The sequence below is a fragment of the Haemaphysalis longicornis genome, unplaced genomic scaffold (genome assembly GCF_048455015.1).
Source record: "Haemaphysalis longicornis isolate Haplotype H1 unplaced genomic scaffold, Haemaphysalis longicornis Haplotype H1 scaffold_243, whole genome shotgun sequence".
NCBI classification, from domain to species: domain Eukaryota; kingdom Metazoa; phylum Arthropoda; class Arachnida; order Ixodida; family Ixodidae; genus Haemaphysalis; species Haemaphysalis longicornis.
The window spans coordinates 27,188-99,276 of NW_027526309.1; positions in this window are offsets into that span (position 1 = coordinate 27,188).

Here is a 72,089-nt window from a genome sequence, read left to right on the forward strand (position 1 = left end):
GCTCTACAAATAGTAAAACCAGAGAAAAGTAAAATTCACTTAACCACACCATTTATTACTTCAAAGAGATATTCCTGGTAAGGTTAAATCAATTAATGATGCATGAACGGTGTTCGGTTGAGTTGTATTGGTGTAGCACAAGAGTGGAAACTTTTTTTTATAAAATAAATCTCCAACCCAGTGTTAGATGATCTGACTTCTCCGTCTCTGCGCCGCGGACGGAGACGACGAGATTTGCGGCAGAGAAGGAGCAGGAGGAGGAAGAAATACTTCTGTTCAGATTTCTGAACATACCAGAGTGCAGCCCTGGGGAGTGATTCCTTCTTCTGTGGGGCACATATGCAGTTCGCGCGGCCTGTGTTCTATCCACCCGCTGAAGCTGGGTAGGCAGAGAGGGCCTGGACAGCAACATCTCCCATGGCTCTTGTTGGGTAGTTGACGGAAGGACAGGAGGGTGCTCAGGGCTAAAGTCGCACACCCCGATTACGGGGCGGAGTATTCCTACTTCTGAGAAAAATTTACATTCAGCGTCGTAGCGATTCGGATGCATTACGTGAAGACGCGTAGGCTGTGGGAAGGATCCCGGATTGTATGAGCCGTAGGGTAGTTTGTTGTTTTCTGGAAAGGTCAGGGTAAGGGGAAGGTACGGTCTGTCTCAGAATGCAATAATGCTGGGTTATCTCCCTGAATGTGACAAGCGGGTGACTGTCCTCGTGCAACTCCATAGCACGGGAGGTAAAAGCGCAGGCTTGTTGGGTGGGCGTATTTGTTGCCCTCCATTGAAGCGTGAGGGGTTGTCCAGATGTGCTGAATGGAACCGTTTGGGAAGTGGTTTTTTAGCACGCGCAGTGCAGGTCAGAACACCCAACCCGACTGGTAATTCCAGTAGGCTTGCTGGGAATCGGTGACTACCCTCCGAACCCCTGGTTGAGTGAGAGCCAGGGTGATGGCTGCCTCTTCTGCTACCGTCATTTCTTGTGTCCTAAGCGAGGTACACGCAAGGAGGTTGGTTCTGGAGGTAGCCACGATGATGGCGTATTGCTACCCTCGATGTTTGGAGGCGTCTGTGTAGATAACTGCATGATCCCCACCGAGGGTGGTGTTTAGCGCTTGAGCCCGTGCTTTCCGGTGACCCTCGTCATGTGAGGGGTTCATATTTCTAAGCGAAGGGAGCATCTTTAGTTTTAGTCGCCAAGAGTCTGGGAGTACGTTAAGCGGAGTGACATTCTAGGCTGCCCAGCCAATCTGGTGAAGCATACGGTTACCCACCGCAGTTCTGAGTCGGACCTTCTCGTTAGAAAGATGGCCTTCTATCAGCTCTTCCACCGTGTTGTGGAGCCCCGTGCAAAGCAGCCTCTGTGTGGACGCACTCATGAGAAGACCAATGGCCTGCTGGACCGCCTTTCTAATCATTACATAAAGCATCTCTATGTCTTCCTTGATGAGAAGAAGACGGGGTTGACGTAAGTGACTCTCGAGAGGACAAAAGCTTCAATTAATGGTAAGGTACCAGATTCCTTTAGGCCTCGCTTCTTGGTGGCAACTCGCCTGATCATGTGTATGATTTGATTGATGCTGTTTTTGAGGCGCTGAAAGGAGACGTCACTCTTGGTGTTAGCCTCGAGATGAAGGCCCAGGATCGTGATCCTGGGGCTTGGAGTGATGGCCTCGCCATCAAGGAGTATTTGAATGTATTCCTTGATTTGGCGTGAGGGCGGACGACAAGGAGCTGTGATTTTTTACGTGAACACTGGAGGCCACAGGCTTTAGCAAATTGGCGTACTAGAAGTGAGATGCCATGCATTGGTGTGAGCTTCCTTTAATTTTTGTAACTCAGCACATGAGCAAGGTGCGAACAGGGCCGTTAGACGGGTGTGAGTGGTCGCGTGACGCTTTCACGTGGCATTCAGCAAGAACGCAGTGGGTAAACCCTTAGATGTGTTTGGTGAGTACATCACCTGTCTTCCCCGTCTTCGCGTGGGCTCGCAGCTAAATCGGTAAGACAATGGGCTCTTGCTTTACTACCATGGCCGCACTCCAGCCAATGCGGGCTACGGGGCCGTGGGCCACCCGGTCCCAGCCAACGTGGGCTACGGGGCCGTGGGCCACCCGGTCCCACACGAAGACGACCCATCCGGCGGACGAATCTGGTACGGACGCAACCAGGCCCGTCAGCAGGGGCCCGCCACCGAGGACCGATTTCCGGGTTCCGGAAACTTCACGCCCCGGCGCCGCTGAAGCCAGGCAGCAAGTCGCAGCGGGCCAACACACTTGGTAAATCTGTTCTTGTGCCTTCGGTGGATCGCATGCAGTATCCCCCAAGGGTAGTTTCACCAACAATTCGTGTCAAAGTGCTCGGTAAGACCGTCACTGCACTCCTTGATACCGGTTCCACAGTTTCCCTTATCGGCGATATGCTCTTCGAACACTGCAAGGCAAGGCGGGTAAAATTTTTGCTTCAAGCTTCAAAAAAAAATACCGAAGTTACGCTTAGGATGGCGTCGGGCGCTGCCACGGAGAGCACAAATGCCGTTCGGTTACGCATATCGGTTAGCCCCCGCGCTAAGAGACAACGGTTCTTGTATCTCAAGGGCTTGTCGGTTGCCATGATTCTAGGCAGAGATTTTATCGCAGATGCTGCTATGCGGTTGGACATCAGGGCTGGCGGTTACTACCTTGGCGACGACCCAGGTTTCTTCCCGTTTGAGACCTCAGCGGGCCCACCACTACCCTGCAGGCCTCACGCTGCTTTGCCGACTGAAAGCCTGCCCGCAGACTTGTTACAGGAGCTGCAGAATTTCAAGGGAGCGTCGTTTCAGCGCAGACAGCTCGAAGCCCTCCTGTGCCAGTATGCAGACATGTTCACGGAAAAACCAGGGAAAACGGATGTCTTGCAGCATCGCATCGACACTGGGGACGTGAAACCATGGCGATGCAGCCCACGACCAATGAACGCCTTGGACGAGATGCTCGACACCGGCGTCATTCGTCCATCAAAGAGTCCTTGGGCGTTTCCCGTCGTCCCAGTCGGTAAGAAAGACGGATCTATGCGAGTCTGTGTTGACTACCGAAAACTGAATGCCATGACTGAAAGAGATGCCTACCCGTTCCCGTCGGTGAACGAAATAACGTATGCCGTGGCAGGCGCGAAGTTTTTCACAACCTTGGATTGTTCAAGCGGCTATTTACAAATAGAAATGCACCCAGACGATGTACTGAAGACCGCGTTTACATGTCACCGGGGGTTGTTTGAATTTGTGCGTATGCCTTTCATATCAAAGGATGATGGATATTGTTCTGGGTGACGCGAAACACGAATTCGCTCTATGCTATCTCGACGACGTCACTGTCTTTTCACGCTCGTTCGAGGAACATGTGGAACATTTGCAGATAGTGCTACAGCGCATGCGCGCGGCCGGGCTGACTATACATCCCGGCAAAGTACAACTGGCCGGGGAAAAAATCAACTTGCTCGGATTTGTTGTTGACAAGGGCATTCTGCGACCAAATCCAGAGAAACTGCAAGCAAAATTCCAATACCCGCCGCCGGGCGACGTCAAAAGCTTGCAACGGTTTCTTGGCATGACTGCGTTTTATCGCCAGTTCATTCCCCAGTGCGCGAGCATCTCTGTACCGCTTAATGACCTACTTCGCAAAGGCAAGAAGTGGTGTTGGGCATCCGAACAACAATCCGCTTTACAAACCTTGCTGACAGCATTAGCAGAAAATGCGTCTTTGCAACTCCCTGACCTAAACAAGCCGTTTGTGGTACAAACAGACGCCAGTGAATTCGGTTTGGGGGCGGTACTTCTACAAGAGTGGGATCAAGTGTTGAGACCAGTGGCTTTCGCCAGTCACACGCTGACGCCAGCCGAACGCAATTATTCCGTCACCGAAAAGGAATGCCTAGCGATTGTGTTCGCGCTGAAAAAATTTGACATGTTTCTAGACGGAGCTTGCTTCACCATTCAGACTGACCACCAAGCTCTCTGCTGGCTTTAGAGGCTTCAAAACCCAGCAGGACGACTCGCTCGTTGGGCACTCGCGCTGCAGCGTTATGACTACTCTATCGAATATAAGAACGGCACCACTAATACAGTTGCAGACGCGCTGTCACGCGCTCCCCTTTCTACTGATACACAGGTGGAAAACGAAGAAAGTATGGTGGTTGCAGCAGTGCAGGCCCCCACGGACGACCGGTGGGGATCGTTGGTGAGCCAGCAGGACTTGGTTGCGGCACAGCGGAGCGATGGTCTATGTCGCAAAGTCATCGACAAGCTCTCGACAATAGACTCTCCACAAACTACCCGGGACGACGAGGTTGACAGCTACTTGCTTGGAAATCACGGTATGCTGCTGCGATACATCCCCCAGGCAGACGACGACTCAACACAAACTGCTTTCAGAGTTGTCGTTCCCCGCAAATTGCCTATGTTGTTCATCGGCTATTACCATGACTCCGCTCTGGCGGGTCACTCGTCTGGGCAAAAAACCTATGAAAAGTTATGCCGCACAGCAACATGGCCGGGAATGCGACAAGATGTACTTCGGTATGCTCGCTCCTGCCCCATATGCCAGAAAACCAAACCACGTGGAGGCCTGCCGCTTGGAACAATGACGTCCGTCCACAGCACCTCGCCGTGGCAAATCGTTGCATGCGACGTGATGGGGCCGTTTCCTAAAAGTCCTCGGGGCAACCAGTTCTTGTTGGTAATTACAGACCACTTCTCAAAGTGGGTCGAGTTGTTTCCTTTGCGCAAACTAACCTCTCAAAAGGTGTGGGAATGCCTCCTGGAAGTGTTCACGAGGTTTGGTTTTCCCTCGCAGTTAATCACGGACAACGCGACGTATTTCACTAGCAAGGTTTTCCGAGATTCTTGCCACGCATTGGGAATACGCCACACGCGCACCTCGGCCTACCACCCGCAAGCGAACATTACGGAACGGGTCAACCGAAACCTTAAGTCGATGCTCATTGCTCACACTGGCCGTCACAAGGACTGAGACAATAAGCTTCCCGATATGGGCTTCGCAACGCGGACAACGATTAACAGATCTACCGGTTTCACTGCAGCGCAACTGAATTTCGGCAGAGACCTCAAGTTTCCTCTCGACAGTTCGCTCCAACCCACGCAGAATCGCACCGATAAATCCCCCGCGACATTCGTGGCTGACCTCCGCAAGCGGCTGACAGATTCCGTCCGGGAGGCTCGCGAACTTCTCGACATCTCCCGACTCGACCAGACGTCACAGTACGACAAGCGCCGACGGGATGTACAATTTTCCGTGGGTGATCTTGTGTTGAAGCGAACGCATCCACTTAGTGATGCGTCGAAGGGCTTCACCGCCTCACTTGCACACAGGTGGGATGGCCCGTATACCGTTGTCAGTAAGTCTAACCTGTCGTATGTGCTGAAGAACTCTCCCACAGGTGAATCGTACGGTCCGGTGCACGTGTCCGAACTAAAGCGGTATTTTTCACGGGAGGATGCAGCCCACGGGGATCAGCGAGAAGACTGCCGCGGGCAGCGCGTGCCACATCAGTATTCCCCGTCACCACGATACAATATGCGCACGCGTCACTAACTAGTTGCTCATTTTTGTTTTCCTTGTTTTTGCCTGCAGAAGATGTCCCGGAACAGCAGTCGGGCCCACCCCTACCACCGTCGGCAACCCGAATGCTCGGCTCCGCCCCAGCGTTCACGGCGCCGACCGTTCCCGCCGCCGTACCGTCCGGCACGACCTACGGAAGAGGTGGCCACGTGGACGGTGCTGTCACCTTCCGGCCAGCCGGTTGGCTGGTACTGTCGTCTGGAGTGGTCAGACTAGCCTCAAGTACTCGTTGGCACTGCGCGCACCTCCGTCCCGGCACCCTTTCAGGGGCTCACAATCGCAGAACGTCACCCGGTAGAACCACGGCCGGTATACACCAAGGAAGAACTGGCCGCGCTGTGCGAAGTGTGCCAAGTGCCGGAAATCAGCTGGCGCCACCACCGTGCCGGGGCTCTCCACAGAGAGCGTTCAAGAGCCTTGCGTGCCAACCGCCCGGAGGGTAACAACATCCAGGACGCCCTCGAAGAAGCCTTGGCAATGTTACGGCGGTTGCGCCCAGACCAGCGGCGCCAAGCAATGGACGCAATCCTGGACTCCAAAGACTGTGTGTCTCGACATTTTTTTGTTCTCTTTCTTGTACTTTTTTGAAAGCAAAGCTTTTTACCTCTACCCCCCAAGGGTTCTTTCGCGACCGTTGGTGTCACCCGAAAACTCCAGCGAACAAATAAAAGAATTTACGGGTACCGCCGGGAATCGAACCTGGAACTAATAGACTGACAAAGCAAGAGCCCATTGTCTTACCCATTTAGCTGCGAGCCCACGCGAAGACGGGGAAGACAGGTGATGTACTCACCAAACACATCTAAGGGTTTACCCACTGCGTTCTTGCTGAATGCCACGTGAAAGCGTCACGCGACCACTCACACCCGTCTAGCGGCCCTGTTCGCACCTTGCTCATGTGCTGAGTTACAAAAATTAAAGGAAGCTCACACCAATGCATGGCATCTCACTTCTAGTACGCCAATTTGCTAAAGCCTGTGGCCTCCAGTGTTCACGTAAAAAATCACAGCTCCTTGTCGTCCGCCCTCACGCCAAATCAAGGAATACATTCAAATACTCCTTGATGGCCAGGCCATCACTCCAAGCCCCAGGATCACGATCCTGGGCCTTCATCTCGAGGCTAACACCAAGAGTGACGTCTCCTTTCAGCGCCTCAAAAACAGCATCAATCAAATCATACACATGATCAGGCGAGTTGCCACCAAGAAGCGAGGCCTAAAGGAATCCCGTACCTTACCATTAATTGAAGCTTTTGTCCTCTCGAGAGTCACTTACGTCAACCCCGTCTTCTTCTCATCAAGGAAGACATAGAGATGCTTTATGTAATGATTAGAAAGGCGGTCCAGCAGGCCATTGGTCTTCTCATGAGTGCGTCCACACAGAGGCTGCTTTGCACGGGGCTCCACAACACGGTGGAAGAGCTGATAGAAGGCCATCTTTCTAACGAGAAGGTCCGACTCAGAACTGCGGTGGGTAACCGTATGCTTCACCAGATTGGCTGGGCAGCCTAGAATGTCACTCCGCTTAACGTACTCCCAGACTCTTGGCGACTAAAACTAAAGATGCTCCCTTCGCTTAGAAATATGAACCCCTCACATGACGAGGGTCACCGGAAAGCACGGGCTCAAGCGCTAAACACCACCCTCGGTGGGGATCATGCAGTTATCTACACAGACGCCTCCAAACATCGAGGGTAGCAATACGCCATCATCGTGGCTACCTCCAGAACCAACCTCCTTGCGTGTACCTCGCTTAGGACACAAGAAATGACGGTAGCAGAAGAGGCAGCCATCACCCTGGCTCTCACTCAACCAGGGGTTCGGAGGGTAGTCACCGATTCCCAGCAAGCCTACTGGAATTACCAGTCGGGTTGGGTGTTCTGACCTGCACTGCGCGTGCTAAAAAACCACTTCCCAAACGGTTCCATTCAGCTCATCTGGACAACCCCTCACGCTTCAATGGAGGGCAACAAATACGCCCACCCAACAAGCCTGAGCTTTTACCTCCCGTGCTATGGAGTTGCACGAGGACAGTCACCCGCTTGTCACATTCAGGGAGATAACCCAGCATTATTGCATTCTGAGACAGACCGTACCTTCCCCTTACCCTGACCTTTCCAGAAAACAACAAACTACCCTACGGCTCATACAATCCGGGATCCTTCCCACAGCCCACGCGTCTTCACGTAATGCATCCGAATCGCTACGACGCTGAATGTAAATTTTTCTCAGACGTAGGAATACTCCGCCCCGTTATCGGGGTGTGCGACTTTAGCCCTGAGCACCCTAGTGAAGATCGTTTCCCCGAAGTCCGGAGTCGATCAGGAACCCAATCGCCCGGGCTCCGGTTGATTTGGCAGGAGGCTGGCTGGGCGATGGTGTTGAAGCTCTTGAAGGTGGCGGTCGAATTGACGAACTCGAGGCGTTGAAGTTGATTTAGTGAAACGGAAGTTTATGTACAGCTATTTACAGTACGAAAACTGGGTACATGAATAATAAAGGAAAACTGCAAACTTCAGCTAGACGCTAGCTCCGAGTGCGCACAAATCACTCGAGCTCCTCAACTTCGTCTAACTCTTCCTATTCTCGGAGCGTACACAAACCGCTCGAGAAACGACGGCCGAGACTCTGTCTCGCCGCAAGATCCGTCTAGTTGCCCGGTGCGGCGCTGCACCCTGAACCTCCGACGCGATCTTAACCTCGACTAGGGGGCTCCTAAATCCCAACCTAGCGTTAACGGTCGAGACTCCTTGTCTCGCCGGGAACTGCCAGCTCAGCGCTCAGACGAGAACCCTTTCCAACGGCCAAGTTCGGCCTTTTAAAACCTCGAGATCACCCTCTCTCGGGAACGCCCCTGTAGCGTTCGTACACGCGTATGGGAGTGCCCGAATTCACGTAGACAGCTGTCACTCAGCACGTCACGGAACATTCAATGAGGCGCCGCTATCTCAGGTCAACGGACCGCCCGCGGGCCAGAAAACGCGTACGACCCCGAGGGATGAGCGCGAAAGACGCGACTGTGCGTCATGCTGACCAGGACGCGACAACAATAGAGACACGCCGGTAATCCCAGCGGGTCCGGCAGGCGTTCCTGGAATCCGGCGCCGCCGTCTGCCCTCTCAATGGGGGATTATCCTTGAGGAATGCGAAGGGCCAGACAATCCGTCTCCCGCGCACGCCGCGACGAATTAGCGGTGGTTGCAGCGCAGTGTCGGCAGTGCTACGTCGCCAGACAGAGCGGCGTGTTCTCACGCGCAGCCCGGGCACCTGGCCGCTAACTCATAAGTGGACCTTACAACCCTCCTGTCCTTCCGTCAACTACCCAACAAGAGCCATGGGAGATGTTGCTGTCCAGGCCCTCTATGCCTACCCAGCTTCAGCGGGTGGATAGAACACAGGCCGCGCGGACTGCATATGTGCCCCACAGAAGAAGGAATCACTCCCCAGGGCTGCACTCTGGTATGTTCAGAAATATGAACAGAAGTATTTCTTCCTCCTCCTGCTCCTTCTCTGCCGCAAATCTCGTCGTCTCCGTCCGCGGCGCAGAGACGGAGAAATCAGATCATCTAACACTGGGTTGGAGATTTAATTTTATAAAAAAAAGTTTCCACTCTTGTGCTACACCAATACAACTCAACCGAACACCGTTCATGCATGATTAATTGATTTAACCTTACCAAGAATATCTCTTTGAAGTAATAAATGGTGTGGTTAAGTGAATTTCACTTTTCTCTGGTTTTACTATTTCTAGAGCGATGTGAGTTAATTTAAGTGACGTCGCATGGGTAATCGTTATGGGTGCCGTTTACAGCTTTGCTTTCCAACCACATTCACGGGGTGGATTGGCGCGATTTTTTTTCCGTTCGGCTTTTCCGTTCCGTTTTTTTCCGTTCTCTCTCTCTTTCAAAGGGGGGGAAAGTGTGGGGATTCTCCCCTGTGAGCGCTCGCGTTGTTCGGTTCAAACGGCCGCGCGCCACCCCTCCTGCCATCTGTGAACACACGGCGGAAAGACTGTGCGATGGAGGGGGGCGTGGCACGTTTTGGGCACGCTAGATAAGGGCAGCGGTGCTTGTTATCGGGGAGAGTCGCCGGCCGGTAGTGCCACGAGCCGGAAGAGACAAGCGACCGCCGCCAGCCACTTTCCAAGGAGCCCGCACGTCAGCAAGCGGTCAGCCGTCCGTCCCGTCGTGCGTAAGCCTCCGGACCTTGAAGCGCTTTGGTGATGTGCGTTATTGATTGTATCTTCTGTGCCATTTATATTTCGTTTCTACTGCTGCAGTAAAGCCCCTTGTTCCTTTCGCAATGTTCTGTGCTGTAATGTTTTGACGAGGCTGTTGCCTGAACCCCCCTCGGTAGGCAGAAATACCTACAAGGTATAACACAGTTTTATTTGAGCAGAGGTAAATAAGAGAATATTCCATAATCAATCCATTTATACGTAAATTAGAAAAAGTAGGGTTTTTGAAGTGACGCTCGGAAGCATGCTAAATGAAATTGACGAATGGCGAGTTGGTGTTGTTACTAATCACAAATTTCAACTCAACTACCTTGCCCGAAACAAACCCCTTCCATGGAGGGAGTGTGTGTAATCGCAAGATTTTTAAAGAAAAGTCTGTGAATGCACTGTACACGTAGGCCATAAGGTATTTTGACACCTCAGCCGAGGATTCGGAGTCATCAGCGCTCTTTTCTGCTGTTTTGATGATCAAGGGCTGTTTGATCAGGAACCACCCCCTTTTCTCCCTTTGGCCACCATCTTTCTCAGTCACTGCATTCATGTGCTTGCTGTGGGAGCTAGCAAACATGAGGACCATTTATAGGTAGGATTACCTCAGGCTCGCACAATTGCTGGAGAGGCTAAACAATGTTTTCAAGATTCCCAACTGTGAGCTGGCACTTTTTTTTGCGAAAAAAACGAAGCCATTTAGATAGGCCTTTGAGAGCTGTCTGAAATCACAAAAGTGAGTATTTTGTGCCCAAACTGGCCAGCTAACCTCGCTAGTCGACCCACACGTTGAATGCCTCGCATAAAAATCAAGAGATTCACTGCATTGGCTTATTGCATGGCATTGTGTGGGTGGGCTTCTGGTTTCTACTTATGAAGCCTGGTGGTTGTGTTAGTGTCCAGTCCTGCTGTCAAACTTCTTTTGAGACTTGCAATGCCCTGGAGTGTACCACAATGGATTCCTTGGAATTTATGTTGGCCATGAAAAATCCTAGTAAATCGTTACAAGCCCCTAAAACTGGCTGGCAAGTGGGCATTTGTTTAGCGACCACTGTTTAGGGGCACAGTAGGCAGGCTGTTACAGAGGCTACGAAGAAAAAATACAAGGTTCATTCATTAAAGACTTCTTTGCCCAAAAAACAAATGACATCAATTTTATTGTAAACTTTAAACAAATAAGAAAGTACAGAAAATGTGTAGAGCAGTGGAAGTTCTATACACACTTTCCAGCTATTTCTCTAAGACATCACAGAATCTTGTTTGTGCAATTGACAGCCACCAACCTAACCCACCGCAAAAAAAGCATAACTGGGAAATTTCAGTGGGGCCTCCATTTGATCGTATCACTTGAGAGCTAACGTACAGTTAACACACAGATAACTGCATTTACAGTGCACGTCCATATGACGTCCCTCGTGCCCATATTACAGCAATGCAGTTTGAAATTGGGATGTTTTTCACAATTTCTTTTGGTATAAACTCGCACCATTACAGCCTTGACCCTTGCCTATCAATTACATTTGCAGTGTGCTCTCTGCTCATACCCATGGACACAAACCATCCGCTGAGGCTTTCACGTTCCAGGCACATCTTCAGATTCTCTTTGACGTTGACTATTGAGCCTGCGTAGAACCCATGGGTTTTCATATGCTGGAGACATGATGGTCGGCCAAGTGTATAGCCTTCCTGTTACCGTCTGTACAGCTTCTTCTCTGACCCTATCGGCTGGGTGTCCTGAATTAAGTCCCTTTGCATGAGGGGAATCAGTAAAATCTGGCAAACATAGCCACATATACACAGACGTGAAGGTTATGCCAATGCAGCAGCTATGGCATGAAGCGCCTAGCTAGTGTACCTTTTGAAGGACCCATTTCCTAATTTGTCTTAGCATCATGTGTGTGCCAATGTGAGGAGCTGAATGCATGATGGAAACTACCCAGCCACAATATGGGCCACGGGATACGAGACTGCCAATGTTCTCACTCTTTCACATCCTTTGTATCGCAGATGTATTTCTGCCACATTTTACTGTAGTGAAATGGCTCACCACTACAGCTGCAATAATTTCTTCTGAAAAATCTTTTCAAGCGCTGAATAACATGCATTTATGATGCAAGAAGCTCATGATCACCAGACTTTTCCGCGCACAAAACGTATTTCGGGTAAACAATCTTAAGCCACAATTCAATCCACTCGAAAATATATACAAAAAACGCGACAAACTGCCGATTTTCTGGTCTTTTTTGCTAATCTCCTTAAAGCGGAAACTACTGTGCTAGGTTGTACGCGGTACATGTGTGGGAACACCACCCAGACAACACCAAACATCCTAAGGACATCCCAAAAAAGGCCCTAAATCCCATGACCCAAACAGTACAGCCTATGGGCATCCCTGGGACTTCCGCACTGGGAGTGTCCTAAAAATGTCCACGAATGGCTGTGGTTGGGATGTATGCGGAAGCGCATGCGTGCTTTTTGTTGATTCGGTCAGCCCAATGTTTTGTTTTTGTGCATAGATGAATAAAACGCATAGGCGCGTGTAATGCTCGTGAAGGAGGTACAGCCGTAAAGCAAATGCATGGAGCAAGAAAAACTTTTCTTTCCTCCATGAGCAAATGCCTCGCGTACCCACAGGTAGCGCGTGATTATTACAGGAAGTGCTTCAGAGAAAGGCTAGTACACTGATTAAACCAACTGAAAACGCTGCTTTTGAGCACGGCAACTTTCTAAGGGAGGAAAGAACCGTCCCGCTCAGGTGGCTTGCTGCTTGGTTCTGGGTCTGCCTTGTTGCCATTTTATTTCGTATTTATGTACAATATTTCTAACTATAAGTTAAAAACTAAAATTTCTATTTTATTTTATTTATATCTCAATACATTTTTAAAGCTTCGTTGTTATTCTACACCATTAGAGACGTCTGTGAGCTTTTTACGAAACTGATTCAGCCGATTCAGCCATCGCAGTTTTATGAACATGGCCGCCCGCGGATGGAAATGTGCGCCGTGCTCCCGTGCTGCTGGAACGTCATTTCACAAGGTAACTATTGCAAGTTGTTTATATGTACCACTCAGTGTTTAAACCCTTCCAATGCCCCTCTTGTGTTTTATGTATGATTTCTTGCTCTGTGGTCGAAGGTGGGTGCTCAGTGCGGAAACGGTCGAAAGGCCTCTCCCGGGGTGGCGGGAGAAGTTGCAACGCTTGCTGCACTGTTTCGCGTCGCTCAACTTGTTTTGTACCTCTAGCTGTTGATTATTTTACATGAATTTATTATACAACTAGTGTAGAAGGGCATCACTGCAACAGATTAAAAAAAACGCCGCAGATGCCGGAAAGCCGAGCAAGAACAACTCTAGACAAAGAGACATTATTGGGCCTAAATTATTGATTAACTAAAACTTTTCGCGTAGCTTAGTTCCTGGTTCTAGGCCTCAATCATCAGTCCCGCGCTACCCGGAACGAAATCACTCATTTCTCGCATGTAGTATTTAGATAAAATCACGTCTCGGGTTTTGTCAACGCGTGAGACAGTCCAGTGACAGCCCTCGGTACTGACTGCGTTTTTTTCTTTTTCTTTTTTTTCAGAAATGATAGAGCAGCATAGCGCAGGCGTTATGCGTTATAATTTACGCGTTTAACATTTTTCACTGAGTAGCATGTCAGTGTGTGATGTCCTCAATTTACTCAGCTCGCGTGATCGCCTGCCCTTGTATGTGCTAATGACTGTGCTGCAATCTAAATGTGGCTTGCTGCTGTAACTTTGCGGCCGTTTGTAGATGGGCATGTTGGCGACTACACAACCTCCACAGCAAAGAGAATTCCGGCAAACTATGCAACAAATGGCAACGTGATCTGGGCCGCTTTGACGACTGTTTTAAAGAAGGGCACTGTGGGGGTAGTTGTGCATCATGTTTAAAGGGCTGCAAAGACTGACTTCACAGTGCGGTTACTCTTAAAAAGCCTTAAAAATTTTTCATGAGCGGTAAACACAACCTTTCACTCATTTTGTTTGTAATCTTTCTCAAATTGCACGATATGCTCTGAATATAGGTATTGCAGTCAGTCTTTAACTGCCAAGCAACTATATTTCTCTTTTTTTGCCAGTTTCCTGTGGTCTCTTGTCGGCAAGCAGACACTCAGAGACGCAGTTAGCAGTTTTTACAGGCAGCTTTAAACCTGGTGGGCATTAACAGAAAACTGCGACTCCCGTGTCTAGTGTCGTCCTTGTTATTGTTGCTCTGTTATATTTCATTGTGCTTTGCACCATTGGATCCCAGGGAAGACTAATGTAATGGCGCATTTGACAAGCGTTTAATGGTAAATGGCTGCAGTAGCTTGCATGTGTGTGATGCGTTGTGCCAGCAAGCATGATTGTAAGAGCCAGTTCAAAATCTCTTGACTGAAAATTATTTAGAAAAACTGTTTCATTTACATCTGAAGCAGGTGAAATGTTTGGGCAATCATGGAATATAAAGGTCATGTCCATGAAACAGAACTAAATAGCAAAATTTCTATCACACATCAAATTTCTGCGCAAAACAACCCACAAGCACCTCAAGGTTTCGCGTGGCAGCGGGCTGCTTTAGTGTTGTGAGTTCTGGCCGCAAGGTTTATTTTGACTGTAGCGCAATCACGAGAGCATGTATCAGGAAGGGCATTGTGAGAGATCAGTGAAGCTCAGCTTGTACTCGTAAGCATGCCGTTTTACCCATGGTGTGAAATCACCATGGGTAAATGTTTATCGGTACACTTCGAAAATGCTCGAGTTGTGTTTCCTTACTGGCAGTGTTCAAGCTAGCCGGTGTCTGCGCTGTTCATTGAATTCATTACAAGTTGTTTTCTAAATTATGTGCAGGCAGCTTCATGGGCCATGGAAAGCCTCCCCAGCCACAAGGAACTCCAAAGGATAAGAGACAGCAACACAGTTCTGACGTGCTGTAGAAAGAGCTGCGACACACTAGAAAACCTTTGGAGCTGCAATGCAGTCACTGCCGAGGAATGATATGAAAGTCGTTTAATCTCATATTCTTGATTGCTCATGTATATTTTCCTGACGCTAATCTAAACTGTTTTTGTGTGTGTGTGTGTGTGTGTGTGTGTGTGTGTGTGTGTGGTAAGCTACTATGTGGTAAAAAACTACGGATTTCAGGGCATCATGCCAGAATAAGGTGCATGGCACCAGTACTCCCTCAGGGTGTGGTTGTCCATTTGGACGTTTGTATGGTCTCTGCTGTGCGCCAACTAACACCACATACATGGCTAATGTACTATTACAAAGTGCAGCCTGTCTAGTTTTGAGTGATATCAATATTATTTATCTTAGTGTGTGAGAGACAAATTCAAATTTAAAACTCGAGAAATCTTATTTTGCTTCACTTGCCTCTGTATTTTCGAAGTTATAGAAAACAATTCAACAGAAATTGGATAGATTGCTGTGCATTCATAATACATACCAATTAGTGGCTGCATGATGGAATTCAATTGGTTTCAAAATTTTTTTATATTTCTGCTAAAAAAGTCTAAAAGGGAAATTCTGTACTTGATATTTACATGACTCAGTGCAGAGCAGTGATAGTTTTTGTACATGTTGGCTGTAGACTGATTTTTTTGCCGTCAAAATTTGGCTGCATTTATTTGGAATTTTTTAAGTGCCAAGGTTAAAATGTCGCAATATACATCCTTACACGGTCCCACATTTTTAACGCTAACTCATAAGTATGCATGCACATATATTTCCACATTTAGACCTCAGTGCGTAAAATGTTAACAAAATGCAGCCAAATTTTAAAGGTAGGAAATATGCATACAGCCAACACGTCCAAAGTGTTATTCTTCTGCTCTAAGCCGTGTAATGTTACCTGTTCATCAATTTTCTTCTGTTAGCTCTTATTTGCCTTTTAGCAGACAGGTCAAAACCTATTTGGCTGAGAACAAATTTGTCATCATGTGGCCAATTGGCATGTCTTCTAGCACACAGCAAATGTCCTCCCTTTACGTTGAATAGTTCTACATAATTCTTTTCGAATCTAGGTACACGTGATCCAAAATTTTATTTTATAAGTTTTTTTTTCATTTGCAGTACGTTTTAGAACTAATATTTTATATCAATCAGAACTACATCAGCTGGCCTTTCGAATGATTTCTATGTGTGTGTGGTGCAAAGCGATGCCTTACGGTAGCCCCGTATTGTTCAAAAGTGGCCGCGCGGCCTGAGGGAGTGTGACTGCCACATTAAAGGGCCATGCAGACAAAATACAAGCTTGTTTTCTTCGAAATATTTGGGGTTTTGTAGTGCCCTTTGCACGTGTCGGGCAGCAAATGATGCTTTATTCGCCAAGAAATTCATCAGTTCAAGTTAAAATTTTGATTCTCCCACCAAATCGTGTGTTTTGTGACGTCTGCCATGACATCACAAGGAAGGGTCTTCAAGCTAATTTCAAGTGCGCCGTCCTGCCTGCAGCGGACTGCGGAGCCTTGTTTAACATCAATCCTCTTAAATATCGCCACCATGCTGTCTTCACCTTTGCTTTTTTTTTTACTGTATTTGCACCTGGCTTGGTTTTATTACGGTAGGTACTAATTGCTTCGTGAAACATGGGGTACGTCTACAATTAGGGTCACGTAAGACAATGTCGCTTACACAGCTCGGCCAGTGTCGTCTGAGACAACCCCAAAGCGCCACAGTGCTGTGCTGCTATAACAAGCATAGTGTGCGCAGTAAACAGCAATACGCACTGGTTCTTCTTTTGTAACTTCCATTCTTTCACCCCACCATTCTTACTGCTATAAAATGAATCATCTTATTCTGCAAGCTTGTAAGCCCTGCCTAACTTGCGTTTGCTTTTGCTGGCCTCAGCCAATCGCACGGCTGTGCGTATGGTGTCATGTGTCCTAGTGTGGGAAGTGAGCTAGTGGGTTGCATGGCAATTCCCTTTTTTCCTAATTATGTAGCTTATTTGAGCAACGTTTACATTTAAAGGGGCCATGGAGACAAGTCAAGTTTGGTTCCTTCAAAAGATTGCCTCGGTAGAATCAGGTTGACACCACTTGTAACATAAACTTCACTCAAATAAGCTACATAATTAGGAAAAAAAGGGAATGGCCATGCGACCCACTAGCTCATTTACCGCAGCAGAACCTATGATGTCATATGCCGAGCTGTGCGATTGGCTGAGGCCGGTAAACTCAAATTAGGCAGAGTTCATAAGCATGCCCAAAAAGCTATTTTCATTTAAATTTAGGGCACATTCTTTTTATATCGGTAAGAATGGTGGGACAAACAGTGGAAGTTAGGAAAGCACAAGTAAACATTGAAGTACCTCTGCGTACTGCTGTTGGTACTGCACGTACTATGCTTCGTTTAGGTGCATAGCACTGCGGGGCTTTGGAATTGTCTCAGACAACACTGGCCAACTGACGCAAGCGACGGTGTCTTACGTGACCATATTTGTCGAGCGAGCACCATGTTTCACAAAATGATTATTTTCTCCATGAATAAAAACAAGCCATGTTTAAATACGGTCACAAACAAACCAAAAACATAAGACTGCTTTCCGTGGTGTGGTGGCGCCATCTAGGTCAACTAACACTAAACAAGTCTCCGCTCCACAGCAACTTTAGCTGAAAGACCTGCTCTTATATCACTGAAAACGTCATTCAAACGCACATTTTGGTGTGAAAATCAAAATTTTAGCTTAAATTGATTAATTTCGCAGTGAACAAAGCATCGTTTGTATCCGGACAAGCGCTGGGGGCACTATAGAACACGAAATCTTTCGAATAAAACAAACTTGTATTTTGTCTTCATGGCCCCTTTAAAGTCGTGTCAAAATGTTTCTATCGAGGCAATCTTTCTAATGAACCAAACTTGTGTTTTGTCTCCATGGCCCTTTTAATGGTTTTCAGTAACTTTCTGTGCACTAATGTGCTTTTCCTGTGTCGTGAAACATGTTTCACCTTTTGGTATTTCATAAAGTATAGCACTTTCAGACCTTATTCTTTATGCCATAAATTGCTTAGAAATTAGGCTCACTCTATTTTGTAAATGAATTATTCAGGTCCATGTCACATTTCTGATGTAAAAGAGAAGAGACGACTCTTATCTTTCTGTACATAACTCGTGCTACCTTTAGAAATTTTTCATGTGAAATTTCACTTCTGCTTCAGCTAGTCGAATTTGTCAGAAACAGAAGTAAAGTCATGGATCAAGTTATAAAGAACTTTTGTTTGTGGTATTAAAAGTGTATGGTGTACCTTTAAGACTTAAGTGCTGCTTGATTTTGCCAGTGATCTCTGTTATGTACGAAATTCGTCCAATAAAATGGTTTTGCAAGGTTTTGCAGAGTTCTAATTGTGCACTTGAGTGGAGGAAAAGCTCCATTGCAATGGAATGTTGAGCTATAACCACAAGCATTAATCAAACGTGTCCTGAAAAGGACCTACGAGCACCTTTTTGAAACATCCCAAAAATTTCCTTTCTTTGTTCTGCATGGGATGTCAGACCTCCCAGCAAAGTCCTAGTCTGGGACATCCCAGCGAGGTCTTTTTTTGTATCACTTGGGATGTTTTTGGAACTTAAGTGGGATGTCCCTGGGAGTTCCCGAACTCCCAGGTGGGACATCCCTGGCACTTACCTAGGATGTATGTGCGTTGTCTGGGCAGTGATTACCTTTTCTAGCTATCCGTGGTTCGCACTTGTAATGCGCACATGCGACCAGTAAAATATCAGTGGCCGCGTCTAGCCTACGTCCTGAGCACTGTAAGTTCCGCGCTGCTGTCATTCTGAAAACACACCGCGATTTCAGGCCACCCATTTAAGCATTCTAAACTTGCCGTGCTGCAAACTGTTGATAACAGATGCCGCCGCGCGGACATGCCGCAGCAGGATCACATAATCACACTCGGACGGTGTCTTTTCTTGCGTGGGACGTGGGTTGTTCGAACGGGGCCACTCGGCTGCGCGATGTCGTAGATCTAACGCAGGTACCATCGGCATACAGCAGGCGGTCACAGGTCAGCATTACTCGAGAGCGGATTTCGCTACCGTGTGGAAAGGCTGGCTTGGTCCCCGCATACGGCAACGTTCTCGCACATTCTGATAGTGCTTCTAACTCTATCAACTCTGCTTCATCTACGTTGTCGACCCAAGAAATTCAGGCATTCAGGGATTTCGGTATTCGCCGCGAGCTCGACATGTAAGTGGCGACAGCGCCGCGCTGCTAGTGTGGATGCTCCGCTAAGCGGCCCGTAAGAATGCACACTGTGGGCGCGCTTCGTGCCTTTTTCCCGCCGTATGTGCGCACGAAAGGTGCAAACAAAAGTGGTATGCTGTAGTTCGGTTCCTCAACGTTCAATGTATCGCATGGAAGCGGCAGTCAGTTTTCATTACAACGCCAAAAAAAGCGACGACTCATCGGGAATCTCAGAATGGCCGTAATTGTGACAATGAACTTGTACGCCGTGGCTCGTAGAAAGCTCGATCTTTCCAAACTATGGCTTTGAGCCTTCAATAAAAGCATAAATAGAAACAAATCAGGAAGCCCCGATCTGTGAAATTCAGTTTGCAACGGCAATCTCAATCGTTTTCCCTGGTAGCATGACGCATTCTTGTATTTGTGGGATGCCCTGAAATGGTAACACTACTTAAAGGGGCCCTGAAAGGCATTTTGAGCACACTAAATGAACTAGCGCAATCGTTAGATTGGGTCGTGAACGTCAGCTGTGCCAAGTATTACTCTTTTACGCGCAGCGGAAAGCTCACACTTTTGTTGCAAAGTTTGTCGCTTTTTTCTCACCCTTCCCTTCGTGTTTTTGGACGCCGCCATCTTCACATGTCTACATCATCGATTCCCATATGTTCGTCATGAGCTAGACATCCTGCTATTGGGCGGCTTTTTCACGCACTTCCGGCAAAGAGATGAGTCGTCTGCTCAGCGTCGGCTCGCCGGCTGATCTGCCAGCGGAGTGGAGTGCTTGGACATTTTACGACAAACGAAACAAGTGTAAACAAACGCTTAACCGTTCGTATTGAATGCAACACGGCCATAACACGACATGGATATTCTCTTACCTGAGTACCTTCCCTAAAGAAAGCGTTGAAGCCCCGTGGCACTTCTTTCGTGCAATCGCAGGAACGCCTTGAGCCAAATGCCCGGGTTTGACGGATACATTTTATTCAACTTCAAAACAAACCAGAGATGCGTTTCGAACGAACACAACGTCACAACATGCGTTGCAAGTCTGAACCGCGATTGACAGACGATCGGTTGCTTCCTCCTGCCCGTCGTAAATTCGGCACTCACCTCGCGCCTTGTTTGCGGGGACGAACAGCAAGTCACTGAACTCTGGCATGCAAGCGAGAAGGCTTTTAGCCAGGCACACTACACATACCCCATGCGAGGTTGAGTCGTTCGTCGTTCGAGAAAGATAATCCAGACCATGGGAAGCACTATCCACCCGCAGAAGTAGAACGTCGCATTTCATCGCGAAACGAACGCTACACACAGGAGGCGATGCACACACACACACACAGCTTCGGTCGCTGCATTGGCTTAGCTGCAAGCTTCGTTCGGACAGTCAGCGATGCTACGACGATACAGAGCTGCGTGAGGGCGAACCACTTCACGTATTTAAAAACACAGGGGCAAAGAACTTGGTTCATCGGAAGCAAAAGATCTTTCCTCAATTATTGAGCCTGAAATATACTGCCTAGTGTTGCTAGTGTGCCGAGGGCGGGCCCCAGGCGGGCGCCGGGAGCGATGTACGCGGCCGGCTGCCGCTTGGGGCGCTGCCGTGCGGGAGTGTGCGCGTTCGTCCGGCCCGAACAGATCGCGCGGTTGCCTCCGCGCTGCGTAGCAGACGGCAGGGGCAGAACTTTCCAATCCCGCTTGCGACGAAAGCGAGCGAAAGCGACGGGAATTCTGTCGCGCGACGAAAATTTCTCCCGACAGTTCGACAAACACGATCGTCGCGCGACAAAGCGACGAAATTCCCATCGCTTTCGCTCGCTTTCGTCGCAAGTGCGAACGGGCCTTTATGCGCAATCTCCGTCCCACATAAAATAAGCTCTTGCTTGTCGCCTGAGCATACGTTTGATATGTGACTACGTTACACTGTGCTTGCGAGTGTATTTAAACGATGTCACTAGGTTTGAAACGTAAGCGCTCGGCGTGCAGCTTTGTAAACGCAAGCAGCCTCACGTACGCACGCTATTTTGCTGCTAATAGAGAGTTTTAGTACAGCGTTTGTGCCTTTGCATACGCTAAACGCTAAATTTTTGCGTCCCGCTACGTAAACATCGCGAGGGGAGTTTTAGTAGAACGTCTCATCAGTTTTGCGTTGCGACATACTAATGCATACGGCGCCATCTGTTAAATGTTTTCCGAAATGACTCGGCGGCTGATCTGCTAGCGGAGTGCCGGAGTGCCTGAACATTTTACGACTATCAAAACAAGTTCAAACAACGCTTTCCCATCAGTATTGAATGCAACACACGGGTGCAGCTTGGCAGAACACGGATACTTGCTGCTCGAGTGCGGCGTTGGTTTGCTCTGCGCCTTCCCGTTCATCGCCACTGATAAAGCAATCCGATCCGGCGCGTTTTGTGCACGGGTTCTGTGTCGGTTTAAAATGTCTTTTTTTCACATGCCGCCGGTAGTAGGAATTACAACCGCCGCAAAATAAGACCCGGCACCAGCGGGCCCACATCTGAGACCGCGCTTTTTGGATAAACAGTGCGCGGTGCACCAAAGGGAACGAGCGCACGATTCTCCCTGCGCGGCTGCGAGTTCGCCGCCGATACCAACTGCAGCTACGTACATGGCGAAAGGGCAAGGTCAGGCCGCACACATGCGGCCAGGTCTTTCGTTCGCTTTTCCAGCCTTTAGAGGAGTGTCCATGGTGTCAACAAAGATGAAAAAGCCGAAAGAGCTGGCCCGTAGCAGACGGCAGTCTGTGAGAGCGCAATAGCGGAAGTACGTCACCGCTGAGGAGCGAAGCATCATGGGAGGGGAGGCCAACAGAGAAGAAACAGTTGAAAGGAGGAGGAAATACGGCGCGATGATAATACGCGGTTTTCGATTTACGATTTCTCAGCTAATACTCATCGCTTTAACAAAATTCTTGCAGGAGGAGATTGCTAATACATTGCTTTATTTGGTTACATGTACATCCATGCATCGGCGGAAGGCATTCCAGGACCCCTTTAACTGCCCTGAAATTCTTTCTAAGAGCTTACGATATTTTTTGTGTGTTCGAAAGGCAACATAAAATTACTGAATTTTGATCAGCGCAGAGATATAAATATAATCGCTCTAACCCCGGTCTTTTAAATGAAATTTTAGCGACTCTGAAGGAAGGTTTGATGAATAACGGTTTCGGATCACTTATTTACGGCTTTCGTCGCAAGTGACCTTCCGAATTGAATTGTCAACGCACGCAATACAATCAACATCTCATGTTTAGCTAGGTTTTCGTAAAGTGACAAGCAGGTTTACAGTGTGCAAACCAAGCTTCTGGGACCTCACAGTGAGCATACATTTTCTGTTACGGCTGCTCTGTTGACCATTTGCGTTCCTTATAAAATCTAACAGGTGCCTGTAACAGCGCGATGTGTTTGCATTCTTTCGTATAAGGTCGCTTACGAACCCTAAAGATAGCAATAAATGAAGTTGCGCTGTTGCAGATGTTGCGAACTCGTTGCGAATCAGCGCAACGGGTTCCCTGTAACTACTTTGTTTTGTAAACTGAATATCGCCTTTATCTTGGAATTTAATTCTTGAGGATTGGTTAAAAAATGAAATTCTGTGCATTTCGTTTTTTTTTTTTTCGGGAAGGGAGGGGGGGGGGGGTCCTGCCAACGTTGCAAAAGCAGCGAGAAAAGAACGCATGTAACGCGAAAAGCCAAACTATGGTTATCAGTATTACTTACAATCGAAACTACACTAGGCGTCGTGTTCTGTAGCGGTTAAAAAGCAGTACGCATTTTCAAAACTGATTACCCCCCTTTGGTCCGGGATTGTCCAGGAATTGTGACTCGCCTTTTTCAAAATTTTATTGAAAGCAAGCATTGTGGGAAAAAATTTAAAAAAAAACAGCGAGTCATGGCACATACCCCTCACACATGTGGGCAACAACGTGCATTATATTACGCGTTTTCTCCTCTTTCCTTAAACTTAGGTCCACCTTAATTAAGAGGTTAAGACGTGACCATATTAGGCATTTGGTTATATTAAGTGAGACACGTTTATGGACAAGGTGATTCATGTCGGTATTTCAAAATGATATATATGAAAATGACACACGAAATGCCACATGACAGACGCAAACTCCCAACTGCTTAATTTTACCGAAAAATCCCCCCTAAATACTCTTGCGCATCCATAGAAACGTATTTTAAATAATACGTAAAATTAGCAACTCGATACAGTAGAATAAATGTTTATTCCTCCTCCTCAGTATAAACAACGACTGTCCAAAAATGCTATTTATTTTAGAAAAGGTACGGGAAGGACACGATCACACAGGCGCTTGCGGGTGTAAAATATGTGTCCGGTAATGTATGGGCGATAGCGCACGGGTCGTGTGCAGTGTAAATGTTTTTGTTTGTTTCTTCTTTCTATGAGGACACAGCGCAATTTTACAAGGGTGTGGAATTTGCACGTGTATGCACAGGTCTTGTCGCTTCTTACCCGTTTCGCGTACTAAATTTAATCCTTTAAATAATTACCACGCCACCTTCAAAAAGCACCCTTCGACGTTCCCGAAACGGCAGACGACTGCACTCAACAATAAGAAAAGTGCAATGTGTGGAAGCAATGTTTATAACACGTTTCACACTCAAGCGGTAACCAGGGCGAAGATGTTTTGTGGAATTAAACCAGCGCATTAACCCGCAACGGCCGTTGATTATTGCGTTTCTAGAGAAAATGCGCAAGCAGAGGTAACTATGTCATTGCTTACTGCCAAACGAGCACACATATTGGTTGTTTTGTCGTGTGCAGCACGCGTCTTGCGCAGCACGCAACGTGAAAGAGCAGACGACGCGAGAGCGCCATCCACACTAGGAGCGGTTCGTCCCGCCGCCGCCAGGGGCCGACTGTGTTCGCGCTCGGGGCCTAGACTTTCGGCCCTTTCGGGCTGCGTCTGCTGCAACCCGGGGCTTCCGAGCCGATTCCCCCTGAACTGGCTGCTGCGCCCCACGGAAGTGACGTACGTCAACAAAAAAGTTGCGTAATTGCATTACATTGCAATTACTTCAATAGTATTGCATATATTTTTGGCAGTGACACACTAATATTACAGTATCAAGATTTATTTTTAGCCTGAATTTATTGTCTTTTATTATGACGTCACCTAGTCACCATGACGTCATGGAGATGCTTTGTAGATGTTTGCATTATATTTTTCTCTGCGAAACTCGAGTTTGTTATTGCTAGAGCACCCCGGGGGAAAGGATCCCCGGGGTGCAGCAGCCTTTGCCCTTTCTCGGATACGCCATACCGCCAGCAGCGGCAGCATCGGCGGCTTCCGCAAGAACGAACAAAAAAATTATTTTATAAAACTTCTAGCAAATGAGTGGCTTCCTAATTTTTTATTAAAATGTATAAAAATGTGCTTTTTGTATTCTACTACGCAATATAATAACAATTGCTGTTAATATGACGTCACTATGACGTATTTATGACGTCACGCGGGGCAGAAGCCGTTGCGAGGTTGGCAGCGTCTGGAACCCCGCGCGGGGCACGAGATTTAGCCCCCTCGCAACGGCTCCTGCCCCGCGTGACGTCATAAATACGTCATAGTGACGTCATACTAACAGTAATTGTTATTATATTGCGTAGTAGAATACAAAAAGCACATTTTTTTACATTTTAATAAAAAATTAGGAAGCCACTCATTTACTAGAAGTTTTATAAAAGAATTTTTTGTTCGTTCTTGCGTAAGCCGCCGATGCTGCCGCTGCTGGCGGTATGGCGTATCCGAAAGTGCCGAAAGCCCTGAATGCCTGAATTTCTTGGGTCGACAACGTAGATGAAGCAGAGAAGCACTATCAGAATGTGCGAGAACGTTGCCGTATGCGGGGACCAAGCCAGCCTTTCCACACGGTAGCGAAATCCGCTCTCGAGTAATGCTGACCTGTGACCGCCTGCTGTATGCCGATGGTGCCTGCGTTAGATCTACGACATCGCGCAGCCGAGTGGCCCCGTTTGAACAACCCACGTCCCACGCAAGAAAAGACACCGTCCGAGCGTGATTATGTGAGCCTGCTGCGGCATGTCCGCGCGGCGGCATCTGCTATCAACAGTTTGCACCACGGCAAGTTCAGAATGCTTAAATGGGTGGCCTGAAATCGCGGTGTGTTTTCAAAATGACAGCAGCGGGGAACTTAGTGCTCAGGACGTAGGCTAGACGCGGCCACTGATATTTTACTGGTCGCATCTGCGCCTTACAAGTGCAAACCACAGATAGCTAGAAAAGGTAATCATTGGTGTTCCCACACATGTACCGCGTACAACCCAGCACAGTAGTTTCCCTTTTAAGGAGATTAGCAAAAAATACCCGAAAATCGGCAGTTTGTCGCGTTTTTTGTATATATTTTCGAGTGGATTGAATTGTGGCTTAAAATTATTTACCCGAAATACGTTTTGTGCGCGGAAAAGTCTGGTGATAATGAGCTTCTAGCATCATAAATGGATGGTATTCAGCGCTTGAAAAGATTTTTCAGAAGAAATTATTGCAGCTGTAGTGGTGAGCCATTTCACTACTGTAAAATGTGGCAGAAATACATCTGCAATACAAAGGATGTGAAAGAGTGAGAACATTGGCAGTCTCGTATCCCGTGGCCCAGATTGTGGCTGGGTAGTTTCCATCATGCATTCAGCTCCTCACATTGGCACACACATGATGCTACGACAAATTAGAAACTGGGTCCTCCAAAAGGTACACTAGCTAGGCGCTTCATGCCATAGCTGCTGCATTGGCATAACCTTCACGTCTGTGTATATGTGGCTATGTTGGCCAAATTTTACCGATTCCCCTCATGCAAAGGGACTTAATTCAGGACACCCAGCCGATAGGGTCAGAAAAGAAGCTGTACAGACGGTAACAGGAAGGGTATACACTTGGCCGACCATCATGTCTCCAGCATATGAAAACCCATGGGTTCTACGCAGGCTCAATAGTCAACGTCAAAGAGAATCTGAAGATGTGCCTGGAACATGAAAGCCTCAGCGGATGGTTTGTGTCCATGGATATGAGCAGCGAGCACACTGCAAATGTAATTGATAGGCAAAGTTCAAGGCTGTAATGGTGCGAGTTTAACCAAAAGAATTGGTGAAAAACATCCCAATTTCAAACTGCATTGATGTAATATGGGCACGAGTGACGTCATATGGACGTGCACTGTAAATGCAGTTATCTGTGTGTTAACTGTACGTTAGCACTCAAGTGATACAATCAAACGGAATGGAGGCCCCACTGAAATTGCCCAGTTATGCTGGTGGCTGTCCATAGACCCTATGCGAAATTGCTTGGTGATCTAGCAACACTGATGTAAACAAGACCGTCCGCCATATTGGTACGGGCGACGATCGCGAAGTCTCGTATTGTTTACTGTGGAAGAGTAGGTGACGGTAACGCGGTATGGCTCAAACTGGACTGCGTTTTCCGGGTCCCGACCACGGATTGTGGACGAAGGACTCGTCTGCGCTGCTGACTGTGTCTGAGGACTCACACAACTCGTGGTGCCGCGCCGAAGACCCATCCGAACCCAGCGCAGCAGTGCATGCCGGCTAGCCACCGAGCCGCATTACTCGCCTTCATCGGTGCGGACAAACACGTGCGACTCGCAGTAAGTAAATCTTTGTTTTTTCCTTGACGCGAGTTAACCGGTATGAGCATTTGTATAGCACTTTGTTCACCGTTGTTTACCATGTAAATGCGTAGCGCCTGTTGCAGTAACCATGAAAGAGAAAAGCAACAATCGCCAGACCGTACCGCTAGTGGGTGGATTAGGTATTTTCAAATGCTGTACATCAAATTTACGGGACGATTTTCGGCGAAGATGTTTACGAAAAGGTTGCGGCCGTTTTCCGTGACGGTCGTCCGCCCACGCGTTTGCCGCAAAGCATTCGTGCTTTGCGGCGAAGTCAACTACAAAAGTGCACATGCGCCTTGAATTTTCTTTTTTGTGTGTGTTTTCATTATTTATTGCGCATGTCCTGCCGCAAAAATCTGTTTGTGCGTCTTGCTTGTCCTTTTTTGGCAGTGGGGTGGTTGTGGTAGTTTCTAAAGCGCATGTTTTGAGTGTGCCCGAACAGATAATACCGTATAACCTCGTTAGCTCGAACTCACTGAACTAAAAAATTTTTTTTTAAAATTCGGTGGGTCATCGGTATAGCCAATATGTTTACTTGTTTATCTCGAAAGGTTTTGGAAGTGAGTTCCAGATAATCATAATATTGCTTGCTTAAGTTATGACGAACACGAATATGCGGGTACTGGTATCATTACCCACGGTGAGGTTCTCTTGAAAGTACATTAACAAAGCATGCAGCGATACTTGCACGCTCGAACTTGAAAAGCAATTTTGACATCATTGCTGTTTGAGGTTAGATTATTGCCCTTGCAACAGTGTTAAGCAAGACACAAAATCTGGTCATTTGAGTCTGTTCCTTGCGGCCACTGCTTTCTGCTCTGTCCCTTTAGTATAAACTGTAGCGGACTAGTCCTGTTCTTCCCTGAGTGCTATTTACTGTTACTCTCTCTGTTCTTGCAGGTTGGGCCTCATCCATGTGGTCAGCAGCTGCTTTCGCTCCCAGAGAAAAATTGACCGGCCCTATGTTGTGTGCCTCACGTGTGAGACGGACAGTGGGGAGATTGTGGAGGCAGCGTGCGAGTGCCCGGCGGGTTGCAGTGGAGCATGCAGTCACATCCTGGCAGCTGTGCACCTACTCGCCCTCTTGCAAGCCCAAGGTTTTAAAGAGGCGCCACTGGAGCTTGCGTGCACAACTGCAACAACAGTGGGGACGTCTGAGACAGCAGGGCATCAAGCCAGCGAGTGTCCAAGACATTCACTGGAGAAGCCCGCAAGAAAATGGCCCCTCCCTTCCCTTGCCAATGCGTCTGTTCGGCGCACGTCGAGTGCAGGAGCAATGCGAGCAACAATAAAGTGCCGTGCAAGCGCTCGGGAGAAAACTTGGTAGCCTTTGGAATGGGTTTTTTTCCTCAGTTTTGCTGCCCCCCCCCCCCCCCCTACCGTAACAGAAACAAGGGCTGGCATGGCACCTGGAGGGTCACCTATGAGCTACCAGCAAGCATTCAAGCCACATCACGCAGTGGTAATCTCGCGAGCACGCAGAGGCTGGACAACGTCGTGTTTCTAGACCGCTGCATGCAGGGGTGCGCGAATGCTTCCCTTTGTTCCATTTATATCCACAGTTTGCTATACTGCACGCGCTATAAACCACCGAAGTATTTTAATTTACTTGGATTTTCACTGTGGATACAAAAAAAGCAAAAGCACTCAAGCTGATTCGCGGCGGACTGATGCAACTCTGGCCGTCTTTTTTTTTTTTTTTGATGAAAACTTGAAAATTGCCTCAGCTACCTACATCAATGGCCACTATCATTACGTCGGAGGCATGCATGCAGTATGTGACAAACTAGAGGAGTGAGTGTGTATTTTAGACGCAAAATATTCGACAGTAAATACATCGCGGCTGAAATGACAATGGGCAAAAAGTTAACTTGACGTGAACAAACCTGTCAGCCCGGCAAATCGGGAACCAAGTGCAGAAACTCGAATTTTCCAACGTCAGATCATCATAAAACAGTGTACGCCACTTCCGCAACGACACGCGGCTAAATGCACCGAAAAAAAACTAACAACATACTCCGATACCGTGCGCGCCCGCCACAGAGGAAATTTTCAACCGCGCCGTGACGGCGTAGTGCGGCAAGAAAAGTTTACAGCCCTAGGTAAGATAAAGGCTCGTGTAGGGGCTGAGCAGTACCATTTCACAATGAAATGAAGCCGGCGTAGAGCCACGGGGACGAGTGAAGAAATAAAGCCCAATTTTTACAACGTGTGGTACTGTTTTCCCGCTCGAGCACCGCTGTCAGTCATAAATAGGTGACGCACGCTCAGGCTTCATTTATAATACAAAGGCTCAACCAAGGAACTCCAACGCAGCTGTATTTTTCATCCGGACAGCGACTACGAAATCCCGCGCTTAGCGAACCAATGACAAATATTCGCTCCCAGCGCACCGCGCTCAGCGTGTCACAAAGGTTGCTCGCGCCGGCATAGTTCGCGTCAGAAAGTTCGTTCAAGAGCGGGGAACTTCACGTGCCTTTTCTGCATCTGGACCGGTATTTCCTCGTTGCGTGCACTGCGGCACGCAGCAATGCTCCGGCATTGTAGTCCATCACCAAGAGCGGTCAACGCCCGCCTTCTATGTTTTGCTATTTGGTTTCGGTTTCAAACGACCGTACCAAAATGGCGGACCTAGTTACCGGAGTCGACGTGAGATGGCGGGGCGCATTTTGCATAGGGTCTATTGCACAAACAAGATTATGTGATGTCATAGAGAAATAGCTGGAAAGTGTGTATAGAACTTCCACTGCTCTACACATTTTCTGTACTATCTTATTTGTTTGAAGTTTACAATAAAATTGATGTCATTTGTTTTTTTGGGCAAAGAAGTCTTTTTAATGAACGAACCTTGTATTTTTTCTTCGTAGCCTCTGTAACAGCCTGCCTACTGTGCCCCTAAACAGTGGTCGCTAAACAAATGCCCACTTGCCAGCCAGCTTCAGGGGCTTGTAATGATTTACTAGGATTTTTCATGGCCAACATAAATTCCAAGGAATCCACGGTGGTACACTCCAGGGAAGTGCAAGTCTCAAAAGAAGTTTGACAGCAGGACTGGACACTAACACAACCACCAGGCTTCATAGGTGGAAACCAGAAGCCCACCCACACAATGCCATGCAATAAGCCAATGCAGTGAGTCTCTTGATTTTTATGCGAGGCATTCAACGTGTGGGTTGACTAATGAGGTTAGCTGGCCAGTTTGGGCACAAAATACTCACTTTTGTGATTTCAGACAGCTCTCAGAGGCCTATCTAGATGTCTTTGTTTTTTTCGCAAAAAAAAGTGCAAGCTCACAGTTGGGAATCTTGAAAACATTGTTTAGCCTCTCCAGCAATTGTGCGTGCCTGAGGTAATCCTGCCTGTAGGTGGTCCGCATGTTTGCTAGCTCCCACAGCAAGCACACGAATGCAGTGACTGAGAAAGATGGTGGCCAAAGGGAGAAAAGGGGGTGGTTCCTGAACAAACAGCCCTTGATCATCAAAACAGCAGAAAAGAGCGCTGATGACTCCGAATCCTCGGCTGAGGTGTCAAAATACCTTATGGCCTACGTGTACAGTGCATTCACAGACTTTTCTTTAAAAATCTTGCGATTACACACACTCCCTCCATGGAAGGGGTTTGTTTCGGGCAAGGTAGTTGAGTTGAAATTTGTGATTAGTAACAACACCAACTCGCCATTCGTCAATTTCATTTAGCATGCTTCCGAGCGTCACTTCAAAAACCCTACTTTTTCTAATTTACGTATAAATGGATTGGTTATGGAATATTCTCTTATTAACCTCTGGTCAAATAAAACTGTGTTATACCTTAAACGCTGCTGTGTCCATGCAGGCGTAACATTCTTCAATGGTGTTGTGTGGGGTACATTAAGCTCAGTACTAATAAACTTAAAACCAGGGCAAGTGAAGTTTCCCCTATTGTTTCAGGGTATCCAAACTATTTATAAATTTTTGTAAGCATTCTAACTGTCTACCAATACTTTGGCGGTAACTCAACTCAGCTCACCCTTTTTTCCCATGCCTTTATTATTGTTGTGCTCTACAAACACATTCCCAGCTGGAACATGCCTGCTGAATTTAGGGCCCAAACCATTCTTTTGCTATTTCACACGACTGCAGCTGTATGAAACATTGCTTCTGTTCAGTTTTAGCCTATGATTTCCAACAGGTCACTTAACTACTGTCAAAACCATATTAAAACATTAATTGCTATTTATAACAAACAGTATTCTAACATTTTACATAAAACATTTGGTTGTTACCACACTTGACGTTTTTGTTACATAGCCAGCCTGGTTCATATTTATCTAGGTATGAAGGACATGTACACAACAAATGCCTTACTGCAATACATTCACATGCCCGTCTTACAGCAAATCAGCAGTGACAGAAGCCACACGTTTTGTCTTTCCAGCAGAGCTTTGGTGTCAACAAAAAAGGAATCTTTCTTGGCTTCTCTGCAGAGCTTTGCACTCAAGCAAAAAGATCACTTGGTTGTTTGGCTTTCCTGCAGGACTGTAGCGTAGGGCTAGAAGGCATCACTTTCTTATTTGGCATTTTTTCTGTGTATTGTGCCAAGAAACCCTTGCGTTTTGTTTCGAAAAGGAACTTCACACCACAGACTGTGCAGAGAAAGTAGAGCTACTCACTGACTTTTTTCACAGCCATGGAATTTTGGTAGAATCACTTGTCATTGACAAACACCATGTTTGCTTTCTGTCTGAAGGTGTGAATCTGGGAGAGTTGGTTTATATTTTGGGGAAAAATACAGCGACAATAACAGTACTGAAGTACAAGGAAAGGTGCTGTGATGAACAGTGTCCATGTGTTCGGAGCTTTTTTGTCCAGTTTCTTTCCTGTGTTTTTTCATGATGACTTGCTACAGTGCCTGATCAAGCCTGTTTTTGTCTAACAAAAATGTCAACAGCGAAGCACTTATCAATGCTCACATGCTGCCCATTGACACCAAAGCAGAAGTACGTTCACTGGAGTCATTTTATTCTTGAAGCCTTACAGGATACATGCAGCTTTCAGCTGTACTGCAATATTCACAAACACCAATAAAGACATTCACGTCCACATAGGTGTCCTCGGCTCCAGTTCCTGCACAAGGTATTAAGTACTCCCGGGAGAGGATAATGTCAAGCTGTACAAGAACCATTCCCTCGCAGATGTGCTCCGTAACCTGTTTTTTAGGTTTGTTCGCTTAAAAAATAGTTTCAGTGCCCTTTTTTTTTCAAGCTAATTACCACCACCAGAGAATGTGCTTTCTAGCAGTTGGGCTCTGCTGGGTATGCATCGTTGCAAACAAAATATGGGACACTGCATTATGGCCCTTACGACTTAAGATATTAGCCGAAACAGTTTTTACACAGCACAGAGTTAAAAAGCAAAAGAACATGAAATATCTCCTTGCAATTAGAAACTTTTGCTGTTCACCCCCCTCCCCCAAACACAGAGCAGACAATTACCAGCTGTGAACACAAGTATTAACGTCAAGTTGAATTCCACAGGGTGCTCCGGATGGGTACATTGATGTCACAGTCAATCAGAATTCGTGAATCCTCTGTAAGCCTTCGAGAGAAGCTCTCACCATTAGTGGCCATCCTACTGAGTGGGCATGAAAGTATTGTTGTAGGTTATGTTGACTTCCAAGCCAAACACGAGTAAACAAAAAAGTAGCGTACCAAAATACATAATCAGAACAGATGCAGGATGAAGTTTGTTGACTAACCAGGTTGAAGAAGGCAGAAGGCAGTGGGGCAAAGGTTAGGGAAATAAAATCCATGCGGTAATTGTAAACGAAGTTATGAGACGCTGCCAGACGATCAGCTGGTGAGGAGGGAGGGCTATCCTATCTATCCCTTGCTACCTCTTTACTATAATTAAGCAGATAACAACCTTTCATTAAACTTGCTAGCTGGCAGTTCCACGTACCGTATGTAGAAAATTTCAAGGTAGACAAAACGTTGTTTCCTGTGCATTCAATAATGGCTGCCTACAGATTGCTTAGAATTCGCAGCTCATTTGAAGTCTTGCATATCATGAAAGCACAATAGCATTATTCGAAGCAACAAATTCGAAAAACATAGATGAACAACAAGAGCCACTTGTTTACATTGAGCACACCAAACTTGAAAGCACTATTTAACACAAGTGTCAAGCTTGGCACAAACGGCGATCTTATCGGCTTGACTTCTCCCGAACTTGCACATTTGGAGCTTGAGCCTCCTTGCACAGGAAGCCAGCCAGTGAGCGGCTGGTTTCAGCGATAGCTGAGTACCTATGCTGCCCATGGACGGGCGGCTGTTGGGCTCTCCCATTCACCAGGCCACCCACGCCCCACGAAAGTGGAGCTGCGCTTCCTGCATGCAGCGTGCACGGATCGTTTCGCGGGGTAGTAACGTTTCTTGCAGTGCCCCGCGAGAAAAATTGCAGAACAGGCTACATGCGAGGACGGATTGCGTTCGACGATGCCCTCCGCTACCTCACGATACTTGATTCGTGCACACTTACGCCGCTGACACTGCGTTGCTCGCGTTATCACGTCATCAAAGTCAGCTACCTCGTTAGCCACGGCGCAAAGCACTGGAAAACTGATTCGCACGTAACACGTTTCACGCCGGAATCAAAATACAAGGCTTGGAATGCAAGTAGCGATCGGAACAAGTAGACAACGAATGCAGGAGCATAAAGCCGATGGCACACGAACGGCAAGACAATATGAAGCTAGCAACATATTTAACGGCAACAAAAGGAGCACGGAAAAAAGCGGGGCGAAGCAGCTTGCCAAAATAGCACAAAATAGGATGCGTTAGGCTTACCAAGACTAGCAGCAGCAAGTTCCCGAAAAATACTCAATAAATAACTGCAAACAATCCTCCCAACAAGAAAAAACGCCGCGAGGCAGCCGCTGTGCAAGGCGATAAGGATGTAACGTTACGCAGGCTTGCGGTTGGAGCCAAGGCCGGAATCCCACATGGCGCACACACGCCGTCAAACAACGTCTTCAAATGTGCAAAAAAAAAAGTGACGCCACAGGAAGTCACGTGCTAGTTTAGTTTGACGTCACTTCTGCGGGGCAGGAGCCACCGCGAGGGGGCTAGATCTCGTACCCCGCGCTGGGCACGAGACTTACCCAAAAAGAAATTCATTCTGTTTCTAGCGGCCCTTATTTTTATCTCCAGGGTTTCAAGCAAACTTACGCCTCTGAAAAAATTCATGAAAAAGTAAATTCTCTTACAATCGCCACCATTTTTTTGTGAACATCATGTCGAGGCCATGGGCTGCTGTATGCCGAATTTTTAAAATATTTTCCCTTTTCTTTGGTGTGATTACGCCATTCAGAAAATACACGATGTCGAGCCTTTTCAAACATTTATAGCAAACACAAGCACATTCTCTCAGCCAATGAAGCATTTGTACCTGTATCTCGGCATTGCGGAAAATTGGTAAAAGCTATATTTACACTGAAAAAAGAATAAATGTGCGAGACAACTTTTGCCAAACTCGGGAAAATCTCCCTTTTGGCCAATATTCACCTTGAAATTGCGCATTGTTGTCCTCGTAGTAAAAATATCAAATGCGAGCCATTCACTAGTACGTATGATCGCAGTTTATTTCAGAAAGTTTAATCAGAACAGTTCTTGTTTTAGCACAGAAAAAAAAATTCAATTTGTACAGCGACACTACCTCACCCCGTTGTTCCACAGAGCGTCTTCTCTGAAAGGCGTGTACCTGTCTGCATGAAAGAGCTGCGAGCCAGCGGGTTTGCGCTACAAGAATACCTTTCGCCGCAATGGTAGTTCGTAGCGTCAGTACAGGAAAAAGGAAGAATTCGCGTGTCAGTGTAGTCAGTGCCATCCTGCAGCGCCAGCCGCAGGATGGCACGAAGGCGACATGCCCTCCTTGATGTTGTTGTTGTTGTTGTTGTTTTTGTTGTTGTTGTTTTTGTTGTTGTTGCTGGGAGCGGCCTTTTTATGGCGAGAGAAAATGTAAAGTTAGACGAAAGTACGGTACGCAAGGCAAGAAAACGTCAAAAGTTTTTATTTAAAATGAAAAAAAGTAATACAACATAATGAAAGAAAATAAGAAATAACGGCGGTAGAGATTAAACCGGTTAAACAAAGGCTATTTCTTTTGCTCTCTTTACAAATTTGACTTTAAAATATTCCTCGGGAACTTCTGACGTGCCTTGAGGGCGAAAGCCTAGCGATTCTTTACAGTTACATATATAGTGTTCGCGTCTCTTTCGTCGTTTTCCTTTCTTCGTCTTTGGGCGGGAATTACTACTCCGACAGGCAATTCAAGCACCAGCTTCCCCACAGTCAAAGTGCACTCCGCGTGCGCCTGTTCTCCTCACGTGCCGTCGCGTTCGCGTATTCCGGTTTCGGCGATGCATCACCCACGAAAGGGAGAAAAGGAGGAGTGCGAGAGGGAAAGGCGAAGGGTTGCGGGGCTGTTCTGCCGGCGCACACACTCCCCGCTCTTGGCCCGGCGGCCGGCCGGCAGTGAATACCCATTTCTTTCCTCCATGTGAAGCGGCAAGTGTTTCATTCGCGCGTTGGATTTCGCCTTCTGGGACGGCTGCGCTGTTATTCAACCACACTCCTAGATCTGGATATTTTAACGAAGCTAAAGGTGCTTCAACTGTGTCTGTGTTGGAATTCGCGTACGCTTGTGACTTGTGATACCCACCGCTGTGCATTTCGAAATGCTTCAACCGGGTCGTTTGATTTAAGTTTTACGCTGCAACAGTGTTCTAGGTAACATTACCTAAATACTTTGTAATCCGTGCTGTTTTGCAATCGCAGTGTAGCATTCGCAAATCGTCGCGTGAACGGTTGCTACGCAAGCGTGCATCACAGTTCACCCTGTGATCGGCCGCCGCTGTGAAAGTCAACCTATATTATGAATGAATTCCTGGAGTGTGACAAATAGAAATTTAGACTAATGCCCCATAAAGTTGGGCCTAAGTCACGCTGGGAATACGCGATAAGTATAATCACTTGTAGCCCACCTTGAACATGTTGGTACTCAGATTTTCTGACGATTGCTTTCAAGCTTGTCACGATGGTTGCACTTTGTGCCCTGCTGCTTTTTATGCGATCGCACAAACAACCGGGTTGCTTGTTTTGTTTTTTTCTTTATCGTATCTAGCGCTCCGCCCAGACGAAACGGCAGTTGGCGCTAAAGTTTTGCCCAGGCAGAATTAGAACTGTCAAATACTCCTGCTCTGATCTTCGCCTCTTACATTTAGACACGCAGGACTACCTTTGCACCGGCTCCTCTTCGCGATCGTGTGTTCACGGTTCTTTTTCTTTTTTGCATGCAAGCCCCAATGGTGCTAGCACCCACATTTATTTGCGAGTTGGACTATGAAGCCTCCACTGATGACTTACGTTTGTCCACACACACTGACCAAAACAAGCTACAAGGGGCTTCGGTATCCAGTATTCTTACGCTGGAGCATGCTTCAAGGCATGTGATCACAAAAGCACTTACGTTTACAGCAAATACAGGTTCTCAAATTGACTGAAAAACAAACATAACATTAAGCCTTATAAATATTTACCTAGTATGTGTGCTAGTTCTGCATCAATTGCTAAAAAAAAACCCGCAACACATGCTAATGAACTGATCATGAAAAAGTGACGTAGTGAATAGTAAATCTGTCTGCTGAAAAAAATTTTTTAATTAAACTACAGATTTGAATATAGATTACATGTTGCAATGTATGGGCATATGAAACAGCAGAAACCAAGTCCCAAAGCTCGAAAATTCTTTATTAAATGCTTTATAACCTCAAATATACATACAACATTTTACGTGCCCATCACGGTTTAGGCCAGGAACATCTTGGCTCAAAACTTTCCACAATTTCTAAGTCAGCACCTGCAACACCAAAAGAAACAAATAAACGCTTCCTTTTACAACCACACCGCAAACGTCAAGTGAATCTAAATTCACAATTGATGGTGTATTTTGTCCGATATATGGCTACATTAATATGTACACAAAAGTTAGTTTAGCCTGCTTTTGAACTATTCTAACTGCTTATTCTGAATTTTTTTTCTACGTGACACCAGAGATACTTTGCTGATGCAGTCTTGTGTCTAAAACCTGCTTTAGTCCCTTCACACCAAACGGTATTTATGACTTTTTTGAGAATTTGTACAAGGCCAAATAATGGCTTACGCTAGTAGGATTAAAGTTCTGAGCTAGACTGCTTTGATCTCTGATCTCGTTAACAAACTGCACTGCCTTTCCCAATAGCTAAGCAGGTGCTTACAGTGTATCTGACAGAACAGCTGTCACGCAATGGCCATACAGGACAACTGGGTCGATTTATCAGTCAGGAATTATATGAGGGGGCACTAGGCTGAGCCCCGCTCATCGCACCACTGCTGCAAAAACAAAGTTGAAAAAGATTCTATTTCGGGGGTTGTAGGTGCCGAGGCCACTCTTGGGCTATGAAGCGTGACACAGTGCTAGGTTCGATTCACGTTAATCCTGACATTTGGCTATCTTAACTCGCACTGAAATCTCCACACACGGTCGTTTCCGATTATTTTTTTGCCTTCACTTTTGATTATTTTGACCGACAACGATGACCAGAAGAAGTCAGGCTGCTGCCTTGCACGACTTGTACTTGCTGCTTCGCCTTAATATTACCATAAGTTAGGAGCCAAGTATCTGAAATACCCATCTGTTTGATGCTTTGAACGTGCCGTGTAGGTGTTGTCGTGCAGTAATCCTCATTGGACAACGAGAACGAATGCAAATTAAATGACTCGCGAGCTAGAAATGACGTTACCAAAGTTGATCAGTTCACGACTCTTGCACCGTTTTACCATTGAGCCAATGCTGTGGACTTGTTTGTAAACAACCTGTAATTTCTCCGCGCCACGTAACATCATTGATAGTGGTTGCGGACTGAAGTAGCGTAGAAAACCGGGCTAGTTGGTGTAGATTCATCTTCGCAGCGCACAAATAACGGGACAAAAAGGAGGATAACACTGGACAACCACTGAATCAAAACCGAATTTTTATTGAAGAGACAAATATAAAGCCATCGAAGGTTATAAAACAAAGATAAAAACATGACACATGAATCCACTGTAAGTAACTGTACAGACAAACGCTCTCAAGTGCTGCTCTCTTCAAGATACGCCAATTCTGCATCTAAAAGTGCTAAAGACGAGCGCTAACACACGAGTCAGACATTTTTCGAATTTTATGTGCTTCCACTATACTTCCCTCACCTTTGGTTCATCGTGCGAGAACAGTACCGTTGTATCATGAAGGAAAAGCGTACAACCACAATCTTTGCAATGGGTGGGAAGAGGGCCAGAAGGCACTCAGTGAACTGGCCAACATCAAAGCGACCACAATTGAAAGGAATGCAATAAACCACGTTTAATCTATAAGGAAACACCTGTTTCTCATGTGTCACACCACAGCTGTTTGCTCGGCCCTTATTACTAATATTCTTTTCGATGGCGGGACAGCTGCAGTTTAACTTAATTTTGGCTGAAAACACCACATTGATGTTATATCTGCTCCCCACTCCTTTCAAGTGGTGCGATACGTCGTGCAGGTACGAGATTACAACTATCTTTTCCTTCACAACATCACAAGAAGGAGACAAGTTTTCTTTACCAAATCCAACAACTGAAGACAGGCCGACCCAATGACTCCGTCACCGTAGCCAGCATTTTTGGGTCCAACTAACTGTTCACCAAAGCTAGACTCAATTAGGTGAAAACAAGACTGAAAACAAAACAAGATGGCTGACCTGAGGCAGTTGACAACAATCCCATATTTTGCAATCCTAGAACGTGCTGATGAAGAGTTCAGTAAAGGCTTCTTCGATCGCGGGCTATAGATCCAACATACATGATTCTGCTCGAATTTTAACAACAGGTCCAAAAACTGGATTGTTCTTTCGTTTAGCGCCTTGGACATAAAGGTCAGCCTAAATGCGTGACGTTTGAATGCTTTTAAAATGTCTACCATTTTTCTTGTAGACATTTTGGACCTGTTGTTAAAATTCGAGCAGAATCATGTATGTTTGATCTATAGCCCGCGATCGAAGAAGCCTTTACTGAACTCTTCATCAGCACGTTCTAGGATTGCAAAATATGGGATTGTTGTCAACTGCCTCAGGTCAGCCATCTTGTTTTGTTTTCAGTCTTGTTTTCACCTAATTGAGTCTAGCTTTGGTGAACAGTTAGTTGGACCCAAAAATGCTGGCTACGGTGACGGAGTCATTGGGTCGGCCTGTCTTCAGTTGTTGGATTTGGTAAAGAAAACTTGTCTCCTTCTTGTGATGTTGTGAAGGAAAAGATAGTTGTAATCTCGTACCTGCACGATGTATCGCACCACTTGAAAGAAGTGCGGAGCAGATATAACATCAATGTGGTGTTTTCAGCCAAAATTAAGTTAAACTGCAGCTGTCCCGCCATCGAAAAGAATATTAGTAATAAGGGCCGAGCAAACAGCTGTGGTGTGACACATGAGAAACAGGTGTTTCCTTATAGATTAAACGTGGTTTATTGCATTCCTTTCAATTGTGGTCGCTTTGATGTTGGCCAGTTCACTGAGTGCCTTCTGGCCCTCTTCCCACCCATTGCAAAGATTGTGGTTGTACGCTTTTCCTTCATGATGACAAGGACGTTCTCGTTGTCCAAAGTACTAGGTAATCGTCAACATACCCGAAAGTTTTAATTGCCAAACCCTCCAAGTCACGTTCCAATACACGGTCAACATGAGCCAAGAAAATGTCACTAACAAGGTGAGGAACTTTAGAACGTCTACAGATTCCAGATCTCTGCACAAAGACACTGTCACACCATCCTACAATAGTTGATGCTAAGTAGAAACGCAGAAGCTCCAAAAAGTATTCCACGGAAATCCCGCAACTCTGCATAAACTTAACCTCGCCGTTGTAGACGGTGATACACTCTTTCACAGAGACCAAAACTTGTTCATGAGGACGGGAGTAGAAAAGGTTTCCAGCGTCAATGCTGAAAGCAGAGCACCAGCCTGGATTACTGCGCGCACAGTAACCTTATTTGTGTGCTGTGAAGATGAAGAGGCTTGCGCAGCATGCCCTATCCTGGTCCTCTTGCATTGCAACATCTGCTACCTCAAACACGGAGCTGCACAGTGGACACCAGGTCGGCACAGAAATTTTCGCACTAGATGGAGCCCTCTGGCCGACCATGCCACTTATGGTCGTCTCCCATCCCTGCGACCGCAGCACCTTCTGCGGCACTGACGTTGATGACTGGATAAGCACCTACGAGAGTGCGAGCGCTCATAACAGATGGGATGCAACCTTGGGGCTGGCCAACGTAATATTTTACCTCAAGGGCCCAGCCAGACTATTGTTGGTTTGAGACACACGAAGCAGACCTGACAAGCTGGGAAACCTGCAAATTGACATTACGTGAGCTGTTCGGAAAGCTTGTTGGCCACCAACTACCCGCGAAGGAACTTTCTTCCCATGCCAAAACCTCGATGGAGTCATCCGTCGCCTATATTCAGGATGGTGTTGCTCTGTGTCACAAGATAGATGCCGACACGTCAGAAACTGGCAAAGTAGGCCATGTGCAGAAAGGAATTGCTGATGGTGCTTTTAACTTGCTTGTTTATAAGGACTGCACCACCACAGACAGCATCATTACAGAGTGCAGACCGTTTAAACACCTTGAAAAGGGCCTCGCAGCCTCTAGAAAATGTTTCTTTGGTAATCAACGTAACTAGTTGATGCAATTCTTTTTGTCATTCCCCCCCCCCACTGTAATGCCAAAAGGCGCTGTGGGTACCAAATAAAGAAAGAAAGAAACAAGCGAAAGCTCACTGTATTGCCCCACAGTTCACTCGACTGCCTAACACGGCTCCCACATCCTATTACGAGTATACCACTCCACTGGAATGTGCCCTTCTTTGTTCGACGACTTAATTAAAATAGTACGCCGTGAGCTGGAGGCTACGGCTACGGCTGCCCTACTAACCCCGACCCGTGAATAAACGTCACCTTCCATCTCCCTAATCCATGCGATATACAGCAAGAGCTCGCAAACCACACCATTCCACGCATTTGCTCTGTAGCTCACCCGAAAAACCCTTTCACTGTTCCTCGTGTCTTAACTGGTCCCCACCAATATGCCCCACTCCATTTTCAGACACAAAATTCCGAAGAGTGGAGTACTCCTGAAAACAAGCCAATATGCTTCCACTGCTGTCACGGTGGGCATGTGGCCCGCTACAGCTTTCGACACAAAATTCCGAAGAGTGGAGTACTCCTGAAAACAAGCCAATATGCTTCCACTGCTGTCACGGTGGGCATGTGGCCCGCTACAGCATTCGACATTGCCAGGCTAAGCCTTCGCCTCATCAGACGACTAATCAATGCAGCTCAAGGAGGTAATACTGCACCTGTGACCTGGACGACACATCCTCTATTAACCAAGGAGTCTAAGCCCAATCTACTAGACGTTACTGTTGATGGTGTTGCAGCCCAGGCTCTCACTGACAGAAGTGCTCACATCTCTGTAATGAGCTTAACCCTCCGCTGGCATCTCCGCAAAGTTCTGACGCCACCCATGCAAACATTTGTTCGAGTTGCCAATGAGAGCACACCTTCAATTGCCGGAATGCGTACCGCCTGAATATGGATTGCCGACCACGATAGTGTCGTTCTCTTCACCGTCCTTGAAAAATGCCCCCATGACATTATCCTCGGCGTCCATTTTTTCTCGAACCGCTCTCATTGACTGTTCTGCGGGACTTCTCTCTTTTGAATTTCCTTCTGCCAAAAATGCTCAACAGCACCGTTGTCGTTCCACAGATTATGTCCATTTGCTGTCAAATGCTCTAGCATACATGCCCCTGTGATCAAACCCACCCGTTTCTCACAGTTATTTCTCACCAGATTGTTCGACAAGCCGAGCGGAAGCTACTACAAGCACGTATCCTTGAGTGCCGCCAGAAGCTACGAGCCTTGGAGAAGCAAACCTTCTTTGCACGCCGGCAACTTGAGTATCTTATTCCTGAGGACTTCCCAGATGTGCATCTGCACGCAAACTTCACCGCTAGCATGGGAGAAGGCCGTCATAGAACGTCGCAAGAGAGGAAACTGCAAGCACTCCGGCCGGACGTGCCACAATGCACCCAAGAGGTCATCAACCTATCTCCGTACACACCGAACGAAGAGGATGCTAAGGTTTTGTCCCTTGGTTTGAATTTTAACACGGAAGCATCCCCGGAGCCAGGAAAGGTGATTTGTGCGGTCGAACGCGCGGTCGGCCAGCTTCCCTCTGAAGTACGGCAAGAAGCGCGCACCCGTGCTATTGGTGTGTCCTCTGGTTTGCGAAGACATTGTGCAAGACTGCATTTATCGGTAGCGGAGAGGCAAGCCATCAGGAGCCTGCAGAATAACAGCAGTATCGCAATCCTTCCTGCTGACAAAGGCAATGCCATGGTCTTGCTAGATAGCAGTGACTACCACAAGAAGATGTTGGCCCTTCTCGAAGACCAGCAGACATACGCTCCTCTAGCCTGTGACCCAACTAGCAGGTTACAGGCCAAGCTTCAAGAACTGCTAACCAGGCTTTTCAAGCTAGTCCCTCCGCACCACAAGGGCCTCTACTACAGGTAACTGTGCAAGAACGGTTCAGCCCCGGCAATCTACGGTCTGCCTAGAATCCACAAGCCTGGCGTTCCTCTTCGGCCTATCGTCGACTTCTCGAGGTCACCGCTCTACCGACTATCAGGCTACCTTCACCAAGTGTTGAGCCCTCCAGCCGGTAAGACGCCCACGCACGTCGGAAACTCGTCCTCTTTTGTTTCGAAGCTGAAGGACGTAACTCGAACTGAAGACGACGTCAAGTCTCTTTTCACTAGTGTCCCAGTGGATCTGGCAGAAGCCACGTGCAAAGCACTAAACGCGGACATTAGTTTTCCCGATCGCACTCCCTTTGACGTCCTAGAGCTCTGTGAGTTGCTTATGTTTTGTCTTAGCAACACCTATTTTTCTTACGGGGGAAGCCTCTATCAGCAGACCCATGGCACGGCAATGGGTGCATCAATATCAGTTACTACGGCCAATCTAGTTATGGAGGCTTTAGAGGGGAAAGTAGTGGCAACCTTCACACCGGCACCGAGGTTTTTTTGCCGCTATGTCGACGACTGTTTTTGTATTTTAAAAAAGCAAGATGTCCCATGTCTTCTGGACAGCCTCAACGCCCAGAATGTGCATATACCGTTCACCGTGGAGTTCGAGCAAGACAACATGCTTCCCTTTTTTGGATGTTCTTGTTCGCCGCGATGCGGGCGCTCTCTCCTTCTCAGTGTACAGGAAGCCCACACACATGGGTCGTTACCTCAGTTTTGAATCTTGCCACCCTCTCGGCCACAAGACATCCGTTGTGTCGTCCTTGATAAAGCGCGCCGTATGCATCTGCTCAGATGACAGTGCACTGAAACGTGAATTAGGAACGATCCGCCGCGAACTAATCGCCAATGGCTACCCTAAGCGACTTATTTGCCAAACCAAGAATAAGATACTACAGCCAAGAATGGCCAACAACAGGACATTACGAGCACGCGCAGCCATCCCCTACGTCCCAGGAATAAGCGAAGCATTGTCGCGCGTCTTTTCAAAATACGACATGCGCATTGCCCATGTACCGACCAGCGAGCTCCGCGACGACTGAAAGAGCACCAGCGTGATGTAAGAAATCATAATCACACGACGAATGCCATTGCCATTGCGGAGCACACGCACAAACATTCCCACAAGATTGACTGGGAGAACACCGCAATTTTAGCTAAGGAAAACAACACATCATCTCGGCGTCTGCTAGAGTCACTTTTTATCCAATCAACGCCAGCCGCAATGAACCGGACGGATGGGACTTTGCCTCCTGTCTACGCATGCTCTCTACGTCATGTGCTGCCTATATAATTGACGACGACGGCTTGTCTTACGTAGTGAACAAGGAACCCGTATGTGGTTCCGAAATGTCAATATATTTTATTCTTGGTCAGTGTTCGCTTTTCTTTTGCAAGTTATTATATGGTCTTCCCTATTACAGACGCGCTGCTTCTGTGAAACGTCACTCTGCCACACATCATCATTACTGTGGTAGAGAACCAAACCTGCCTTCCCTTTCAGTTTTTCAACTTCAGTTTCACACCTCAAGTCCTTCCCAAGGGGATTTCGCTTGCAATGCTGTGCCCTTTCTGGCATGAATGCTAGCACTCCTGCAGTGCAGGCATCCCATCAAGCACCATCAATCAAGGCAGTGGCTGCTTCAGACCTCCCACAGGATCATTTCGCCGATCTCCCTCGTCTTCTGGATTCCTGCAAGGACATCTTCGACTTAGACAACCATCCACCAACCCAAACTTCTGCAGTCACCCATCATATCAACACCAACGATGCTTCATTAGTGTACAGGTGGCCCTATTGCGTATCACTTGCTGAACGACTCGTCATCCAAAAGGTAAAAAAAAATGATCAGTAAGGATACAGTCGAACCATCTTCCAGTCTGTGGGTGTCTCCAGTCGTGTCGGTCAGAGAAAAAGATGGGACGTAGTGCTTCTAGATGGATTATGCAAACTTAACTATTATGAAGGAAGGCCTTATACAGTGGGATCTCATTGATACAATTCTGCATAATACGTTTTTCTTTTCATTCCAAGCCAAAATCCCTTAGAAATAATGCATTTTCGTGCATTTGACACGATCACATTTTTGCTAAAAATTGGATGGCACGACCACGAAATTGAACCTTGACCATTTTTAGAAACCTTACATTTATGCTCCGGTATACTAGCTCAAACCCCATGTCAACAACACATGACCTGCATGGCAGCGCCGGTTCTGCGACAAGAACACTGCTGCCGGGCGTGGGCGCTCTGTTCAATGAAGATGATATGTGAGGCGAGGCACTGTGCCACCTAGTGAAACATATCATAATCATAGAGTTTCACACTTTTATCATAATTGAAGAAGAAGGTTCCAATGCTCTTGGCAGTCGACGACTTCCCTCCCCAACTTCATGTACAGTGAAATCATGTACAGTGAAATCATGTACAGTGAAATTTCACTGTATCATGTACAGTGAAATCATAGAGATTTCACTGTACATGATACATAGACAAGATGTGGCTGGCAACTTGTGAAGGGAGGTAACTTCGTGCAACCAAAGCCTGATTAGTCATGCTAATTCCTTCTATATTTCAATATCGTCTAACACCAGCTACCCCACTTCGGCAGAGCCAGTGGGGAACACTTCAACACTACTGTCACTGTGTACTGCAGAACGAACATCCATCCCGCATTTAAAAACCCTGCATACGAAGCTGCATCGCGCAAAGTTGTTCTATGGCCACTGAATGTCCTCGCTGAATGTCAAGGAAGCGTCCTCACCGACGCGCTTTGGCGTCGTCTATCAGCGGATTCGTATGTATACAAGCGTTTACAGCAAGAACGGTAAATATATTACTACGCCCTTCAAGCACATGTCGGCAAAATGCGATTACTTCGCCGCGTTCGCAGGATTGAGCCGCACAGTAGAGAACACAGTCGTAGCATACTAGCAGGAATGAACGCATCGTACGGCTTCTTCCACGTTTCGTCACCCCGTGACTACAGTTTACCTCAACACCAATTTATAACGCATGCCCTTAAAGAGCTTACACTCTAAAAAGCGCTACAACCTTTCTGGTAACCTTGAGTGAATGTAAAAGCGTAGCCACCGCGCACATCACGTCGTAGCTAGCGCTGACTTCAATGCGAACGCGGTCGTCGACGCGGCTACGTGAACGTACCGCTGACAGCCTCAAGGAAAGTGTATTTGGGGGCTCTAGAACAACGTATTTAAGTTTAGCCCATGTTTGCGAATAACAAATGATTCCTTGAGTGCTTTAGTTACATTGTCATTCAGAATGTGCCTAGCCAGTTATGTCCAACATACGGAGAGCGCACGGCGTTTGCAGTACACGGACAGGTATATAATTACCCGTCCCTCTTGACACCAGCCCTTAAAAAAAATCTTACCTTTCGTTTATGACGCAAAAAGATGCAGAGAAGAAAGCAGCAGGTTTCGTTATCTACAAGAAATCGATGCTGGCTTGCGCTTTGAAACTCGTACACAACAGGCAAGTGGCTTCGGCTTGACGTGGCTTGACCAGTGTTGCTTTTTGCCTTCCGCAAAATTAAATCAACTAAAATCCTCTGTTACACAACTTTTATACTCTGTTACCTCCGCAAATAAGAGACCACGAGCGGCTGTATTTAGCCGGTCGTGTGACAGAGTTTGTTAGTTGAATTAAGTTTGCACAAGGCAAAAGCAACACTGGTCAAGCCACGTCAAGCCGAAGCCACTTTCCTGTTGTGTACGAGTTTCAAAGCAAAAGCCAGCAACGATTTCTTGTAGATAACGAAACGTGCTGCTTTCTCCTCGGCATCTTTTTGCGTCATAAACGAAAGGTAAGATATTTTTTAAAGGCTGGTATCAAGAGGGACGGATAATTATATACCTGTCCGTGTACTGCAAACGCCGTGCGCTCTCCGTATGTTGGACATAACTGGCTAGGCACATTCTGAATGACAATGTAACTAAAGCACTCAAGGAATCATTTGTTATTTGCAAACATGGGCTAAACTTAAATACGTTGTTCTAGAGCCCCCAAATACACTTTCCTTGAGGCTGTCAGCGGTACGTTCACGTAGCCACGTCGACGACCGCGTTCGCATTGAAGTCGGTGCTAGCTACGACGTGATGTGCGCGGTGGCTACGCTTTTACATTCACTCAAGGTTACCAGAAAGGTTGTAGCGCTTTTTAGAGTGTAAGCTCTTTAAGGGCGTGCGTTATAAATTGGTGTTGAGGTAAACTGTAGTCACGGGGTGACGAAACGTGGAAGAAGCCGTACGATGCGTTAATTCCTGCTAGTATGCTACGACTGTGTTCTCTACTGTGCGGCTCAATCCTGCGAACGCGGCGAAGTAATCGCATTTTGCCGACATGTGCTTGAAAGCGTAGTAATATATTTACCGTTCTTGCTGTAAACGCTTGTATACATACGAATCCGCTGATAGACGACGCCAAAGCGCGTCGGTGAGGACGCTTCCTTGACATTCAGCGAGGACATTCAGTGGCCATAGAACAACTTTGCGCGATGCAGCTTCGTATGCAGGGTTTTTAAATGCGGGATGGATGTTCGTTCTGCAGTACACAGTGACAGTAGTGTTGAAGTGTTCTCCACTGGCTCTGCCGAAGTGGGGTAGCTGGTGTTAGACCATATTGAAATATAGAAGGACTTAGCATGACTAATCAGGCTTTGGTTGCACGAAGTTACCTCCCTTCACAAGTTGCCAGTCACATCTTGTCTATGTATCATGTACAGTGAAATCTCGCTGATACGTTTTTCAGGGGAACCGGGAAATAAAAAGCATTATGTGAAAATCGTATTATCCAAAGAGTTTGTTAAAAAAAGGAGAAAAATCTGCATTCTCCGTCAGCAACTAAATTTTATTGAGCAACAGTGGAGTAGCTGGTAAATTTGTGCTGCACTTTCTTTTCGAAGTCTGGGAGAAAATTCTCCGGAAATGTAAAAATAAAAAAAAAGCTGCTAGTATTTTTCACTTGGGCGGATGCTGTTCTGTATGACACTTCACGTTGTGCCTTCAATTGGTGAAGCCAGCCACCAGACGCTTTGGAGTCCTCAATGCCCACGGAGAGCGCAGTATTGTCAACTTTTTCGCGTAGTACTGACCTATCGGCATTCATCCTGCCGCTCTAACTTCCTCCCACCATGTGAGCAGGATGTCTTCCATTTGGTCATGCTTCGCACCTTGTGCTTGTTTCGCATCAGGGCCGGAAACTTGCACATTCTTTTGAAGTTCCTCTTGCTGACCGGCAATAGTGTTGAGCGTTGACACTGGCCAACCGAGCTTGTGTGCCAAATTCACGCATTTCCTCTTCGGGTTTTCTTCCAATTTCTGTACAATTTCCACTTTTTCTTTTTAAACTGAGTGCCTTCCGTTTCCTCGAAATTGCCACAAGCCTGGCAGCACAACCCGCACAGCAACAAGGCAGCCTAAAGAGAACAAGACTAGTCAAATAGAACAAGAACAAAAATAGCCTCATAAGCAACACCACCGAACACAGGAACAGCGCAGAAAGAGAACAAAGAACGGAGCAGGAAGCACAGAGCATGGCGAGAAGTTGGGGAGGGAAGTCGTCGACTGCCAAGAGCATTGGAACCTTCTTCTTCGATTATGATAAAAGTGAGAAACTCTAGGATTATGATATGTTTCACTAGATGGCACAGTGCTTCGCCTCACATATCATCTTCATTGAACAGAGCGCCCACGCCCGGCAGCAGTGTTCTTGTCGCAGAACCGGCGCTGCCATGCAGGTCATGTGTTGTTGACATGGGGTTTGAGCTAGTATACTGAAGCATAAATGTAAGGTTTCTAAAAATGGTCAAGGTTCAATTTCGTGGTCATGCCATCCAATTTTTAGCAAAAATGTGATCGTATCAAATGCACGAAAATGCATTATTTCTAAGGGATTTTGGCTTGGAATGAAAAGAAAAACGTATTATGCAGAATTGTATCAATGGGATCCCACTGTATAAGGCCTTCCTTCATAATAGTTAAGTTTGCATAATCCATCTAGAAGCACTACGTCCCATCTTTTTCTCTGACCGACACGACTGGAGACACCCACAGACTGGAAGATGGTTCGACTGTATCCTTACTGATCATTTTTTTTTACCTTTTGGATGACGAGTCGTTCAGCAAGTGATACGCAATAGGGCCACCTGTACACTAATGAAGCATCGTTGGTGTTGATATGATGGGTGACTGCAGAAGTTTGGGTTGGTGGATGGTTGTCTAAGTCGAAGATGTCCTTGCAGGAATCCAGAAGACGAGGGAGATCGGCGGTATGATCCGGTGGGAGGTCTGAAGCAGCCACTGCCTTGATTGATGGTGCTTGATGGGATGCCTGCACTGCAGGAGTGCTAGCATTCATGCCAGAAAGGGCACAGCATTGCAAGCGAAATCCCCTTGGGAAGGACTTGAGGTGTGAAACTGAAGTTGAAAAACTGAAAGGGAAGGCAGGTTTGGTTCTCTACCACAGTAATGATGATGTGTGGCAGAGTGACGTTTCACAGAAGCAGCGCGTCTGTAATAGGGAAGACCATATAATAACTTGCAAAAGAAAAGCGAACACTGACCAAGAATAAAAATATATTGACATTTCGGAACCACATACGGGTTCCTTGTTCACTACGTAAGACAAGCCGTCGTCGTCAATTATATAGGCAGCACATGACGTAGAGAGCATACGTAGACAGGAGGCAAAGTCCCATCCGTCCGGTTCATTGCGGCTGGCGTTGATTGGATAAAAAGTGACTCTAGCAAACGCCGAGATGATGTGTTGTTTTCCTTAGCTAAAATTGCGGTGTTCTCCCAGTCAATCTTGTGGGAATGTTTGTGCGTGTGCTCCGCAATGGCAATGGCATTCGTCGTGTGATTATGATTTCTTACATCACGCTGGTGCTCTTTCAGTCGTCGCGGAGCTCGCTGGTCGGTACATGGGCAATGCGCATGTCGTATTTTGAAAAGACGCGCGACAATGCTTCGCTTATTCCTGGGACGTAGGGGATGGCTGCGCGTGCTCGTAATGTCCTGTTGTTGGCCATTCTTGGCTGTAGTATCTTATTCTTGGTTTGGCAAATAAGTCGCTTAGGGTAGCCATTGGCGATTAGTTCGCGGCGGATCGTTCCTAATTCACGTTTCAGTGCACTGTCATCTGAGCAGATGCATACGGCGCGCTTTATCAAGGACGACACAACGGATGTCTTGTGGCCGAGAGGGTGGCAAGATTCAAAACTGAGGTAACGACCCATGTCTGTGGGCTTCCTGTACACTGAGAAGGAGAGAGCGCCCGCATCGCGGCGAACAAGAACATCCAAAAAAGGGAAGCATGTTGTCTTGCTCGAACTCCACGGTGAAATGTATATGCACATTCTGGGCGTTGAGGCTGTCCAGAAGACATGGGACATCTTGCTTTTTTAAAATACAAAAACAGTCGTCGACATAGCGGCAAAAAAACCTCGGTGCCGGTGTGAAGGTTGCCACTACCTTCCCCTCTAAAGCCTCCATAACTAGATTGGCCGTAGTAACTGATATTGATGCACCCATTGCCGTGCCATGGGTCTGCTGATAGAGGCTTCCCCCGTAAGAAAAATAGGTGTTGCTAAGACAAAACATAAGCAACTCACAGAGCTCTAGGACGTCAAAGGGAGTGCGATCGGGAAAACTAATGTCCGCGTTTAGTGCTTTGCACGTGGCTTCTGCCAGATCCACTGAGACACTAGTGAAAAGAGACTTGACGTCGTCTTCAGTTCGAGTTACGTCCTTCAGCTTCGAAACAAAAGAGGACGAGTTTCCGACGTGCGTGGGCGTCTTACCGGCTGGAGGGCTCAACACTTGGTGAAGGTAGCCTGATAGTCGGTAGAGCGATGACCTCGAGAAGTCGACGATAGGCCGAAGAGGAACGCCAGGCTTGTGGATTCTAGGCAGACCGTAGATTGCCGGGGCTGAACCGTTCTTGCACAGTTACCTGTAGTAGAGGCCCTTGTGGTGCGGAGGGACTAGCTTGAAAAGCCTGGTTAGCAGTTCTTGAAGCTTGGCCTGTAACCTGCTAGTTGGGTCACAGGCTAGAGGAGCGTATGTCTGCTGGTCTTCGAGAAGGGCCAACATCTTCTTGTGGTAGTCACTGCTATCTAGCAAGACCATGGCATTGCCTTTGTCAGCAGGAAGGATTGCGATACTGCTGTTATTCTGCAGGCTCCTGATGGCTTGCCTCTCCGCTACCGATAAATGCAGTCTTGCACAATGTCTTCGCAAACCAGAGGACACACCAATAGCACGGGTGCGCGCTTCTTGCCGTACTTCAGAGGGAAGCTGGCCGACCGCGCGTACGACCGCACAAATCACCTTTCCTGGCTCCGGGGGTGCTTCCGTGTTAAAATTCAAACCAAGGTACAAAACCTTAGCATCCTCTTCGTTCGGTGTGTACGGAGATAGGTTGATGACCTCTTGGGTGCATTGTGGCACGTCCGGCCGGAGTGCTTGCAGTTTCCTCTCTTGCGACGTTCTATGACGGCCTTCTCCCATGCTAGCGGTGAATTTTGCGTGCAGCTGCACATCTGGGAAGTCCTCAGGAATAAGATACTCAAGTTGCCGGCGTGCAAAGAAGGTTTGCTTCTCCAAGGCTCGTAGCTTCTGGCGGCACTCAAGGATACGTGCTTGTAGTAGCTTCCGCTCGGCTTGTCGAACAATCTGGTGAGAAATAACTGTGAGAAACGGGTGGGTTTGATCACAGGGGCATGTATGCTACAGCATTTGACAGCAAATGGACATAATCTGTGGAACGACAACGGTGCTGTTGAGCATTTTTGGCAGAAGGAAATTCAAAAGAGAGAAGTCCCGCAGAGCAGTCAATGAGAGCGGTTCGAGAAAAAATCGACGCCGAGGATAATGTCATGGGGGCATTTTTCAAGGACGGTGAAGAGAACGACACTATCGTGGTCGGCAATCCATATTCAGGCGGTACGCATTCCGGCAATTGAAGGTGTGCTCTCATTGGCAACTCGAACAAATGTTTGCATGGGTGGCGTCAGAACTTTGCGGAGATGCCAGCGGAGGGTTAGGCTCATTACAGAGATGTGAGCACTTCTGTCAGTGAGAGCCTGGGCTGCAACACCATCAACAGTAACGTCTAGTACATTGGGCTTAGACTCCTTGGTTAATAGAGGATGTGTCGTCCAGGTCACAGGTGCAGTATTACCTCCTTGAGCTGCATTGATTAGTCGTCTGATGAGGCGAAGGCTTAGCCTGGCAATGTCGAATGCTGTAGCGGGCCACATGCCCACCGTGACAGCAGCGGAAGCATATTGGCTTGTTTTCAGGAGTACTCCACTCTTCGGAATTTTGTGTCGAAAGCTGTAGCGGGCCACATGCCCACCGTGACAGCAGTGGAAGCATATTGGCTTGTTTTCAGGAGTACTCCACTCTTCGGAATTTTGTGTCTGAAAATGGAGTGGGGCATATTGGTGGGGACCAGTTAAGACACGAGGAACAGTGAAAGTGTTTTTCGGGTGAGCTACAGAGCAAATTCGTGGAATGGTGTGGTTTGCGAGCTCTTGCTGTATATCGCATGGATTAGGGAGATGGAAGGTGACGTTTATTCACGGGTCGGGGTTAGTAGCGCAGCCGTAGCCGTAGCCTCCAGCTCACGGCGTACTATTTTAATTAAGTCGTCGAACAAAGAAGGGCACATTCCAGTGGAGTGGTATACTCGTAATAGGGTGTGGGAGCCGTGTTAGGCAGTCGAGTGAACTGTGGGGCAATACAGTGAGCTTTCGCTTGTTTCTTTCTTTATTTATTTGGTACCCACAGCGCCTTTTGGCATTACAGTGGGGAGGGGGGGGGAATGACAAAAAGAAATGCATCAACTAGTTACGTTGATAACCAAAGAAACATTTTCCAGAGGCTGCGAGGCCCTTTTCAAGGTGTTTAAACGGTCTGCACTCTGTAATGATGCCGTCTGTGGTGGTGCAGCCCTTATAAACAAGCAGGTTGAAAGCGCCATCAGCAATTCCTTTCTGCACATGGCCTACTTTGCCAGTTTCTGACGTGTCGGCATCTATCTTGTGACACAGAGCAACACCATCCTGAATATAGGCGACGGATGACTCCATCGAGGTTTTGGCATGGGAAGAAAGTTCCTTCGCGGGTAGTTGGTGGCCAACAAGCTTTCCGAACAGCTCACGTAATGTCAATTTGCAGGTTTCCCAGCTTGTCAGGTCTGCTTCGTGTGTCTCAAACCAACAATAGTCTGGCTGGGCCCTTGAGGTAAAATATTACGTTGGCCAGCCCCAAGGTTGCATCCCATCTGTTATGAGCGCTCGCACTCTCGTAGGTGCTTATCCAGTCATCAACGTCAGTGCCGCAGAAGGTGCTGCGGTCGCAGGGATGGGAGACGACCATAAGTGTCATGGTCGGCCAGAGGGCTCCATCTAGTGCGAAAATTTCTGTGCCGACCTGGTGTCCACTGTGCAGCTCCGTGTTTGAGGTAGCAGATGTTGCAATGCAAGAGGACCAGGATAGGGCATGCTGCACAAGCCTCTTCATCTTCACAGCACACAAATAAGGTTACTGTGCCCGCAGTAATCCAGGCTGGTGCTCTGCTTTCAGCATTGACGCTGGAAACCTTTTCTACTCCCTTCCTCATGAACAAGTTTTGGTCTCTGTGAAAGAGTGTATCACCGACTACAATGGCGAGGTTAAGTTTATGCAATGTTGCGGGATTTCCGTGGAATCCTCTTTGGAGCTTCTGCGTTTCTACTTAGCATCAACTATTGTAGGATGGTGTGACAGTGTCTTTGTGCAGAGATCTGGAATCTGTAGACGTTCTAAACTTCCTCACCTTGTTAGTGACATTTTCTTGGCTCATGTTGACCGTGTATTGGAACGTGACTTGGAGGGTTTGGCAATTAAAACTTTCGGGTATGTTGACGATTACCTAGTACTTTGTGGAAACTATGACCCTACAAGAAAAATGGTAGACATTTTAAAAGCATTCAAACGTCACGCATTTAGGCTGACCTTTATGTCCAATGCGCTAAACGAAAGAACAATCCAGTTTTTGGACCTGTTGTTAAAATTCGAGCAGAATCATGTATGTTGGCTCTATAGCCCGCGATCGAAGAAGCCTTTACTGAACTCTTCATCAGCACGTTCTAGGATTGCAAAATATGGGATTGTTGTCAACTGCCTCAGGTCAGCCATCTTGTTTTGTTTTCAGTCTTGTTTTCACCTAATTGAGTCTAGCTTTGGTGAACAGTTAGTTGGACCCAAAAATGCTGGCTACGGTGACGGAGTCATTGGGTCGGCCTGTCTTCAGTTGTTGGATTTGGTGAAGAAAACTTGTCTCCTGCTTGTGATGTTGTGAAGGAAAAGATAGTTGTAATCTCGTACCTGCACGATGTATCTCACCACTTGAAAGAAGTGGGGAGCAGATATAACATCAATGTGGTGTTTTCAGCCAAAACTAAGTTAAACTGCAGCTGTCCCGCCATCGAAAAGAATATTAGTAATAAGGGCCGAGCAAACAGCTGTGGTGTGAAACACGAGAAACAGGTGTTTCCTTATAGATTAAACGTGGTTTATTGCATTCCTTTCAATTGTGGTCGCTTTGATGTTGGCCAGTTCACTGAGTGCCTTCTGGCCCTCTTCCCACCCATTGCAAAGATTGTGGTTGTACGCTTTTCCTTCATGATACAACGGTACTGTTCTCGCACGATGAACCAAAGGTGAGGGAAGTATAGTGGAAGCACATAAAATTCGAAAAATGTCTGACTCGTGTGTTAGCGCTCGTCTTTAGCACTTTTAGATGCAGAATTGGCGTATCTTGAAGAGAGCAGTACTTGAGAGCGTTTGTCTGTACAGTTACTTACAGTGGGTTCATGTGTCATGTTTTTATCTTTGTTTTATACCTTCGATGGCTTTATATTTGTCTCTTCAATAAAAATTCGGTTTTGGTTCAGTGGTTGTCCAGTGCTATCCTCCTTTTTGTCCCGTTATTTGTGCGCAGCGAAGATGAATCTACACCAACTAGCCCGGTTTTCTACGCTACTTCAGTCCGCAACCACTATCAATGATGTTACGTGGCGCGGAGAAATTACAGGTTGTTTACAAACAAGTCCACAGCATTGGCTCAATGGTAAAGCGGTGCAAGAGTCGTGAACTGATCAACTTTGGTAACGTCATTTCTCGCTCGCGAGTCATTTAATTTGCATTCGTTCTCGTTGTCCAATGAGGATTACTGCACGACAACACCTACACGGCACGTTCAAAGCATCAAACAGATGGGTATTTCAGATACTTGGCTCCTAACTTATGGTAATATTAAGGCGAAGCAGCAAGTACAAGTCGTGCAAGGCAGCAGCCTGACTTCTTCTGGTCATCGTTGTCGGTCAAAATAATCAAAAGTGAAGGCAAAAAAATAATCGGAAACGCCTGTGTGTGGAGATTTCAGTGCGAGTTAAGATAGCCAAATGTCAGGATTAACGTGAATCGAACCTAGCACTGTGTCACGCTTCATAGCCCAAGAGTGGCCTCGGCACCTACAACCCCCGAAATAGAATCTTTTTCAACTTTGTTTTTGCAGCAGTGGTGCGATGAGCGGGGCTCAGCCTAGTGCCCCCTCATATTATTCCTGACTGATAAACCGACCCAGTTGTCCTGTATGGCCATTGCGTGACAGCTGTTCTGTCAGATACACTGTAAGGACCTGCTTAGCTATTGGGAAAGGCAGTGCAGTTTGTTAACGAGATCAGAGATCAAAGCAGTCTAGCTCAGAACTTTAATCCTACTAGTGTAAGCCATTATTTGGCCTTGTACAAATTCTCAAAAAAGTCAAAAATACCGTTTGGTGTGAAGGGACTAAAGCAGGTTTTAGACACAAGACTGCATCAGCAAAGGATCTCTGGTGTCACGTAGAAAAAAAAATTCAGAATAAGCAGTTAGAATAGTTCAAAAGCAGGCTAAACTAACTTTTGTCTACATATTAATGTAGCCATATATCGGACAAAATACACCATCAATTGTGAATTTAGACTCACTTGACGTTTGCGGTGTGGTTGTAAAAGGAAGCGTTTATTTGTTTCTTTTGGTGTTGCAGGTGCTGACTTAGAAATTGTGGAAAGTTTTGAGCCAAGATGTTCCTGGCCTAAACCGTGATCGTAAAGTGTTGTATGTATATTTGAGGTTATAAAGCATTTAATAAAGAATTTTCGAGCTTTGGGACTTGGTTTCTGCTGTTTCATATGCCCATACATTGCAACATGTAATCTATATTCAAATGTGTAGTTTTATTTAAAAATTTTTTTCAGCAGACAGATTTACTATTCACTACGTCACTTTTTCATGATCAGTTCATTAGCATGTGTTGCGACGTTTTTTTTTTAGCAATTGATGCAGAACTAGCACACATACTAGGTAAATATTTATAAGGCTTAATGTTATGTTTGTTTTTCAGTCAATTTGAGAACCTGTATTTGCTGTAAACTTAAGTGCTTTTGTGATCACATGCCTTGAAGCATGCTCCAGCGTTAGAATACTGGATACCAAAGCCCCTTGCAGCTTGTTTTGGTCAGTGTGTGTGGACAAACGTAAGTCATCAGTGGAGGCTTCATAGTCCAACTCGCAAATAAATGTGGGTGCTAGCACCATTGGGGCTTGCATGCAAAAAAGAAAAAGACCCGTGAACACACGATCGCGAAGAGGAGCCGGTGCAAAGGTAGTCCTGCGTGTCTAAATGTAAGAGGCGAAGATCAGAGCAGGAGTATTTGACAGTTCTAATTCTGCCTGGGCAAACCTTTAGTGCCAACTGCCGTTTCGTCTGGGCGGAGCGCTAGATACGATAAAGAAAAAAACAAAACAAGCAACCCGGTTGTTTGTGCGATCGCATAAAAAGCAGCAGGGAACAAAGTGCAACCATCCTGACAAGGTTAAAAGCAATCGTCAGAAAATCTGAGTACCAACATGTTCAAGGTGGGCTACAAGTGATTATACTTATCGCGTGTTCCCAGCGTGACTTAAGCCCAACTTTATGGGGCATTAGGCTAAATTTCTATTTCTCACACTCCAGGAATTCATTCATAATAAAGGTTGACTTTCACAGCGGCGGCCGATCACAGGGTGAACTGTGGATGCATGCTTGCGTAGCAACCGTTCACGCGACGATTTGCGAATGCTGCACTGCGATTGCAAAACAGCACGGATTACAAATTATTTAGGTAATGTTACCTAGAACACTGTTGCAGCGTAAAACTTAATCAAACGACCCGGTTGAAGCACTTCGAAATGCACAGCGGTGGGTATCACAAGTCACAAGCGTACGCGAAATCCAACACAGACACAGTTGAAGCACTTTTAACTTCGTTAAAATATCCAGATCTAGGAGTGTGGTTGAATAACAGCGCAGCCGTTCCAGAAGGCGAAATCCAACGCGCGAATGAAACACTTGCCGCTTCACATGGAGGAAAGAAATGGGTATTCACTGCCGGCCGGCCGCCGGGCCAAGAGCGGGGAGTGTGTGCGCCGGCAGAACAGCCCCGCAACCCTTCGCCTTTCCCTCTCGCACTCCTCCTTTTCTCCCTTTTGTGGGTGATGCATCGCCGAAACCGGAATACGCGTCGCGTTCACCTGTCACGGGGGACGCATTTCAGCGGCGGCCATTTTGGAACCACGCGTGTCGATGGGCGACGATGACGGTCACTTTCCGCGTTTGATAAGGCATCTCTAAGGCTTTAAAATGCTTTCCCAGCGCATTTATATTATCTTTACGCAGTTTACCGTATACGGTTAGGTAAATTCCCCCCCCCCCCTCCTCCGAATATTGACGCGCTTATTCCCTGATAGGGTATGCGCAGTACACCAAGCAACATCATACCCCTGCCCACGTTGCGGCAGATAACGCCTGCCACCGAAGAGAACTCCCACGGCCACTACCAGCTCTTCCAGTATCTACAGTAAAAGAACTGTTGGTGGAAAAAAAGAACATCCGCCGCGCCACTTGTGCTCTACTTGGAATAGACCTCCCCAGTGGGCTCGCTCGCTGGGAGGAGGTCTTGCTGCGGAGGCTTCGAGTTGGGGTGGCGTTATCCCAAGTGGCGTTACCCACGCTTGGCCTGCCCGATATCACGCCCCGTTTGCGGACACCTGCCCCTTCTGTGTGACTCCTGCGCCAGAAGCTGACGTTGAACACCTTTCTGGACTTGCTCAGGTATCAGAAACGCCCGAATTCAACACCTTCGAGGCACAGGGCTCCATCCTGGGAGACCCCTAGATCTTAAGCGTTGGATATGGGGGCCACGTACCGCTCTCTTCTAGAATTTTTGCGCGAAACTGGTGCAATGTTGCACGTTTAAAACTTTATGTTATGCCGTAGGGCAATCTCTCGCAAATAAATAAAAAAAAACATCACATCCACCATTACCACCAGAAGCCCACTGTCGTCATGAAATCTGCCGCGTGCAGAAGAATAAGAAAATCGAGAAGAAGAGGAGCCATCCCGGAATGGGATGCCTGGGCAGCAGCAGCCGCAGAACGACTTTACGAAGCGCGCTGGTCTTCGCCGTAAGTGTCTTCCACGTTGACGCCTTCGTCACCCGCGCTCTACCGCTGGAATGAAACCGGTGGCATGAGAAACCGGCGCTGCGTCTTTGCGGCTTCGTGTGAGCCGAGGGCAAATTTGTGTCCACCGGGGAAGCGACATTCGGGGCCGAATCCTAATGGGTGCCGGAAGGGCGCTAGAAAACATCCGGCGGGGTTGATTTCCCGTAGGGTCTTGCGCGATTGGCGCAGAGCGAGAACGCCACCCAGTCTGCGTCGCGCGAATAAGTTTTGGCTATAATTCGGTGACGTCACGTAAACCCCGCGGGAAATCAACCCCGCCGGTTATCTTTCGGCTCTCTTCCAGATGCCTTCCGGCATAGAGTTTCATACAATAATTTGTATGAAACTCTATGGCCTTCCGGCGCCCACTAGGACTCGGCCCACGGTTAGCTAAAAGCGAGGGGGAAAAAGTGCATGCAGGTTTGGCCCTCTACTGGGAAGAGGTACTGGGCGCTCGTTGGTCCCCATTGGCTTCCGAGCTATCAGCCACTCATCGGTAACTCGGTAACGGCGACTGGAATTAACGTCACAGGGAAGGCCCATCGGAGGCCGAGCTTTAGCAGACGGATAAAAGCGCATTTTGTCCGCGCCACCCGCCGCGGTGGCTCAGTGGCTAAGGCGTTGCGCTGCTGAGCACGAGGTCGCGGGTTCGATTCCCGGCCGCGGCTGCCGCTTTTCTGATGGAGGCGAAAAGCAAAAACGCCCGTGTGTACGAGATTTCGGCGCACGATAAAGATCCCCAGGTGGTCAAAATTAATCCGGAGCCCTCCACTACGGCGCGCCTCATCGCCTTCGTTGCGTCGGCGCGTTAAACCCTACAATCAATCAATTTTGTCCGCGCCATTGCCGTGCGCCTGGCGCGTGCGAACACGACGGTTAGAGCGGTGAACAGGCCACAACGCAGCGAAAAGTAGCTACCTAAAGACCCACAGCGCCGTGCCACGAAACAAAGCGTACTCAAACTAAGCTTACAGCGTGTTCAAAATAGCGTGCGAGATAGTGTTACACGTTCTGTAGGAATGGGTCATTTGTGTGTCCTAACGCAACGGTGTCCGTCGGTATATTTGAGCGTTGTGCCTTGGCGCTTTTTTTTTTTTTCTCACCGCAGCTGGGCTGGTGAACGGACGCGTTGAACGGACGCGTCGCTCCGACGTCTGCGTCTCTTTTTGTGTCATTGAAATCGCCGTAGTACTCCTGTACGTGTCTGTGAGGTGTGTTTTGGTGTCTCTGGCTGTGTTTGAAGTATACCTGACTCGTGGAATAACATCGCTTGCCTACTGCGGCCGGCCGCTGAAAACGTGAGTCACCATTTCATTATTCCTTGCGCGGTACGGGAGAGCTCGCGCTCGTTCCCGCCAAAACTTCAAGACTGCGTCTAATCTCACGGCAGCCGTGAGAATTACCGCCGGGAAATGGTCACGGCAGTTTCCATAAAAGCTGGCTGGCCGGTGCTGAATAGGCAGTTTTAGCATATCGTTACGGAGTTTGCGTTACCGTTTACCGGAAGCCGCCGGCGACGGTGAAGCCTGTGCCGGTAAGTTACCGTTCGCGGTAACTCTCGCGCTGTGCACTCATACGGTAAACGGTAACGTTTACCGGAAGCCGCCGGCGACGGTGAAGCCTGTGCCGGTAAGTTACCGTTCGCGGTAACTCTCGCGCTGTGCACTCATACGGTAAACGGTAACGCAAACACGGTACCGATATGCGGGTAGCGGGACCAGACTGCGCATGCGCGCGCGGGGAGTGCGAGGAGGTTGCCCCTCAGCGGAGGGAAAGAGCGGGCATGGCGAAGGCAGGCCGCGCGGAACTAATCCACCCCACCGTGACAAATTTGCTCTCCCCAGTCGCGCCCCGCTACCCGCCGCCGTAGTGTTAGCGGACGGAGCACGCTATGCTAAAACTCTCTAACGTAACATAACCAGACCGAACCTTACGTAACCTAACTGAACGCGTCATAACCTACCCAAATCCTGCCAAACTGCAACATACCTAATCTAACCCAGCCCTGCGACACAAAACACAACCTGTGATGAACATAATTCAACTAATTCTAGAAGTCCTGTGCGTCGATCTCTTGATATAGCAAAAACCAGAGTAATAAAAGCACTAACAAAATCACGATGACCAAAAAATTCCGAAAGCTAAAAAAGCAAAACATCCCAAAGTCGGACTCGAACCTGAGCCTCCCCGCGTTGAACCGAGCGCTATACCACAGAGCTACAGGGCAGCCGCAGACGAGGCTAAAATGGGAGATATTTATCAGATTGAATCTCCGCGTAGTGTGCTTAGCCAATAAGAAGCGACTGCCGTGAGAAATTTCTGACGGTAATTCTGCCGGTTGCCGGGATAATAGACAGTACCTTATAAACAATCGGTGCGCATGAGGGCTGCTTAGTGGTAATTCTTGTGAAGAATTAAGTGGCCACATACATGTTCTTCCATTTGTGTGACGCCAGTTCTAGCTATCCTCTTTCCGGCTTTGTGTTTTCCGAACAAGCGGTCGTGCTCCCACTGCATGTTCACGACGTTCAGCATGCGTTGAAGCAAGACTCGTGTGCAGTATAAGAGTTACACGGATGTATTATTCTGGCTCTATAAATGAAGTTTTCGTTTCATTATTTTCTTGAGCGATGTAAAGATATTGTCGAGCGACAAAGTAATTACACTGCCAGTGGGCTTCTCCGTCGGTTCCGCTCGCATCTGCGCGTCTGACGAGGCAGAAGTGAGTGACGGCGACAGCAACACCGTAACCAGTTTAATACCCAATCAGTCAGGTTTGTAGCGTCGCTTCAATTATCGCTTTATTTGGTTACCCCTTAAAAATATAATGAATTAAAAGGTCACAAGGCTTCTTATCTACCTCCAAGTTGCCATAGATGTCTTAAAAAAAACGTGAACGTTCTTGCGTTCCGAACCCATTGTGTAATGCGTTCCCTTTTAGTCTGGTCCCGCATTGTTAGAAAACAAAACTTGCGCTAATAAAGCCGGTTCGTGAGCCACGCCAAGGACAAGTGGAACGTGCCCGTAGGGACGCTCTCTCCGGCCATCAACAGATCGAGGTCGTGACGTCACAGCCAAAAGTCACGTGATAAAGACATTTTCGTCACTTCCTGAGCCGTGGGCTTTTTTGTTGTGTTTACTTTTATCGCGTAGCATCAAAAAGCTATGCACTGCGGTAAGGTGTTTTTTTATCACTATTGCGCAAGTACGCCCAACTGCAGCGGTAGGTTCGTTTTGGCGTTTGTTTGATGATAGAGTTTCTGTCAACGTAGCCGTCACTTCCTTTAGTTTCACCCAAGGGTTCAGCCAAAGCATGCGAAGGCGATTGCCAAAGGCACTGTGTGTGTGCGCTACGGTCGCTTCGCCGTTTGTTTGCTTTTTTATTATTGTTATTGCGTCATTTTGCCCCTGGGAATTTGTTCTGTGCCCGAGTTGGTTTCTTTCAACGTAGATGATACCCGCGTGATATGTTGAAGTGTATCGTCGAAGTCTCCCTCGGCGTCGTGTTCTGCTTCTTTGAGCCAGCTCACGAATGAAGCCGTCACCTTGAGCCCTCGCAGGTGAAACGGCGACAACACGACGACACCGATCTTTTCCCTGAAGAATCTAGGACGAAGTGTGACACCACTAGTTGTGCGCGCCCATATCCTGCAAGTATACAAGTCACGTTGCCGTCAGCAACAACATGCAGCAAAAGAGTTCACCAAGCGAGGATATGCCGTGCTGTGATGCAGCGAATTCAGTGATGTGGAAATGATTGTGTGCATTGGGGTGCCAAGCTGGACGTACCACATTCGGCTTGTTATTTCGGCGACAGGTAAATGCGAAAATGAGACGTGGTCGAGTTCACTGTGTTCTCGTATATCTACAAATTCCACGGTGACAGAGAGAGAGAGAGAGAGAAAACCTTTAATGAAAGCTGAAGCTGAAGAGGTCAGTCCCACTAACGGACAATTTGTTTTGTGGTAAAGGCGAGATTAGCCAAGCTTGATAAAGCCCTTGATGTCTGCGCTCTTGGTGGCTGAGTGCGATGCTTGCACGGGCAGCAATTTTTGCAGGCAGCTGTATGATGCGGGCTTCCAAATACAAGTGCCTCACATACTATTTTACATTGCCTAACTGGTGAAAAGAGCAAACTTTAAATCGTAAATCAGTGGGAAGCTGAAGGCATGTAAAGTTTGATAACTGCACCTCGCAGGCAGCCAGTGGTGATCAGCCTTTGTTATATGCAGCTCCTGCAGCTGTAACTGCCCTACCTGGCCTAATTGCACCTAATGACGGTAAAGGACGAGAATATTAACAGATAAGCCATTTGCAGTGTCGTGGTATTTTTTTTTCAACGTTTATTGAAATGTAGAAAAAACACCCAGGGGTCTCTTGCTAGTGCATCAGACACCCTTAGGGGTAGCGATAAGTTAAGGTTCACGACGGGTATGGGTGGGAAATAGCAAGGGAAAAATAGTGGGTCGGGATATAAAATGCCGGAGTGTCCCACACTGCCTTCGCTAAATTAGGTAGGTAGGATGGATGCAGGGGATCATTTAACGAATTCGGTCGTAAGTTAGCCGGAAGGGTGTCTAGGAGAACCTGTCTTTCAGTTTGAAATTGAGGGCATGTCCGAATAATGTGTTCAGTGGTGTCCGGAATTTCACAGGGGATACACATGCCTTGATTAGGTGACGAATGAAAAAACTGTTGTCGTTTTGCAGGGGAAAGGTTGGTAACTGTCATTAGCTGTCTGAGGCGGACTTGTTGAGAGCGAGAATACGACTTGGGAATGAGAGTGTGGTTGACCAGGGAGGTGAGAAAGCCTTTCCGTTGTTGTTTGATGGCGGTCCGGTGCTCGTCAGGGTCATAATCGCAGTCCGAAGGCGTCCAGCTGGCTCGGGGCACGGTTGTGAACAATGCACGTGCCGCCAAATGGGCCGCCTCATTTCCGCCGGGGATTCCGGCATGGCCGGGCACCCACGTGATGGTGACGTCGATGTTCTGTTGATGAAGGATGCTCTTGAGTTCTTGGATCTTCTTAACTCGTAGGCTGTATGATAGTTGATGGCGACATTCCAGGAAAGCTTCCCGACTATCTGTATGACTGTGTATGAGTTTGTACATGGAAAAATATGATATGTTATGAACCATGTGACGAAGTAAGAGGATGATATTTTCTAGTTCTGCCCCTTTAATGGTGGTATCTGGTGGCAAGGAATGAACGCTATTGAAGTTAAATGCCGGTATATGCCACGCCGAAGTTGTGCTGGATTCTGTTTTAGATGCGTCAGTGTAGATGCTGAGTGTATTAGGGTGGCAAGACCGTTTCTGGTGTTGTTTTGCAGATTTCCGCCTGTTTTGTGTTTGGGGATCGGGTTTAGGATCCGTTAATGATAGGGTGGTCCATGGTTCTGATGTGTTGGCTATGTCTGGCAGCTGCGGGGTATTGTGGCCAGTGGCTTCAAGTCCTCCAGGACTGCCGTGATGGTATAGCGGTTAGTACCTTGCGTTGTGTCATGGTATTTTCTTGTCTCTCTGTTTCCTTAGTGCAGGAACACACCCAGCTCGGCATCGTCACAAACTTTATAAATGATAGCAAAGCGAAGTTCATCCAGCTGTGAGTGGTCATAGCGCTGTACTCTTATTTTTATGGCAAGCCTTCCCTGACCAAAACACCTTTTCCCATGGCGTTTTACACCCATGAATACTATTTCTGAGACCCACTATGGTTGCCCATAGAAGCAGCCATTCCACTGAGAGAAGGACGAGTCATTTATGCGAGCCTTCCCCATCGAGATGTCAATAGTCACCTGCACTCATGCTATTGTCACTCCAATTGCCTTTGAACTCTCAACTGTGCGTTGTGCTGTCAAAACTGCAAATGCTCAACGCAGGAACACGTGTACACCAGCTCAATCAGCGCAGTAAAGCACTGGACAGGAAGATGCTTCGTGTCTTCCAGCATATTCATGGTCACTATTCAATATTTCCATCCGGTGATTGCAAAGACACAGCCTGAATGTTTCTAACCACTTTGCCAACCACATTTTCCCCTCGCCATACCAGACTCTTTGCCCAATTACTGCCTTCAGGTCCTTCTGCTTTCTTAAGACTCAAAAATCTCTGCCCCCAAAGTTGCCGATGCATCTGCTCCCTTCTTTGCACTGTTTCCGAGAGGAAGTTTCTCTCCAAAGGTGTCTAGTTGGAGTGGCCCTCACACTTTTTCGATCTGGACACATTTAACACTCTGTCCACTGAAATCCACATACATGAGTCACTAAGTCATAAATTTTCATAATGTCTTTGCACATTGATAGCAGGTATAGGTTCTAAAGAGTGGACTCTGGTGGTATGTTTTGGGGCAACACGTTACGTAAAATGGACTCGGCAAGCCTAAAAAGGCATTTTTAGGGCAACAAAAAGCCAATATAGGCACGAATCTAAATATAAGCCCTTATAGGCACAATCAACAGTTGATTAAATTTCGATTCCTGTAGTTTGTGCTTATGGTTGAATAAACTTTACAGGGACTCCAGGGAAAAAAAATGGGCATTTTGCCTAACGTTTCGATCTCTAGTTATATTTGGATATCAGGGCATGAGCTGTGTCACAAATGTTATGTGCCTGTGCACGACTGTTTTGTGTGCTGGAATTTGCTTTTTTTACTGATGTGCACATGGTTTTTCTATGTACAGGATTGTACTTTAGCAGTAATACTTTGTTGCACTTGTTTCGGTCATCCTCCTCTGCCTCGTGTCAAAATTTTGCCTGTATATTAGAGCACTGCACGTTCCTAATTTTAAGGCCCCAGCACCCGAGCCTGCTTTGTGAAGTCCGGGACTGTAACGCCGAGCCCGGGCCCGGGCCTGGGCATTCATAAGTGAGGCTAGCCCGGGCCCCGTTTCAAGCCCAGGCCTGGCCCCGTCATCTCAAGCCCTTGCCCAGCCCGGGCACGGTCTTTTGTGTGTGTGTGTGTGTGTGTGTGTGTGTGTGTGTGTGTGTGTGTGTGTGTGTGTGCGTGTGCGTGCGTGTGCGTGTGCGTGTGTGCGTGTGCGTGTTCGTGTGCGTGTGCGTGTGCGCGTGCGTGCGCGCGCGCGTGCGTGCGTGCGTGCGTGCGTGCGTGCGCGCCAGGCCCGCGTGTGTGACCAGGCCTGGTCTTAAACGTTGAAGAAAATTTGTTTATATTTGGTCGAGTGTCTGCGTAGCGGGAAATCAGACAGAGCATCTAGTCTGTACAAGCACGCCCTGAATTGTAACGCAAAAAATAAGATTTTACAAGTACACATAGTTTAGCTCACACCGTCTGCAGTTCACGCCACATGGGCGTAATAATAGCTCGTGTTCTTACACGAGAGACACCATCACCTTTGATGACCAGACTCTTGGCAACTTCATGTGGTTGTTTCGGTCACAAGTTGGTATTAATGAAATTTCTTGCTCTCCATTTGAATCCACGAGTATGTGCGTGCGTTGAAATATTTTCCCTGGAGTCGTTAAGCGGTGGCGCTTCTCTAGCACGCGAGTTTGATTTCCAGCCACGGCAGCCGCATTTAGATTGGTTCGGCATCTAAAACACACGTACATAGACATAGGTGCACAGCTACAGGGTGGCTTAATTAATTCCTTCCCCGCTAGGGCATTCCTTGTAACCGTATCTTTCATATGCTATACACCAAAATATAAAATCTTGATGCAGTTCATGAAATGTCATTAAAGCTAGAGTATAGTGACTATCAGCCCTAGCAAAACACGTTTTTAAAACAATGTGTACAACTAACATCAAGAAGCGCGTAAAAGTATATTCAGAATATTCAATTTTATGCACTTATCTACACTTCATGTCGGAACTATTAACGGCCGGGCCTATGAATTCAAGCCCGAGCCTTGCCCGTGGCGTCGAGCCTGAGCCCGGCCCGTGCAGTGCTCTACTGTATATATGCGAATGTATCTTGCCAATAAATCCTAGTTGGAAATAGCACTTGTTCATGTCATCCTTCTTTGACTCTCATCCAAATTTTGCACTTTACACGTGTGAAGTCGCCCAAAAGTTCACATCGGTCAGTTACATGAGAGATCCAGAACACCACGCACTAAAAGTCTGCATGGCTTCACCTAATAATTAGGCTGTAAGCTTCAAGTGATACCAACTAGCCATCCAGAGTTAACATCTATGGAGAAAAAGTGAGTAGTATAATGCACAAAAGAAATTGGAAAAGATACGAGGCTGTTTGGGCACAACTTTTTATTGCAATTGAATATTCTGAAAAAAAAAAAAGAGTCAGTGTTGGGTGCAACAGGGCCTCGGAACACATTGGCTTTAATGTTTGTTTCAGTGAAGTTTTTACTGAGCCGACATCACATGCACAGAGTTAGGTAACAGCACTGTATCTATATCAAAACTATCATGCATAGAGGTGTGGCTTCTATACTCAATAAAGTGCAAAGGCTTTCTTAGAAGAGAAACAAAAACTGCATGCAGTGCCCTTAAAGCAAGTAAATATCTTCATTCAGTGACTCGCTTCACCTAATGGGAATGCACTGTCCCCTTATAACTGGTGAAGGTGGTTCAAAAACAATTCAGCTCTTATCAACACACCCACTGAAAGGAAAGTGCTGCTGATCCCTTTTACATTCCTGTGTTTGAAGTGTTTGCAGCATATTGTGGCAAATTTTAATTTTTGTTCCCAGTGCAAATTACGAAAGGCACAAATTGCGGCTCGTTGAATGTTATGTGGTGCTTTTGAATGGACTGCGTATGAAGGGTGGGCGATTGATCGACCAACTTTCAGATTAATGCTTTAGTTGCGATTAATTTTTTAATCGGTTGAAGTCATGTGAGCAAACCGATACAGGAGTGCCGCATTGAAATTGTGTGCATGTTGAGGACCATATTTGTGTTCAAATAACCCGCCTGACGTTACAACAGAAAACAATGCAAGTATGCCCAGATATGACAGCGATTAAAACTGATAGGGCGGAGAAGCATTTTATTATTATTGTATGGATATCATTAAGATATTATTTTTGGCCATTTTTCTTTTAAAACCAATGCTACCAATTAATTGATTAATTAATATTAAAGCTAGCCAGTTAATCGGATTAAAACTTTTAACCAAAGCCCAGCCCTACTATGTATGCAACCAACACCTTGGCTTTATTTAAAAGGTCAGACAGTGCACATCATTACTACAATATTGTTGTGAGGAACAACACTACCACCACACAGGAATTAGAATACGCATAGATAAATTCCACAAACAGGCAGCCAGAATGCAAAGGAAGCCAAGTAAACCAGGGAAGGGCATCCACTTATTAAACAGCCATCGGTTCAGTTCTTGTGCAAGATGGATGAAGCCTGCCACTTCTGTGGTATCAAAACAGCTTGTCCGAGTTGCTGCTGCTGCATCCTTTTTTTTCTGCCATGCTATAGGCACTCGGTATGAAATGAAATCATATTTGCTACCACTAAACAAATGCGGTCTTAAGTAGGAACAAAATGCCTGAACTAAAAGCCTGCAACCCTCCTAGTTTTATTTCTTATAGGAGTTTTTGTAGAGACCAGCCACACCAGCGGTGCGAGAATATGAAATTCTGCTTTTGTATCTGTTTTATTGGAATAGCTTTTAATAGAAGCAAATATTTTCAAGTTAAGGTGCCCTCCTAAAGCACCATTCTCTTCAAAACGCGTTTTTGGTTAGAACTAGAAAACTAGAAAAAGCTGTTTTTTTTTTGTCCCACTAGTTAAATATTAGACGTCTGTTAACCAAACGCTCATCCCCGTGACGTACGTTTTTCATTTTCTATATATATATATATATATATATATATATATATATATATATATATATATATATATATATATATATATACACCTGAGAGGCGGTGCTTTCTATTCAATCTAAGAAAAAAACAAATTTAGAGAAATTCATTTTTTACCATGAAAGGTCCGTATTCAGTTTTTTTTTTTAATTTCTCGCCATTTTTCAACGTATAAGGACATTTTCGAACTTGTTACCAGGGCCAGTGACGAAATTTTAGTTCTTGAAACAATGTTTAGGTAGTACACGAATTATGCTGCACTTATAAATCAGGCACCGATTGTACGCTCCCGATTTATTAAAACGCCAGGATTAGCTTCCGTAGCGCTTTTCGCTACTCCCTGGCTGGTAGCAATGTGCTCACAGCGTGGTCAGCCTCAAACCACTTTGCCCCTTTCCTTTGAAAGCCTTTTTTGTGTGCACATACGAACTTGCCACGAGCTGTCGAAAAAAAGGAAATAAATACGTGCAACGCTAACAGCAAGCCTAACAAGCAGCAAGCAAGCAAAGCTAACAGCAAGCACTTTTGTTTATTTTGCCCGAGGCTACTGCCAAGAATAGCAGACGGGCAACCCGCGCATGCGCAGATCGATACTGAAAAAGGTACATGCAAGGACTGACAAGAGTGAAATTTGGGGATTCAAGGGGGGGTGTCCAGAAAATCTAGGGGGGGTCTACACACCCCCTAGGGGGGGTGTAGGGAAATCACTGGTCGGCGCGTTAAACCCTACAATCGATCAATCAGATGAAATTCGCAAGGCACCAGGTGAACTTTCTAACGGTTTGCTCCGCTTTTGGGCAGCTCCGCCACCGTAGAGTGTGCATTTAACGGAAGAATTTTATGACATACGATGCATGAATGGAGGAATGTTTTGTAGGATGCAGACGCCAAACACAATCCATGTACTGGCTATTTGGGTGCATTGGTTGGACACAACAGAAAAAAAACTACATAGCTGCAATGACAGATATGTAAGACGTGACCCACTCAGCACTCGCGTGTGTGGTAAATTGCTTGCTCATGCCCTCTCCTTCTCGCCAATGCAGACATTCAGTTCAAGTGCTAGGCATGAATGCTAGTACAGCAATCTTCACGGAAGAGAGTGATTTAAAATGGAGCACTCATAATCCCCAACCAAGTACTGAAAAGCATGAAGCCAACATTAAAACATTTTTCGTTCGTCCGCAGTGTCCACAATGTCTTTGGCACCTCACTGCACCTAGCCTAGCTAGGACTTCGTGCTGTGGAAAGCAAAGATTGGCTCGCTTCCGCACGTGCCTGTTCGTTTAGACCAATAAAAATTAAAGCACGCAGTTGCAAGCAAGCATCAGCAAAGACCAGGGCCGTAGCCATAATTTTTTTTTCAGAAGGGGTTATGGGCTATCGGAAGGCAGGAGTTTTGCCCAAGGGAACACGAATTCTCGCTTAAGCGCTGCCCGGAAAACTTTCGGAGGAGGTTCGAACCCACAACACCCCCCCTCTCACAACGTTACTGGCAAAGACTGTACCCAAGGTCTGATGAATCTATCACACACGAATGCTCGAGTTCACCGCCCTGCCGCGACACTTTTTTTTTGTTTTGTTTTGGTGCAGTACGATATCGGTCATCCAAACTTTTTATGGGCCTGGTACTGGTACTACAACGGAGTTATGGTGGAGTCAGTGACTGCCGAAGAGGCAACATGAGCAACACGCTTACAGCAGATACGCGACGCGTTCATCAACCAACAGCTCGACGTAACACTTGACAATCGTGTAAGCACTGTCCACAGCGGCTACGTTGACAGGAACTCAACAGCTCGACGCAACACTTGACAATCGTGTAAGCACTGTCCACAGCGGCTACGTTGACAGGAACTCGGGCATCAAACAAAACGCCAAAGCGAACCCACCGCTGCAGAAGGGCGCACTTGCGCAATAGTGATAAAAAAACACCTTACCGCAGTGCATAGCTTCTCGGTGCTGTGCGCAGTAACGTCAGTAACGTTGAAGCGCAGTGCCTTTGTGATAAAAGTAAAAACAACAAAAAAAAAGGTCCACGGCCCAGGAAGTGACGAAAATGTCTTTATCACGTGACTTTTGGCTGTGTCGTCACGACCTCAATCTGTTGATGGCCGGAGAGAGCGTCCCGTGCCCGTATGGTAGGGACCATAGTGCCCGCCCGGTACATGACGGCAAGCTCGCTGAAGCGCGGCTCCCCTAGACAGTGGCGCCAGATTTCCCTCTAGTATATTTTAGTATCAAACTCTCCAAACTATATTTCCCTCTATTATATTTTAGTATCAAACTATATTTAGTATCAAACTCTCCAGGCTTGTGCCTGCTCAGTGCCAGAAATTCCGCCGTTCTCTCTGGTGGCGCCCTAATCCCATGTTATCCTGTGTTGGCGAGGGCACAGTCAACATTTGTTTACACACCTTGCAACAATGAGTGGTTTAAAAAGCTGTCACGGCCCTTTGCAAACAAAAAAATACGGGTTGTATAAAGGTGACTCTGGCTTCAGCACGGACGAACAACTCCTGTTTGAACAGAAAATGTATTGAAATTCACGAGGCTAGAAATAAAACCATCTAGCTAGGGTGACGCTAGAACTTACCAGTGTAATTATAAAAGAGATGGTCTTTCTCGGGCTACCTTGTTCGTTCGTAAATAACTTAACGCGAAAGATTTTTTTTCCTGCGTTTCCCTCGATTCAGCCAGAAATGTTACGGGTGAATTTACTAGTGGGTTTGTGACCCAATGGGAATTGATCGGTTATTCGGTATGTGATTGGTGAGGGAAGAATGAATGTACCGAGGAGAAACAAGTGCATGCTGAATGTTTATCCTAAGCGTATATAGGGGCTCTCAAATACTGAGCATCGCCTTGAGCTAAAAGCTTGAAGTCGTCATTCTTTGCGCAGCAGCCAGGCATTGCCGATCACCGCGTCGTCAATATATCTACTAGATGCGCGATGGCAACAATTCCTGGAGCAGCAGCGACGGAGAAATAGGGAAGGAATGGAGGAGGGTGGGCGCGTACCCTTTCGGGGACCCTAAAAAATATTAGCTGCAGAACAAGACTTCATGGACTCGTAAGTAAAAAAGGGGAGCTCAACTGTTTGGACTTCTTGAAACAAAATTTAATTAGTATGACTCAATTATCACTAAACATCGCATCTAGAATCATTATTTTTCACTTATCAGCGGGAGAAAAGTTAACTGGCTCTTATCGCAGTGACAACCATTAGGTCATGTATACATTTTGTTGGGAAACTGCCGTAGCGAATCCAAAAGGGCGAGCGTGCAGGCGGTAACAGGGCACTGAACGCAGTTTAGTAGTTCTGCGACGCCACCCACAAAGCTTTGGTCTTTAATACTGGCTCATGAAGTTCAAGCTCGCCGTTTTGCGGACTTTTGTAGCTGGAAGACGCCTTCGTGTAGCAGACGATGCCGAGGGGCGTTTCAGTTCACCTCCGCCTGAAACAGTAGTTCGCATCTGCATGGCCATCGAAAAACCTGGGAACTTGGCGCCCCCACAGTGAACGGGCTGCTGCAATGGGTTTCGGGGCGATACAGCCTCCTCGGCTGTGCTGTACGCGCTGCCCCTCGCCAACCTGAAGCAGCTGCGGTGGAAGGCGCTCGAGCTCGACCAACGCCGGGCCATCCGGCTCTGCCTGGGCCTCCCACGCCGATCTCCTGTGGCGGCCACGTACACCGAGGCAGCCACTTGGCCAATCGAGCTACGGGCCTTCCAGGCAGGCCTGCGCCATATTGACCGCCTGCAAAAAAGCCCGGACGGGGCCGCCCTGCTGCACCGGTTCCGTGCCCGTCCAAACTCACAGATGGGCATGCTGCTGCAAATCTATGAGGATGACATCGTGGTGCCGCAGCGACCCCCTCTGGAGCCTCCACCACCCGGCACAGGAGAGGCCCTAGACATCAACACCAAGCTGCTTGGGGTGCGCAGCAAGAGGGCCACTCCGCACCAGGCCATCTACCAGGAGGTGGCTGACCTGCTGAAGAACAACGCCAGCCTCCACGTCTTCACGGATGGGTCGGTGCTCCCCCGCACGGGCAACGCGGCAGCCGCCTGCACTGCCCCGGCACTTGGCGCAAGCCGGGTGTGCCGCCTGCCCTTCCCCGCCTCGTCCACCACCGCGGAGCTGGCCGGCCTGCACCTGGCCGCGGACCTGCTGCTCGAGCGGGCAGGCCCAGACTGCAAAGCCCTCGTCCTCACGGACTCCCGGCCAGCCCTCCTGCGGCTGCAGTCGGCTGACCAACCGGGCAGCTCCAGTGGACACGTGGAGCGGT